At 31.8% G+C, this 60948-nt stretch overlaps 3 protein-coding genes across 4 annotated transcripts; 2 read left to right on the top strand and 1 right to left on the bottom strand.

Moving 5' to 3' along the window:
* Positions 1–2624: 2624 nt before the first annotated feature.
* On the bottom strand, positions 2625–21113 carry LOC137806254 (mediator of RNA polymerase II transcription subunit 25). 2 transcript variants are annotated; one of them, XM_068606259.1, is made up of 16 exons: positions 20978–21113; positions 20670–20895; positions 18623–18653; positions 18157–18220; positions 17565–17695; positions 11960–12169; positions 11762–11827; positions 11030–11237; positions 10624–10694; positions 9660–10505; positions 6441–6494; positions 6216–6244; positions 4947–5015; positions 4768–4852; positions 3662–3748; positions 2625–3569 (listed from the first exon to the last, which is right to left on the bottom strand). In XM_068606259.1, the coding sequence occupies exons 2-16, from the start codon at positions 20765–20767 to the stop codon at positions 3027–3029; spliced, it is 2592 nt and encodes an 863-aa protein (XP_068462360.1). In that variant the 5' UTR covers positions 20768–20895; positions 20978–21113; the 3' UTR covers positions 2625–3026. The 2 variants fall into 2 exon arrangements, with proteins under 2 accessions (XP_068462360.1, XP_068462361.1); XM_068606260.1 differs by having other exon boundaries at positions 20670–20853; positions 20978–21111.
* Positions 21114–27720: 6607 nt separating this feature from the next.
* On the top strand, positions 27721–31287 carry LOC137806253 (uncharacterized). The gene is made up of 6 exons (XM_068606257.1): positions 27721–28106; positions 28817–28984; positions 29335–29602; positions 29692–29858; positions 30035–30184; positions 30774–31287. The coding sequence occupies exons 1-6, from the start codon at positions 28062–28064 to the stop codon at positions 31125–31127; spliced, it is 1152 nt and encodes a 383-aa protein (XP_068462358.1). The 5' UTR covers positions 27721–28061; the 3' UTR covers positions 31128–31287.
* Positions 31288–33514: 2227 nt separating this feature from the next.
* Positions 33515–43711, top strand: LOC137806252 (uncharacterized). Its single transcript, XM_068606256.1, has 8 exons — positions 33515–33754; positions 33844–33937; positions 34758–34883; positions 35020–35178; positions 36434–36552; positions 36704–36895; positions 39744–39834; positions 43337–43711. The coding sequence occupies exons 1-8, from the start codon at positions 33603–33605 to the stop codon at positions 43415–43417; spliced, it is 1014 nt and encodes a 337-aa protein (XP_068462357.1). The 5' UTR covers positions 33515–33602; the 3' UTR covers positions 43418–43711.
* The last annotated feature ends 17237 nt before the right edge of the window (positions 43712–60948 follow it).

Raw genomic sequence — 60948 nt, 5'->3', positions numbered from 1 at the left:
TACATTCCTATTGTGAATCTTTCTCCATAATCTTTGATATTTTTTTAACCTCTTATTATTCATTTTGAAACATAGGTCTTTCTTAACATAAAAAAGCTTACTTTCACTCTTTGAAACTATATAATTGTGAGGAAGCATTCATTGTACTCTCTGTGTTCCAATCCAAGAGCCAATGGATGTGATCATGAAAATGGTGAAACTAAACATACACAAAATATTATAAGAATAGACAGATAATGTATGAACTGAGAGAGAGAAGACAATATATAATAATCTTATATATTGTAGTCTTCCTTTTACTCGCAATGTTTTTGAAATAGATAAACTACCTAACTTATCCTACACATCATTTCCTTTGACTAAACACATTATGCTAATCAATGTCTTTTTCTTTCCTAAGACCAAAGAAAAAAAAACACTCAACCCTCAACTCACCATACAAATTGTAGCTTTCCAACCACAAAAAAATTGGCTTTTTATGACCTTCCAACCCCATAAAGTTTGCAAAAACCACTTGGGTATCATGTTTGTGTCCCTTTATATTTGAAATTATATTTTACATGCTTGTAGGAAATTTTTCTAAAAGATTAATCTTTTAAAAATACTGAAATTTATTTGGGATGATTTTTCTGAATATATACATATTTAAATCTACAAATTGAAATCGAACATATATATTTAAAAGACAATTTTATCTATCAATTATATCATACCTTTTCTATACATGTATATATTATGACCACGAGAATAAATAGGGACATTATTACCTGCATTTTTTCTTTTCGTGACTTTTCTGAGACGGAGAAATTTTTTTGCAAAGTAATTTTTATTACTTTAATTTGTAAAATGAAATCATTAATAGAAATACAATTTAACTTTTATTAATTTTAACTTTGATATTCATTTTATTATTTAAACAGAATCACATATAAATCAGTATATTTTTTAAAAGCTATATATAAATCTAGTCTCATTTGAAGGAAAATTATACACTTAACATCACCTCATCCAAAGTTAATCAACTGTATATATGTAATAAATGTTATCTATTTACAGAAAGATAATTTAATTTAATTTAAATTAATATAATATAATTTAAATTAATATAATATAATTTAAATTAATATAATATAATTTAAATTAATATAATATAATTTAAATTAATATAATATAATTTAAATTAATATAATATAATTTAAATACATTAAGATTGATATCAAAAGTTACAATATAATTGAAATAATTCTACGTCTAAAACATAATTTATATATATATATATATATATATACATATATATATATATATATATATATATATATATATATATATACATATACATATATATATATATAGATATACATATATATATACATATATATATATACATATATATACATATATATATATAAATATAAAAGACACATACAATAGCTTAAATGCAATTGAAGTCTTAGAAGAAGACAAAAACAAGTTTTCAACACTAAACACACCTTTATAAGGAAGAACACGTCTCATAAATGATTCTACCACAATGTACCAATCATTAGTTTGTATCAAAATGGTGCTGTGAAAATAGTAGAGAAATAATATAGAAAAAAATGTTATCCTTTATACAACACTTTGAGTGCAAGACACATTTATAAAGGAAGTTTTTTCCATACAGAAAATTCTAATGAAGGAATGAACATTTACATCTTATATAAATGGGTCATGCAAAATACTTTCACAAGCTTGTAATAGTGTGTTTGATAGACAAGTAGAGTGTACATTATTTATGAATCCTTAAGTAATGTGAAATAGACTATGGAGTAAGGATAGATCTTTTTATATACTCAAATTTTCTTTGTATTATCTTAAAAAACTTTAGTTATACAACCACAAATAACATGTACTTATCAAACTTAATGAATATACAACCACAAATAACATGTACTTATCAAACTTAATGAATATACAACCACAAATAACATCTACTTTTGAAAATTAATAAATAGTAAAAAAAAGTAACTTTGTGTACTAATAGTAAGCTAAAAGTGATATTGATAATACTTTTAATTATGACAAGAATTGGATATAGCTGAGGTTATAAATCAACATGTTCAATGCCATTTTCTACTTGAGTAAACTGCTCTTAGTCATCTCATGAACTATTTTTAAAATATCGTGAACTTGTTCCAAAAACTATCGGACAATCCCCAACAAAATTTAGTAGGTTTACGCCCTTTTTGTAGAGCTTGTGCTTTCTTTCAGTTGGTATGTGACCTAACCTCAAGAGGTTAGTTGTTTGCAGGACTAAGAGGAGTATATCATAAACAGTATGGAAAATGAAAGACAAGCACTGAATAGTAGCGAATGATTGCTTTCTTTGAGAATGGTAATTATATACACACGGAGATCACGCCATTACTCTCCAATGCAGAATCACAATAGCAATAATAAGAACCAACAATACTTTTATTGTTAGATATAATAATTTTAAAATCTAAGAGTTCAAATTTTCTTTTTCTCTTTTCAATTTCTCGGTTTATCCTTTTTCATCCCGTTTCTCACACAATACTTAACCTTCTTTCTCACTTAATAACCTTTTTGTGGCCTCCTTCTTTTGTGATGCACAAATATACAACTTCTTACCAACAGGAATACCTATATAGACATTTAGTTGTTTACATCACAGGAGAAAAGAAACGGCATTGTTTACAAATTTTCATATTTCAACATTATGCTGGGTTGCTAAACACAGTCAATCCTACACTTACCAATTTCATTCTCCAGTTTCAAAATATTTATCAAAATCAATTCTACCTAACTTTAAAATTAACATGCTTTCAAATATTAACTATTTAGGCTGAGTTTTTAATGGCTACATTGCAGAATAAATTAAATGGACATTCTAACGTCTTTCTGTGATAAAAACGTATCAGAGTGATAAATTATGAGCTAAAATACTTGTGACTGGATACCTGTCGCAGATGATTCTTTTAATACCATACCCTTCGTGGCCGTGGGGAAACCTATGAAAAATTGAGCTAACTCATGAATCCCCCTCCACCAATGTTTGTTGTTCCCTGGGAAGAAACTTGTCCCTGAGAAACCAGCTGTGACCTCCCAGGGCCTTGAACATAGGCTTGACCCATTCCTGCCCCAACCATCTGCTGCTGCTGAGGCTGCAGTTGCTGTAACTGTGGAAGCTGCTGCTGCTGCTGCTGTAGTTGTGGAATTTGTTGTTGAAGCTGAGGTAGCTGCTGCTGTTGCGGGATTTGTGGAAGCTGTTGTTGTTGCAACTGAGAAAGCTGCTGCTGTTGGACCTGAGGAAGCTGTTGCTGCTGTTGTAGCTGAGGAAGCTGCTGCTGCTGTTGTTGCAGCTGAGGAAGTTGCTGCTGCTGCTGCTGCTGCTGGAGTTGTTGCTGCTGCTGTTGCATCTGAGGAAGTTGCTGTTGCTGCATGTGAGGAAGTTGCTGCTGCTGTTGCAACTGCGGAAGATGCTGCTGTTGTGATTGCATCTGCTGGTGCTGTTGCTGCATTTGTTGCTGCTGCTGACTGGACAATTGTGGCTTAAATACAACCATGTCCTGCAAGCATTCAAGGCTTCAAGTAAATAAGCAAGGTATAACAGGCCAATAATTATAATAGAGCGTCAAGCAAATCAGCAACTAAATGTTACCCCAGGAAAAAGCATCCCAATCAAGCGGAAGGCTTTGTCAGAAACAGATAGTAGCAACGTCTGTGATGGTAATTGAATGACTGCACACTGAAAAATCAAACAACAAATTCAGGACCACAAAAAATTCCTCCTGCAAGAAATGAAACCAATGGTCCACATGCATAAGGTAATTCTTCATATACAGTGTATGATAGTTAAGGAAAGCAATCAGAATCATGGGATTTGATCTATGGAAATCAATCAAAATTATGTGATTTTATTTGTACATCAAATTATTAGGAATTGACATAATTAGAATCTGTTTTATTTCCTTTTTTGTTTTTTTTAGACAAAGCATTTAAAGATTATTGCCTGATAAGAATTAATCTCCTCTTCCTGTTTATACTTCCCCATTGCATCAATTTCAAATAAGTAAAAAATGTTCACTTTTCCGCATGGTATTAATGCACAATCTGAACCTCAACTGTGTTACTAAGTTTCTACCTATCTTGTGTGAATTTCAGGCTTTGGAATTGGAGAAGATTATTAGATTGCTGAAGAATGTGGTGGACTACCTCATTTGGAGCAAAGAACTAACTCTATCCCGTAACAAGTTTAGGGGCAAAGACCCTCCAAGATGTAGCCATTCTATTCCAACCACACCAATGAACTGCGAAACTGCAGGGCCAAAAATTGCAATCTCCTTTTTTGGCAAACCTTCACCCAAAGTAGAGGAACACATCTAACCTTCTCCTAAGGGATTTATTTAGATTTAAATAAAAATAGTCTCAAATCATTTGCAAACAGCTTGAACCTATAGGTTACCTTTGACAGGTCATTAAGTCAAATCATTATGAGACAGACAAGAACGTAATGCAACATACATTAATATTACTTGAGTTACAAGTATTATTAATTCAAAATCGTTTGCCATTAAGTTGTTGCCTTAAAATGCTCATAGAACTAAACCTGAATTACTTATAACTTTCATGAGCAAGAAGTTTAGAGAAGACATCAAGGGTAAAAATTCAGGAAATAATTGAAATTGTGGCTGAGTTCAAACAGCGTTTAGGAGAAGGGGGATTTATAGGAATGGGACAAAATAAAAACACCCAAAGATAACATACCAGCTTCTTTTCCTGCAGCTGACCAAGAAATCCGTGCGGGTTCATTGCCCGAAAAACTAGGAAATCTGCCTTTCCAACATATTGCCTACAAGAAAACATTAAGAACCAATATTAATGAGTATGTGTGTCTGTGTCCATGAGAGGAAATGAACATGGCAACAGTTAAAATAAGGAGTTACTTGTTATTCATGTGGTCCTGAGATATAAGGCGAACTATTTGCATTACAGAGGGCCAATTTGATGCAAGTCTGACATCCAAATCAATAACATGTGAGAAAATCAACAAATTAATGAAGTTAACAGAAGATACAAAGCATTTCAGACAGATAATAACATCAAAATCAATGATTCATAGACTCTTAACAAACTTCAGAAAATATCTAAATTGATAGTCAAGAATTGTATATACACCTTTGTTTGATGATGAATGTCTCAAAAAATAGACTTTCATATCTTTTATGTTCTAAAAAGACAACTTAGAATTTCCAGGAAAAAAAAAACGTTAGCTTCATCATGGTCTAAACATACAGAATTCATCAAATGCCTTTTCAGTTTCTCTCTTCTCTGTTCGGTTCCTGCCCCCACCTAGCACCAACAACACCATAGACTCACCTTTGACACTTACTCCTTCGTCTCATCTTTCAGTGTTGCATCGTAAGTCTGAAATTCTCATTGCTCTCTGATAAACGTATACATTCTACACATAGTACTTCACCTTGTTATACTTCTTTAAGTTCTTTAAGGTATTTCTCCTTCTTAATATTCTAGTCTTTCTTCCTTACACTCTATTTCAATTCCTAAGATTGCAAGTGATGTGTTTGCCCATCTAGGATGGAAACAAGTTGTGATAAACAAGATGTGTGGATTACAGAGCAATGGGACTTGGGACCTCGTCAGTCAATTTATGGCCAAACCATTATATTCTCATTGGGTTGTGGTAAAATGCATACTTAGGTATTTTAAAGGTACCTTCTTTCATGGACTACATATTCAGCCTGCATCTCTTGTCTAACCTTTGTCCTTGAAAGCCTTTTTGTGATGTTGATTGGGCGGGCATCTGATATTGATGATAGACATTCTACTTCAGGAGCAGCCATCTTGCTTGGTTCCAATTTAATATCTTGGCAGTCCTGAATGCAGCGAGTTACTGCTCGTTCTAGTATTGAGGCTGAGTATAGAAGTTTTTCTCAAACTTCCACTAAATTAACATGGATTTCTAAATTACTCACTGAATTGCAAGTTTCATTTACTAATGTTCTTCTTTATGACAATCAAAGTGTTGTATCTATTGCTCACAATCCGGTATTTCATAATCGCACTAAACACTTGATTTAAACCAAAATCAATTCAACCAAAAATAAGAATATTTTTTAAGTTTTTTAGTATAAATTTCAAACACAATATTTTCTATACTACTGGGAAGAGATAATACAGCATCCTGAACTTACGATTCAGAGGCAGAAGAATTCCTGTAACCCTGCCCACAAAAATTGCGCATCAGGATCATTCAAGAAAGAGGTAACGAGTTGCTATAAAATTACATCAATCTCCATTACTAAGAATGAGACGGAAAAGGCTAGACAGGGATATGAAAATAGGCTGTCCAAATTAAAAACAGAAATAACAAATTAAAGTGAGATTAAAATAATTTTATCATGCATATGAGAACATACTTCTAGCTTGGTGATAAAGACGGGCTGTCCTTGTCTTTGCCCAGACAAGCTTCCCTGCACAAATTTCAATTATTAAATATACAAAACCAACAAAGCATGCAAGAGTAATCCAAATTATTGCTACCACTTCAACACTTCCCAATTATTCTTCAATTTAGATTTATATAGATATAATTATAACCAACATACAGTATAAATATGATGTTTTCAGTACAGTATTTTATGATTTAAAAAGATAACTTAATGAGATAATAGAAAAGTTCCTAGTGCTAAATAAGGTATTTGTAAAGAACCAAGGAACTAGAAATCACCTGTTGTGGACCATAAGCTAAGGGAATATTAGACTAGGTGTGGTAGTGTAAATGCAAGAATTATACAAACATATAGAAAGGCAGATTACTAACAAACCTGCCATAAGCAGTAACATGCTAGCAAGGCATTGCATTTAAAACAGTTTCACATTAAAGAACATAAAAAGAGGTTGATAATTTGAGAGAGGAAAGCTTGTGCAAATAATGATTAGAAGTATTGAAGGTTAATTAGCTTTGACCATCAGATTTTTCACAACTTCAGATGTTACTCTTGCTCATTTTAACCATAAAAAGAGGTTGAGAGTTTGTCTGAGAGATGCTAGTATAAATAATTATTAGAATAAGTCATGCAAGTTAGGTAATTAGCTTGAACTAACAGATTTTTCACAACCTCCAATGTTACTCTTGCCCATTTCAACCATAACACCTGTATACTCCATCTCGAGGTGCCATTTTTGGCTAGAGTGCAAGCACTTATATACTAAGCATAAAGTTTAACAGCTAACTCAACCTTATAAAACCGACTTATAAGGTGAGGTTTGCATCCACTTGTATACTATAAAATGTCCTTATATCTAATTGATGTGGGATCTCAAACACACCCCCTTACGCCGAGGCTGGCAACTCGTGCATGGGACTATAAATTTATGGGTGGTCCGATAGCGGCCTGATAACGGGTGATCTGATAAACCCAACAAACTCTCGCTAGGATAGGCACTAAATGACTCTGGTACCATATTAATAAATGAACTTTAAGCCTAACTCAGCCTTATAAAACCTAAGAAGTGGACTTTAAGTCTAACTTAACCTTATAAAATCGGCTTATAAGGTAAGGTTTGCCCCCACTTATATACTATGAAATGTCCTAATCTTTAGTCGATGTGTGATCTCCAACACACCCCTTCACGCCAAGACCTACCAACTCGTGTGTGGAATTATATATTATGCGTGATCTGATAGCGGTCCAATAGCGGGTGGCCTGATAAGTCCAACAAACTCTCATTAGGATAGATTCTAAATAACTCTGATACCATATTAAGAAGTTGACTTTAAGCCTAACTCGACCTTATAAAACTGGCTTATAAGGTGAGGTTTGCACCCAATTATATACTATGACATGTCCTAATCTCAAATCAATGTGGGATCTCTAACACAACTTATTTATCAACATGTAATTTGTTCTATCAATTTTATTATAATTTCTTGCTTCCCTTTCCAATTGTTTTCATTCATTCCTTGGTCCTCTAATGTAAATTTCCTCTAGGTCCCTTGCTTGTTTTTAAATAAATTGTTACTTACTAAAAACTTCAAAAAAAAGTAGTTGTCGATAATATCTGCTCTAGATTAGAAACACACTTACAAGAGAAACAAAATCGCCGACAAATAGTGGATCCACCATGCAAACACAGATTTACGATTGCCTCAAGTTTTAGATACCATGTGATAAGATAAAAGAGGCATAAAAATTCAGTTATATGCTAGAAAACACCAATTCTACAAAATAGAATGTCGACATGTTGGTCACGTCTTCCATATGTGTCCAACACCCCTCAATCTCACAATTGAAAAATGATTTTGGCATGAACATCTCCTCAATACATCTTAGACACTTCTTTGATACAACTTGAGCACAATTATAGAGTGAATGAACTAGCTAAACACTTCCTAGACACTAGTATCATAAAAAGGTAAAATGAAATAAAATCAAAATATCTTATAAATATTGCAAGAATCAACGTTTTTTTTCCACAGGACTTAACTGGTTATTTTAATTAATAAGATATACTTTTCTTAAAATTTTATTGTGAGGATAGTTATTATATGAAAATCATAAAGCTTACCAAATTTGATTTTTCAATGTGAATTATATAAATCTTAATTCTCAATGGAGATTTTTCATGTTGATTATATATGTGATGTCCCTATACCCAATATTTTGGACATGAGCCTTGTCTTGGTGTCCATAGTCGTGTCATGTCCGGTGTACGTGTATGAATCAGTGCTACTTCATACATTATATGACATAGAGCTGCTAAATCAAAAGGATCCTTAATATCTTAATTCTTAATAACTATAGTTTTAGCATATATTAACAAATTTGCTATAATATATACATTTCATACAAAAATTACAAGCAAGAATCCTTAAGGCATGTTTTGTAGTGAGGATGAGCGCAGGATAAAAACGTGATAGGCTAAAAACAGGATAAACTTTGTAATCATAGATTCATATCTTATGTATGGTGTACACCTAACAAATTAGATATCTATAGGATATGATATAAATTATAATCAAATGACATTATTTTTAGTTAAAACACATATACTTTTCCAAAAAATAACTTCTAATACATTTTTTAATAATGAAAATTATAACAAATTATAATGTTAACTAAATTACATAAAATTATATTTAACCTATGCAGTTACTTTCTTTAAAATTATAAAATATGAAAAATATTTTTAAAATTATAATTATTGTTCAAATATATTTCTTTGAAACTATTTAAATATTAATTATTTAATTTTAAATAAGTTAAAATATTCATAAAAAATTATTATTATTATATATATATATATATGAGATAATATGATGAATACAAAATTATAACATATAAAAATATTCTGCAAATTAATATATTTTATATTAGAATTATCATATCTTAATATGAATAAATATTTATAATATAGAATAGTTGCTAATTACTATAATTTATCAGATGTTATATATTTACATATATTCCAACAATCACAATTCATCGAACAAGAGATGAGATGCCAAATGTTACTACAGGGAAACCATAATAGAAAGAGAAATGCACTAAAAATAGAAATTGCAATCTGGAAAAAGTCCAATGCTGTAAAACATAATTCTGACAAGTGAATTTCCATGGAGGAAGGCAACATACCTCCCAGACCTTCACATATTTGGATTGAGCAGACTGCATACCACCTGATGTTTGCTGCGACAAAGGCATATTAGCTGCGGCATTGTTCCCAAGGGCCTGCATGCCTGATTGTACTTGTTGAGACATTCCAGGAGTAGGAATCATTGTGCCATTCCCAGAAGAGACAACTGATGAACCAAGAGCACTCATTGCATTTTGGTTCATGGGAACCCCACCTTGCACCATTTGGGGCCCTGAAAGGTTTCCTTGACTCATACCAGATGCCTGTTGTCCCATACTAACAGCCCCTTGAAGATTACCCAATGGTTGTGAAATCCCAATGTTTGAACTTGAAGACAAATTAGAAGTGTTTGAAGTTAATGAACCGAGACCTGGGTTTTGTCCAACCTGTGCAGGAACAGAAAGAGGCCCAGAACTAGTTATTGATGTTATCCCTGATTGTCCAGATGGAAATACATTTTGAGCCGCAGGTACAGAAGATGTCATCCCACTAGATATCATGTTTGACATGTGCATGGCAACAGGAGTCTGACCCATTGATGGAAGTCCCATAGAGGTTCCACCACTTAAGGCAGCAGAATTCATCACCTGCCGGGCTTGAGAGAGATTATTCAATATGCTCACATTTGCTTGAGTGGGATTCACTGGACGAAGGCTCTGCAGCATTGACACTGTAGGCTTTGTATCTTGTGCATTTTCATTATTTGTTATAATATCTTGAGAAACTGAAGATGGAGAAGACGTCTGCAAGCTTGGAACTACTTGACTAGTACTAGTAGCACGAGGAACAGACGAATTATGAGGAAACGGAGGCCCAGATACCATGGAGGTTACAGGAACTTGCTCCTAAAGATTTATTATATAAAATCAAGGATCATGTGAAAAATTGAGTCAGAAAAAAACTAAAACCAGTCCCATAGTTTAGACACAAGTTATAGAATAGTCTCAAGGATCTTAGGTTTACCACTTTTACAGTAGCAGGAGGAGCCACATTACCAGCAGGAACTGGTTGCCGGTTTGCAATAGATCCATTAACTAAAAATCAATAGAAAAATCATGTTAACTATATAATAAATCCTCAACCAGAACATAAAAAAATAATAAAGCACTTACATCTATTGTAAACTGCTGGCCAGTGACCAACTAAAAATGATAAACTAGTAACCTAAAGCAACTATCTGATTCTGAGTTCTACAAATTAGTACCCTAAAGCAATGTAATGTAAACATAGATCCACAATGAAGTTTCTATTTAAATTTTCCACCCGAAAGTGAAGATAAACAAGAAATATAAACTAACCAGGCAAACAATAAATATTGCAGTAAATGAAAATGCCTTGACAAGGAAGCATACACAGAATGTAAAATGACCTGATGGCATAGAAGTTGGGGGTGCCCCAGTAACTGGTGTTACAGAAACAGCATCTACTTTAACAGGACTTTGATTTGAAGGCAAACTAGTGATCCCAGAACGGCTCAGAGCACTGCGAGCTTCCCTGAAACTTTCTGATATTAAAATAAGAAAATGAGGGGTTTTTGCCTCAAGTGGTGGATCAGCTGCTCTATTACTTCGTTTTCCCTAAAATGCCAAAGGAATATGATCAATATTATAACAAAACTCCATAGAAGAAAAAATAGTTAGTCTCTCTTCAAAAATTTGAAAAATATTTCATAATATATGTATTATATCTTCAAATAGAATAGTAATTTATAATATCTGGTGCAATCTATAGAATATATTGCATATTCTTGACATTCATCTTAATGCAACATCCCATGTCTGTGTCAAGTGCCAGGCTTCTCTGGAACCAACAAATATAGAATTTAAGTAAAAAGGTGCTGAAAAATTCAGCATATGCATGGTCATTAGATTTTTTTCGATAGCAACATTTCCTTGTGAAAATTATTAAATGACAATGGTTCATTTTAGTATATATAAATTAACTTATTATTTTGTTCATTTTATAAATCCAGAACTTAAAATGAAAATTATTTCAAACATTACATCTTTACAGAATAATTTTTTTTAACTCAAAATTCAGTGATGAATTTTCAATGCTGAATCAAACACATTTTAGTAGAAGAGTGATGTGTCATCCTTACCGCATTGTAGATGGCTTTAATTTTGGGAAGTTGTTTTGGGCAGATAACTGACAGGGAAATAGAAAACTGCATGCACAAGATCTCATACCATTAATCAAAGTGTAAATGCTTTGACCACTGACACAAGGCATTAAAACTGAGACTAAATTCACAGCCAACAAAAACACAGTTCCACCAAAATAAATAAACAAAGAATACCTGAGGAAATGCTTTGGCCACCGCTTCAGCATCATATAAACGGTTCCCAGAGTCAGAGTCAATGGTTTCACTCTGCTCTAGGTTCTGTGGTCGTGGAACATAAACTGGTGTCTGCAATGGATAGGGATTACTAGCTGCAATAAGGATACAATGTTTGTGCACATCCACACTCTGCTGATTAGGGCCTCCGCTTTGAGAATTCGGGAACATCTAAGCATTCCAACATTAGGTGTGACTCGTGTGAGGATCTAAATTAATCTTTCAGCCCAAAGAGATGCCCATAAAGTTTCTACTATCTAAATAACAATTTTAAATTATGTACTTCACTCTAGAAAAAATTACTACAGATTATGAATGGTGGTGTGTATCACACAAGAAATGCTGAAGACCTTACACAACAAAAATGCATTCTAGCTATCATAAGATATCCAAAAGAAGTGAACAGAAACCAGTTATAAGTGTACTAATAACATGTATAGTAACACAAAGAAAGGCATTTAAAGAAATAAATAGATTCCCTACACACTAGACTATCCATAACTTGAAAAGAAAAGCACAAATTCAAGAAAACTGTAGCCTCAAGCCTCAAAGAACAAAGCTTCCGACTTTCAGTCTAATGGGAACTATCATCACTTTAGGTTGCTAAACATATGTTTTAGTTTGTAATGAAGTTTTTCTTCTCTAACAGGAAAAGACATTGAATGGATTAAAACAAATTCAAGAGAAAAAAAGAAATATATGTACAAAAGGTTGAAGGATAAGAAATCCAAAATGACAACAAAAGGAGGGGAAAGGATAGAGTTAGATTAGAGGCTTTTGAGTTCTAACACCTTGAGGGGGGGGGAGGCAAATGTCACAGATCTCACTGAACAAAATAAAGGTTCAAGAGCAGGAGTCTCTTCAATATTACACTCACAGAACCATAGTACTCAATAGTGCACTACAGTAGGACAGCAGAGCAGCCATAGGCTGTTTGTTAAGTGATTCAAATAGTGGAGCAATTTTCAATAAAAGCCACATTGGGTGCAAAAGGGGCCAAAATAGCAACGCTGCACTACCATGACACAGGCATTCAAAGCCCATTTTTAACCCTGGAACATCATTTTTCCAGGTAAAATACCGCACAAAAAGTTTTCCTTGTTTGGACCCATAGATGGCACATAACAGCCAGCTTTAAAAATGCCACAGGAACATAGGATAGCCGCTATTTCTAAAATAATTATTGTTTATGAAATGTATACTATCTACTTTTAAATTCTCAAAAACAATAAAAAAATTACTCAAAATAAAAAATCGCAAGTTTCTTGACTCTCAAAACAACACAGATACAAGTAAATATCTACAAAAGTCAAATACAGCTTCCCTAATTAAAATTTATCAATCATCGTCTTCTAAATCCATGTCTTCTTAGTCATTTACACTATTATTACATTGATAGACTTCAATTTTGGAAACTAAAATCCCAAAAACAGCCCTAATGTGTCACTGCTTCTGTTGAGAGGGACTTCTTTGGAATAAAAAACATAGCACCACTTTAGTGGCTACAACAGCCACTATTTACTCTACTACATACACTATAGCACGCTATTTAAAACCCCTAGTTTTGACCTACATTCCTTCAAACTGTATAAGATTTTTTTTTCTCAGATTCTTTTCTGTTTTCTTCCATTAAACATATCCCAGCTAGTATTCTGCTATTTGTTTTATCTAATTTGGTATGATGTGCTTGTAGTAATTTTAGATTCGTCTTTCATTTCTTTACTACATTAGTCATTACTATGTTCTTATCTTACTACTCCTAGGTTGATAGTTGACTTTTTGTGTATAAACTGACTTATTACTTAAAATGAATTTCTTTAATTTTGGGCTTTTTGTGTTTCTTTTGAGTATTCATATAAATTATTTAGTTTGTATATATTTAAAATAGTCATCAACCCACTTCCTGCTATCCGACCGTATAGCTATTTCAAAGTTAGCCACTATGTGCCACTATCCGAGATTGGTAAGCATAAAGCGGAGTGTATGTCACATGAAGCAGAAATCAGTGCATATGTACTCTCTGCACATAACAGAAAACAACATGTGTGTATGTACACAAAGGGGAAAAGTGTGGCCCTGCCCTTTGTACACGGAACAAAAAAGATATCAGTATTAAGAAGCATACCAAAAGCAATACAAAAATAATGATACTTTCAATGCATAAATAAGAATAGGAAAGAAATATAGAAAAATTTCATACTTTATTTTGCTTTGTCGGTTGTATTACTGTATACAATGTTTAAATAGTTATAGAAATATGATAATAATATATTTGAACATGGAAGTCTAAAACTATTAGAGAAAAGATCAACAAACCTAAACATCACCCTAAGAGATTTTAATTAACTAGTTTACAACAAAGTATAAAACATGAAATTGTTTCAAGTATTAAATCTCGACAGACACATTTGCTTCGAAGAGTGTGTCAATGTTGTTTTATGCCAACAACATCTATGAAAGGACTATTTGGCACCTCTGCATGCACCAACCACCTTGTACAATCTTGACATTAAAAGTTAAAATTTATCTAACCTAGGCCTGATAAGTCATGTTGAGTATCAGAATGTTTCCTCAAGAAGAAAATTGCGATTAATGTTGCATGAAGAGCATTTATTGCAACCCTCATAATCTACGTTGTCAGACACAGCTTGACAAACGAAGAACTTCTCAAGACTCACAACAGCCAGTAAAAATTTGCAACGGCTATCTTTCAAGATCTCTAGAAATAGAAGTTACATTTGAAGAAGAAAGAACTTATGCTCACTAACAAACAAACAATTTTATAGAGATAAAAAAAATCTCAAGTGAAAAAGCTTGCAATCTAGCATGTTGATAGAACATTAGCAACCTAAAAGAGTAAACATTATCTTGTATTCATCTTAGGACGTAACACCTCTTTTGATCACATTTCTTGTAAACAAATGTTTTAGCCAGGAGTAACTACTATTCCAAATAATACTCAGTGTCTTATTCAAGAGTGGTTGTTGTTCCAAAAATACGTGGTTGTTTACCCAGGAGTGGCTGAGGTCCAAAGAATGCTCGATTTGTAATTTGCAGCATTAGTCTGCATAGTGGAACTTGATCGTGTTGATCAAGAACAAGATGTAGTATTGTTAGCATGGGTACCAGTAAGTACAGAGCGTATATCTTCCTTTATTTTTAGCACTTTCAAATTGTACATTATTGAACAACACATCTAACATTAAAGAAGGAATTCCTTTTATACAAAATTTGCGAAAATACATTTTGACAATGAATCTATCACACAAAAATAGCATTTGATCATTCGATAAGAAACTGCACTAGCTAATTATTGCAAAAAATATTAATATATAACTCAAGTCTCCCTTCTTGTGTATTTGACCGGTTCTTACTAGAACATATTATACAATATAGAATGTCTTGTGAAACTTAGCTTTGTAGTAACACTTTTTTCCTAGAAACTAGCAAACCAAGTAAAACACTGCTTGATGACTTAATCCATATTGCGGGGTAAAAAAGACATTTTCCAACAAATTGCACAAAAGGAAAGATCAATTGCATGGATCCCATGGACTTGGGTAAAGACAAACTTTAGGTGATATATATTACTTATCACGAGATCCCTCTTCAAAACTTCCTAAAATGTCCTTGTAGTTCTCCCCCTACAACTCTATATCATTCACTGGGCTATAAAACATGCAATCTACTATCCTCATCGGTGCCTCCAACAGACTTTCCTTCACCTTAACCAACTTCTGGTCATCTTTTCCTAAATCTATATCCATATAAATATATATATATAAGCAATATCACTCCCCAGATTACAGGAACAATTTCATACAAGCAGTAAACAAATTCTTAATGAGACAATAGCCAGTGACAATTAAGGTAAACAATGTTAATAATATGACCATAATAATTTAGGTATGTAACTTCTTTATCCATAAAAGTTTTCTTTACTCAACTATAGTTCAACTCAAGGTTGTCAAACTCGCGAGTCTACGTAGACTCGTGGGAGCTCCGTAGACTCGTGCGAGCTCCGTAGACTCGACTCGTAGGATCGTAAGAGTCTACTATCAACCTGCAACCCGCGACCACCTGCAACACACGACCACCGCAACACGCGACCACCTGCAACCCGCGGCCACCGCAACCACCGCACAAACCACCTGCAACCCGCAAACGCTCCGCTAGATCGACTGTCGCACTCCACAGAAGAAGACGCAAACACAAACAAAAATGAAACGTGAAACCCTAATTTTCCCATTCAGAACGACACCGTTTTGGGGTTAAGAAAAAACCCAGTTGGACTCACCAACTCGGACCAGAGTCGCGAGTCCACTCCAATTTAACCGAGTCTACCGAGTTTATCCAAAAAAAACGAGTCTACTACCGAGTTAACTCGGTAAGGCCAAGTGGACACGTAAACTCGGACGAGAGTTTGATAACCATGGTTCAACTCATACTTATTATGGTTGGAATGTAAAAGCCAACCCCAAAAACACTAGTGTTATATAGCACAAGACAGGATGGCCGTTGTTTTTATACAGATTTAATAATTTATACTATATACATATAAATACTCAAATGAAAAGGAAAACAAAAACTCAAATATACTATGAATACCTAATTACCAACAAAAAAATCATATAAATGTAAAGAAAAACATAGTAAATAACAAAAGGGGTCCTTGAGATGTGTCGTAGTTGTCCACTGTCACACAGACCAAAAGGACAGAGAATAGAACAGAGGGTGTCAAGAATTCGGGACTCATAACTGAGAAAAGAGTGAAGGGTGGTTTTCACCAGAAAACTGCACAAAACGACACAGTTTCAAGGGTCAAAAAGGGTTTTCAAAAACCCTCAATATAGTAGCACTATAAAACCATGCAGGACTGCTCTTGGGCCAATCATTGTGGCCAAATGCCACAAAGACAAAACATACCATGAATCAATTGTAGCCGCTCATGCACGACAGCCACTGCCCCATGATAACACTGCAAAGCTGCTACTTTTCAGCTATTGTGAATACTGTGAACATTCCAACTCAGCTTGTTAACTCAAATCATATGAATTAAGGAGCTAAATTGGCATAAATGGCCAATATGAACTGATCAAGCCAATTTAGCTCCTGAACATGATTAATTCAATCAGCTTCATTAAATTAATTTAGTTCAAAATGCATTCATCCAACCAATAAAAGTGCACAGCAATATCACTATCACTGTGATCCACCATTAATGTACTGAAATACTTGAATTATCTGTGATGTTATATGCACTTATAAGTGTAATTAAACATAGGGGAATTTCCAAGTACCCTAACTTTCATAGTATCTATCATATATCCCCCAAATGTCAACCCACATTCAATCCATCGCATAAGAATATTTTGATCAAAATAAATAATAAATAAATCCAAGACAGAGTAAGAAAGCAAAGAACACATGTGCTTCTGTAGAAACAGAGACAAAAGATGTAGAGGGAAACAACATACAGGAATTATCCAGATCAGATATATAGATATCAAATGAACACTGAAAGAATACAGGCAAACAAGAATCTAAATGTAGACAACACGCATACCATCAGAGCTTCAGAAAGCCCTTCAGCAATTGCTGCATCATTAAAACCACCACCATTAAATGGTATAGAAGATAGCCACAGGAAGAAAACATCTGGGTCTCTAGTCCAACCAGTTCGTTGCACAAGGCAACCTGCATGCAATGATGCTCAACTAAGTGTATATACTCAATAGACTAGTCAATTGAAAATAAACTTACCAGTGTAATAGCCAGAACTCAAGCAGCATATTTCAAGAGATTATGTTTTCAATTAAAAGTGGGTAGATAAACTTTGTCAACTTTCTAGTTTAATTTAACTTCCAATTAGGGGGGGGGGGGGGGGGGGGGGGGACACAATGCACAAATTTGATATTTAGAAACTATTTGTCCTTCCAGACACACAATCAGCAGAAACTTTATATTTAGAAATTATTTTACCTTTTTTTCTTTTTTTAATAGGTAAGGTAAGAGTTATTTGAAATGCAAAAGGTGTAAATAAAAAAAGAAAATGAACTGGCAAGGGATATATGCAACAATATTAGTTTAAAAATTTTGTAAAAAATCTAAATAAAGAGCCAACATGTAACATGAAAAAAAAAATAGCAGAACTATACCAGAATAACATCCATGAGTATTATAGGTGACTAGAGCAAACTCCACATTGGGAGTCGATGACTTCTGCAAAAAAAGGGGGAAATGTATGATCAATAAATAAAACTATATGATCATCATTCAGTAAGATAGAAATAATATCACATCTACAAGTATATCATCAAATTCACTTCTGACCTCTCTAAACAATCAATAATCACATAAAAAAAAACCTTTTTACTGTTCCTAACTAATAATACTGATATACTTAATAGTGTTTTGCCACATCACGAGAAACTTTAGACATAAAGCACAGCTACTACTGCTGGCAGCCCTAAGGATAGAATATTTTTTCTCTAAAGTTTATGAAAATGGCCAATACATTCAACAAATTACGACATAAGACAACTAAATCAGAACAGTGACAAAGTAGATACTGGTATTTTGTCAAAGATTATGAAATTTTCCGGGAAGCAAAATGCGTATTACCTGCCCAGTTGAGTCATTTCCACCGAAAGACCTGTACAAATACCACAATTGGTTAAAACAGGTGATGACAGTATATAACCTTTAAAATAACTTCATGAGTAAGACAACATGAAAAAACTGAAATTTACATATAAACAAACAATGAAAGCTTTTGGAATAATGGGCAATGCATGGTTTACCAAAGTCCAGAGCAGGTGAGGAACATGACTATCTATTTTTAGCTAAGACTTCTGTTGAATTCCAGTTCCCAAAATATTTTTTACAAGTACAGGACTAATAAATATATTGTCCTATTCTTTGATACTTGATCAGAAACCTTTACCTACTTACCATTGCAGAGCAGACGTTTCATTCAGAAAAAAGAATTTGGATTTTTTAATTCTTGGTGAACTCAGTGTTGTAACTTGTCAGAGTGAGAGCAGTTTCTTTCAGGAATTCAGCAGAAATAAGAGGAGGAGGACTTTGTGCTCACATGCTACCTATTGGTGTATTTGACAGGAAAGGAATGTTTGGATATTTTAAGTGTTCTACCCTATCTTTAGATTTCTTGTAGGACAGGACCTTCGTTTGAAACTTCTGCCCATGGCCTCATCAGAGAGCATTATTGTATTCTTATTTTGGTAGAATTTGGTAGAAAAAGGAAATTCTATGAGAAATATGAAGAAAATAAAAACCCAGGTGCAGATAAGAAATCCTGCAACGGAAAAACAAACAAGACAACACAAAGGCATAAAGAACTTAAGGATGTAATCAATCTTTCTAAGTCTTGGTGACAGCAACCTCCTTGGAACAACCATGATCTTAAGCAACAATAAGGAAAATAGAATCTAAACCCTAACAAGGGAAAAAAGTGAACCATAAATAAGTGACCATTCTGCTCCAACTGAACACTTCTTTTTACCTGTTCTTTTTATGCCTCTATCTAGGAGGGTATTTTTTTCGACCCTCTCTTTTAAGTAGTATTCTGCCAACAAACCTTCAATTGCCATAAACGAAAAGAGAAAAGGCGCTATTGGTCGCCTACGGTAAGAGAGGAATTTTTCTAACTGAGTACATCATTTTATATATTTGTGCAGCCAATATGAAAGTATTAATTTTGAACAATAAGCTCGAATGTTCATCTTCACAAATTCTGACATTGTTGTGGTTTATAAACTTTTAATATATATGCTTGACAAGTATTAATAAGTGGACTAAGCTTAACTCAACCTTATAAAACCACCGGTTCATAAGATGAACATTTTACTCACTTATATATTATAAAATGTTTTTATCTCTAATCGATGTGAGATCTCCAACAACAAGGTTTGTTTGTATAGTATGATTAGGAACCATAATTGCTATCCCACTTCTTTTAAATATTCCTTTGAGCAAGGAAAACTTGTAATGACTACCATTAAGGATTCCTTCAACTGCTAGGATCAAATAGCGTCAACAAAAAGGCATGGCCTTGGATTATGGCGATCCCATAGGTTGTCTAAAAGTAGTTATGTGCTAACTTTTGAACTAGGCTACGTCCATTTTCCCAAATTTAACCCAGTGCAAGAGGGAGAAGCATACAAACACATCAACCCCAAAATCAAAAACTACTGTAATCCTAGAAACTTAAATGAAACACAATTAAGAAACAAAGACGGTTCCTCAAGAAACACAATTAAGAATCAAAAATTACTGCAAAGGATTATCAGTTTAGCCGAATAGACATGTCGTATTCAAAAAACCCAAATAAAGATATCAGCAGTTTATTGCCACTAAAGGCTAACACATCTCTCAAACCATGGTTAAAGTAAACGCTATATTCCATCTTGAAAAAAAATCAATAATAATATTAAAATCAGGGTTTCACCAAGCGTAACAACAAAGGTGTTCTTCTTTCTATAGTTCGAAATCAATTAACAACCAACAAAAACGAACCCCACTTTGAGCACAGCACCATTAAAACCAAAGCCAGAACAAAAGAAAAAGGAAGAACTAATTCTGATCGAAATGAAAGGGAAATTAACATTAAAATTGGTAGAAAAAAAGAGAGAAGTAAAAGGAAGGAAACCTGATCATCTTGTCGAGATAATCCACGAGAATAGTCTCCCAATAAGGTCCCATAGCAGCGGTGCTTTCGACGACAACGATGAGCTGGAACTCCGCCATCTCCAAAACTCTAGGTTTCGATTTTTCTCGCGTGGAGAAAGTTTAGGTCTCGTATCACAATTTATGCGAGAAATTGATGACTCATGCTACACAATTTATGTGGAAAATTGAATACTCGTGTCACAAAACTGGAAAGTAGAAAAGCGCATTCAATCTTTCAACGGAATCGCAGAAAAAAAAAAAAACGAAAATCTGAAAATGAATATTCACAGTGTTTCAGAAATTGGGTGCTGAGAGTGCAGTGGCCACCAAGAGAGTCTTTGATTCATTCGGTTTAACTACGATGCGCGAAAAAAAAAAAAAAAAAAAAAAACTAGAGTCGTTTGTGCTTGACGCATGTCGTTCTGTGTGATGAAATGCATTTGTAACTTTATAAAACGTTTCTAACCAATGCCGTTACAGTTTGTTGCATTTTTTTTTTCTGTGTTGTTTTGTATTTTTCTCTCTTTGTAACAGTGATTGTGACGAGGTATAAGGTGGTTTTAGGTCTGATGGAACACAAAAAAGTAGGAGCTGCTCTCAATGGTCAAAGGGCAAAACATAATAATCTAAATTAAAATTGGAATATCAAAGAGTTAAAAAATAATACATTAGAGTGGAAGATCATGGAAGACACTTCTACACCATTAAATATATGGATATTTTTAACTCATGAAAAGTCATAAATATGTTTTTTTTTCTTTTTATTTTTGTGAAACTTAATTTTGGTACTTATGTTTTAAAAATTGATTAAATAATCCTCAGATTCTAAAAGACACGTGTATTTAGTTTTTTGATTAATTTTTATTTTTATTTCTTTTAGTAAAATGAGTATATTTGTTCCTATTTTTATTCATCTTGACATTAGTCTATCAAAACTATTTATGATTCGTCTACCATAATCACGATGAGTAGTATAAGAGAATTACTTTTATTAGTTTATCTTTATTATTTAATTATTTATATATATATAAAGTACTATTAATTATGTAAAAATTCTAAGTCTTTAGATAGTTAATGAGTATATATTAGTCACGGTTGTGTGTCAAAATTTTCTTAAGGTTTGTGATATGTTTTTTTAAAACTTTTAGATGATCTTTTTTAGCGTCTAATATGTTGTTAGGGTTGTCTACCGAGATCTTCATCTAAGACTTTAATCTTAATATTTTATGAGTGTCTAATGTTTCTTTATATTATGTTTGAACATGGTCTAACGATAACCATGAGACTTTTTGTGCTTTTGTTTGCTTGTTCAGTCTTTGGTCACCTATTAATCCTTCGTAAGATGTCTAGTGAATGATCGGTTGCATCTATTTAGACTAGACGCAATCTTGGATTTATTCACATTTGGCAAACTTTTAGATATACCAAAATTTTGTATTGTTTATTGACATTAAAACTAGGATGACTTGTTGGCAAATGTGTAGACTTCTCCCTAATCATTTATGCCTTAACACTACTAATCATTATGATTAGAAATAGTATTCATTGTCAGTTTTAACTTGTAAACAAGTACACAAAGTCACTCTTAGAAATACAACAAAAGTTGTTTGTGTTTACAAGGAAAACTTTAAACAATATTATGTATGAAATAATCACTCCTTGCACTAGAACCTCACTTCATAGAAGTAAAGTGTTTACAAAGAATTTTATAACTTTAAAGTCATAGACAAACTTTTACAATAAGCACTTAAAAGCTTTTAGAATACTTTTTTCATGTAATTTTCACTCAATTTTCATATGTTTCATTTAATTGGTTTTGCATCTATTTATAGATGTCCTGAAAAGGAATGTTCTAGCTTGCATGTTTTTCTTTGTCCTTTCTGTCAACGTTTTTCAGAACGTGCTTGACTATTCACTTACAATGTTCATTATTACACTAAATGTGCATGGTGAAGGACAACTTTTATTGCACATATTCTTTTGTGCTTTTGATAACACCATATTAAGAATACAATTTCATAAGAGTTTGTGTGCTTTTGTCATAATCATTTTTGGGAAGTTTGATTCAACTTCCTTTAAATTAGACTTTCTCACATTAAGTGTTTTATGGTTTCCACATGTAAGCTTTGCCTACTAATTTAAATATGCCAAGTCTTTTTGTTCTTGCTTCTAACATCACTTTGACCTTAAGTTCTCATTGCACATAATATGCAAAAGATATGGGACTAAAATGTACAAAAGTGAACGTTCAAGCCAAAGGAAGAAGTGCCTTAAATTACACTAAATTTAGTTAATCCTAAGTGATGTGGGACTTCATGCTATGTGCTTCTCTTCTTCCTTACTTTAGTCGAGTTTCTCTTATGTTCTTCATGGGTTAGCCATCCAAACAAGGTTTAATTGGAGGCTCAATGGAGGCCCAAGGCTAAGTCACTTATGCCTCTATAAAAATCCTACAATTACAGGAAGAAATTGCACACTTATAATATTTATACAAGACTAAGAAGAAAGAAGATAATCTTAGTGGCTTACACTCCTAAAGTCCTATTCTTTAAGGCTTCATCCTCTTATATCATCTTAGTCGTAGACCTTATCAAGGACCAATGTGTCGTTTCATAGATGGTCCTCCATTATCATGCTTTGCAAAAGTCATGGTAATTGAGTTTCCCTGCTCACCACACCAATTTGTTAAGGAAAAGCTCTCAAACCCTAAACTGCCTACTAGCACAAACGAGTAAAAATTATAATGAAGAACCCGCAAGAATATATAAACTATTAAACAAAAAAGAAAATGAAGAAAAAACACAGAAAGAAATTAACTTGATTCAATTGAAGTGTCAATAAACTTCAATTTACATCCACAATCAGAAATTCACTAATAACAAATATTACAGCTTAAGGTTTTTCTCGCAGTGAAATCCCAACTTTAAGTTGGTTACAAAAAATTTATAAAAGCTCCTATTTATACAAAAATAATTGTCAAAACTAACTTCTGTAAATCATGCTAAAACGATTGAAGAAGGCATATGAATAATGCTTCATATCTGAGCTCAAAACATCAACCAAACAAACTCTAATAACAAACAAATGAAGTTACAATTAATATAGAGAAGATGGTTTAATACCATCTAATGCTTTGAAGACATAAACATGAAGAAGACAAGTGATTTGGTCAAGACAGACAATCTTGTACCACTGGACGCTCTTGAACTATTAGACAAACTACTACATCAAACAATATAGGACCCTTAACCAAGATTTTACTGAGTAAATTTTGACATAAAGTTCCCCTACGTGGACACACAATTTCCTCCCTCTCAATCATATTTAAGTAGAGTTTGTAAGATGTACTTCTTCCCCACCAAAACTGAGTATGTGTTCTCTATGTTCTTACCAACTTGCACAATGGTTTTCTATCATGTGCTTCATATTCAAGCTTTTGTTATATGAACCAAGAATGATCGTCTAAAGGCTACTCTATATGTTTTTTGTGCTTTACTTTAACCAACTATTCAAGCACATGACAAAACTATTCAAGAAATTGCTCGATAGGGGCAAAACTACTTTTTTGCTCAATCTTGGACCCAAGCCTCCCATACCCACATCTTTGTATGCATCGATGGTCTTATTCTCTAATGGTGAATATATGGAAGAGGTTTATTGAATTTGTTCATTTGCGTTGTCTACCCATTTGTTCTATTTGCTTAAAAAAGGGAAGAGTGAATATGAGATATGAAGTTCATGCTTTGAAGAGAAGAAAAAGGGAAAATACAAGTTAAGGGAGATTTTTCAACAAGGAAAGACGTATAATCTCAAAGGGAGTGGCTCAAGCTAATGAGTTATAGATTTTTTACATTTTGTTTTGAAAAAGCAATAGGCTATTTTATAAAGTTTGATTTTATTATTCAATTCATTTTCATCTCACTGTAACATGTACTCAATCGTTTCAGGATTATATCTTGTTTATATGATTTGAATAATGAAAATTTAGTAATTTAAAAAGTCTGACAACCCATTAAGCTTATGTTTTATGATATATTATTTGCAAGTTTGTTCATGTGAAAAATATTTGTGAAAACTTGATATTGTTGTATCCTTATGAAAACCTCACGTTTGAACTTTATTGTTTTAAGCACTATAAAAAAAAGGAAGATTGTTATAGTAAAGTCGAACAATCATGTAGTTTTGATTAAGTGTTTATCACAACAAAGTACAAAACATGAAAATGCTTCTTCTGAAAGATGATGAATTATAAAAAATAACAAATCTTGCAAAACACAAGCACTTCATCTGACAGATAATGTATCACCTTGTAGTCTCCACTTCATCTGCTAAGTGAAAACTTTAATAGACGATAAATGCATACAATTTTCAAGCTTATGTTGTACCTAATGAAAATATTCTTGAAGCTTATTATTGTGTGTGTACTTCTGACTACCCATATAATTCATAAAGCACAAGGCTATTTGAGTTCAAAAGCACTAAACAACTTGAAAGAGATTTGCAAATGGTTCTTTCTTCTAGCTTTATATAAGATTATCCTTTGAAGAGGAAGAAGGAGAAGGAGAAGAATAAGTGAAAGATTGTTAAGTGTCAAAATGTTGTAAAAATCTTTTTGTGACCTTACAAGCTTTATAGATAACATTGTTGATAGCATCATCTTCTCTAGTTGTTTTTTCTTGAAACATTACTTGAAGTTGGTGGAAGCTAATGGAGGAAATGAGTCTACTGAGTTCCATTCCCCTTGGATTCCTAAGAATGTTTCTCTGATAGTCTTTGCCAAGTTCCATTCTTCTTAGAGTCTTCTGATTCTTGTTCTAGTAGAACTTGTGGTTGGGAGCTTTGTCATCATCCCCACCTTCTTTAGAGGATCTGTCCTTAGATATATAGGGTTGATATCGAACAACAACCTTATTCCTGCTTTTGAAACTATATTTGTCATCCAAGATCAAATGACCATTTGTTGGAAACATCTAACAAATCAAATGAGTTAGTTTCAACAGTTATATAAAAATTAGTCTTATTAAGTTGTCATTCCTCTTGTTTTTCTATTTTGTTTTTGGCAATTTATCACAAGATTTCATTAGAGAGGAGTACATAATTTTATTTCTAAGTTTTTCCTCCATTTTTCCATATTTTTTATTACTAGACTCTTTAGACACTACCTTTTGTTCTATAAGAGCTAGTGATTTTTCATTTTTTTTATATTCTGTTTTAATATTATTTGATCATCTAACATCTGAAAATGTGTGAAAAAGGATAAAAAGGATTTTTTTTTATGTGTGAAGGTAACCTCGTTGGTACAACCATTATGCATGGAGTTCTTAGCAAATTGTCAAGGTCGTCCCAATAAGACATGACATGTTTTCATAGGCACTACATCACATAAAATTTTATCTTTATAACTACCTACATATAACTTGACCTTCACTTGTTGGTTAACTGTCAATCTCCCTTCAGTAGTTAGCCATTGAAGCTTATAAGGTTTAGAATGGAGAATAACAAAAAGATTTAACTTTTCAACTAGTCTAGTACTACAACGATTACACACCACTCGTTATCCACAATAAGAGAACAAAATTTATCAAAAAAAAATTAAAACACGTATGAAATACATTTTTTTCTTGTGATTCAAATGGATGACTAGACTAATTTTCAAGGTTACGTTGAATCATGAACAATTCTTCCTCACAAAGATAGATTTTCTCACTTATTTCATTGTTATGATTGACTAAAATTCAAACTATACTTGATTTTTCACTAAAAATAATTGTGTTCTAAATAATACTTAAGATTTTTAGTTAATAGTTGTTACATGTTCAAACAATACTTGGATTTTAGTTAGGAGTAATTGTATTCCAAATTGTCCAATTAAAAATAAATATTAATAATTTTTAGACAATTTTTTATTTATTAAAGAGTAAAGTTATTTAATTAAAAATAAATATAAATAATATTTATAACTTTTTAGACAATTTTTCTCAGTTTTTTTTATATAGATAGTTATTTTAGTTTAAAAAATAGATAAAACTGTAAGAATTAATGTAAAAAAAACTCCACAATTAATTTTATAAACTAATATATGACACTTTATAAAGGACTTTTTTTTTTATATTTTTTTCCTCCATTATCACTTTATTAATTTTCTTTTTTTCACCAGCTTTCATGTAACTGGTAAAACTTATATGTTCACACTCCCCACGATCTATTGTCTTTCTTTATAACTATCAATCTTTATTCCCCATTCATTTCTTTTCTTTCTAACTAATGTCTTCAATTGATTTTAAATTTAAATATCTTAAAAAAGTCACGTAAAAATAAATAAATATGCACGTAAAAGTATATTAAAATTATTATTTACTCTTATATAAAATAATCAAAATTTATAACAATAGTAAAATTTTAACTCAATAAAATAAAATTACATGTAAAAATCCAGTCATACAAAAATGACTAACATCAGTATTTTCTGTCCTTAATATATATAAATGTTTGGTTTGGTGTAAACATATTTTTTACAATAATTTTTATTTTCATTAAAATTATTATTTCAATTATTTATTTTGATAATGTTTCGATCTCAAGTTCGCTTTTGAGTTCTTCACAGTTTTGTTATTAAAAGTTATCTCAATAAATTAAAAAAAAAATTATTTAAATTATCATTGATTTTAACTCTTAAGTAATATAGAAAAAAAAAATTTAGTATCTATCGTAGTTTAAAATATTGTTATTTTAGATTAAGGAAGGAAGTAAACCCTAAATCCAAATAATATCCTGCAGAAAAATAAGATTAAGAGGGAAACGCGTTAATGACACGTCAAAGTCATCCCATCCCTATCTTAATCCTTACAGCCTAAGGAAACCAGATGTCCAACTGCAAGAAATTATATCAGAAAATGACCTTCAAATAAAGGTGCTTAAATAATTCAATTATTATACTGACTTATGTAATGTTCACATAAAATAAATATTTTAAAAAAACTTTTAATCTAAAGTTCATTGATCAAGTTAAGTATATGTTAAAAAATAATTTTATAATAACATAAATAGAATACATGTTGAACTTCACTTCCACATCCTCACTTCTCTGATTTTTTTCATGATCAGTTTTTGGCTTCTGGGTTTGCACATTTCTTCTGAAAAGTTTCAGACTCTGTTAAAACCCTAATGCAATTGGGACTCTCTGACCATGCTCTAGCATTCGTGTTTTCACTGCAGCCTTTTTGTTTCTTTTTTAATTAATTAAAATTTTCTACCTTTTTCCCATAAATGCGGTTAGAGAATTGGGGAAAGGCAAGTGCTTGTGGAAATTCAACAATTTTTCGAGTTTTCGACTGGATCATTGTGGTGGTGTACAGAGTTTAAGGGGTTGAAAATGATGCTGCATTTTGTACAGCCATCAAAGCTGAAAACTAAGAAGGTATTTTGGCTAAAAGGGCTATTGTAAATTTTTTGAATTTCTGGTTTTTGATTGTTTGGGGTATTTGGAAAATATAAGAGAGGATTATAATCTTAAATCTGATGGAACTTTCCTTCACAGTGTCTTATGGTATAAGATGATCGTACACAGTGTATCTATACTTTTAGGAACTGTATATTGTTATATCGTTTTGACCTCTGAACAAAATAGGTTTAGTATGAATGTTTCAAAACAAATTTAAGTTTTCATTGTTGAAATGCTCACTTAAATTGTATACCTCAACATAAATAATCTTTTCTATATAAACACTGCCAGTAAAAGATTCAACAATTGTGTGCAAGGTGAGTACTAATCCCACAATTGATATAATGATCTCGTTGGTAGAATTTTGTAAGTATTTCTATAAGCACTTTTTTAGTCTTAAGGCATGTTCTGTCTCTAGTAAATCCCTGAGACCTACCTAGCTCACCTTAAATTTCATGTTCACCTAAAAGAATTGAACTTTAGGTGTAGACAACATGCTTGTAGCTTTGTCACTGGAAGTAGTTATTTGTTTAGATGGTCTGTGCATTTGTTGGTTTAGAGTTAGAGCATGTTAGATTTTGGGTTAATTTTTGCCTTTTAAAAGTAGTGGTTTATGTATTGTATCAGGAATGATGATTTCACCATTGTTACTTAGTAGCACTAATTATAGATTTTCATGCTATCAGATAGTGTTTGAGGATGCATATTCTGCCCGTGATACTGTAACACTTGAATATCTTAAGGAATTAAGCTCAAAGCGTAAAGCGATTGAAGATTCCATTAATGAGAGCAGCTTCATCACAAAAGCTATTGCAAAAGAAATGTCTGGAGGGTTGGAATCTCGCTATGAACAGGTAACTGTTTAGGCTGTGCTGTCTGTATCAGCTCCTTACTACCATTTTTCTTGTATCTTCTCTTTGTCCTTCAGCTTTAATTTTGTTAAATTGTCTTTCTTCTTTTGGTAAGTGAATGTTAGCTAGCATCAACCTTGTGGAAATTGAAGGAAAAAATAGATGTCTAGATGTCTGAACTTTCTTTATCAGTATTTTATGAGTTCAATATGAAATGACAATGAACTGTGAAATGGTATTTTTGTGTGTGACCAATTAAGGTTTATACCCAATATTCAGTAAATGGTCAAATTTCAATTAATATTGACAAATTGTTCTCATTTTCTGTCAATAATTTTTTTTGTCTGCATCAGGATATTCACAAAATAGAGCAGTATCTGCCATTACTGGAAAAATTGTTTTCCTATGCTGATGTAGCAAGCACCAATAAACGAATCCAAATGGCTCAATGGACAGTGGCTCTTAAGATACGCTGGAGTAGTTCCCTGAGCACATCTTCTTTCTTCAATTTCACGGGCCCTAAATTTTTTCAAATTGATAATTTGCAATTTGAGCTTGGTATGACCCTTTTTCTTTGTGCTGGTATCCTGCGTGAGAGGGCTTTAGAAGTTCTATCAACTGGTACGTGTTGAGAAACTCAAAATACAATTTCATATGATGAACTTGTCCAGTTGAATATGTTTGTACATGCCTTCATTTTTGTTCTGCAGATTTGGTTCAATCCACCACCATTTTCAGACAAGCTGCAGGCATTTATCATCATCTAGCGCAAGAGGTTCTGCCCCCCTTACAGCCTAAATTGCCACCGGAAAAGCCCCCTGAAGCTCTTGCTGCAGTATCCACCATTATGAGTCTCATTTGCTTAGCTGAGGCCCAGGTTGGTGTTATGTACTTTTCTGTGTTGTTTCATTTTTGTCTCAAGTTGCATGCTGCCATATCATGAATCTTAACTATATCATTTCTGACAGAAATCATATTGTTTATCCCAGTTTCTAAGCATAAAGTTCATTATGTATTTTGGTTTTAAATAACGAATGTGTAGCAACTGTATAGGCAGTAACTACAAGGAAGGCTGAAGAGAAAGGTACTTCTTCAAGTCTACTGGCAAAGTTGCATCATGGTGTCACACTTTTTCTCGAAGAAGCTATTGGAATTTTTCATACCGTTGTCACACAGTGCAAAGACATTTCACCACGCTTATTGGTATGCATAGCTACCCAACCTGCTATATATAAGCTTATTGCGTTCCTTCTATCTCATTATAGAGTTTCAGTTGATGCAATTTCTGACCTAGGTGTGTGTTTGGGAACAAACTAAAAGAGCTTCTCTCTTGGAAATAGAGTGTTTTTTCAGTAGAGAAGCTCTCAAAAGCTCTTGTAAGTTTGTATCCAAAGACACCCTAGTATCTTTAACTATGTCAAAATAACAATATGCAGTATGTTTAATTGCTTACACATGGTCTGTTTTCCATTTATCCTGAATTCATTTTAAACTCTTTTTTCCCCTGATCCTTACTGGTCAGAAAGAATAGGAGGTGAATGGAACTAGTGAACCTTGATATTCTTGTTATGGTGACAAAGAAGAAGATTGTATTTGTAGGAGTGAAATAGTAATGTTACTTGTCAAGCATAACTTATCTCAGATACTCTATCCAAAGATTTTTGTTGATGAACAATTTCTTATTAAGACGTTGTCCTTTTTTGGCTATTCTAGTTAATCATTTTGTTTGTTTTTCCATTTTGATCTTCCATTATGGTATTGAGAAATTCTCAAGGTACCCTTATGTATACAGGAATTTATGTATTTCTGCAAGTGTTTACATGAGTTGAAAGGTCAGCAATATCTTGCAGAAAGCCTGAAGGATTGTGGTCAGATAGGAGTTGCTATTGGTGTTCTTTGTTCTGTGTTGACTAATGTTAAAAAGAAGATACCAGGAGAAGATCCTTGGAAATCTCTATACCAGAATCAAATTCAAGATGCTTCTGAAGTGCTCAGAAAGTTTGTACATGAGAATGATTTTGTTTGGCATGAGAAGATCCCTTCAGGAGATGAGTTACCCTTGCCTCAGGGTAATAAAATAGTCAATTTTATACCATATAGTCCCAAAAAATGGGAAAGAAAACTTTCTTTCAAGATATCACTATAGAGAGAGAGAAAATGTTTGTTTGGGATGACAAAAGGGAAGAGATTCTTTTCCAATTAATGTAAGGCATCTCATTCCCTCGTCTATCTGCATGAGTTGGAATAAATGTTTGTCTTCTTGTAAAGATATTGAGTTTAAAGTTTTTCATATTTTTAGAGAGAAACCATTGCGCGATAGACTTTTTTTTAGGGTTGAGTAGTAAGCTTGGATATGTTTGGTATGGAATTATGCTATCTAACATTTTTTTAGATTTTTTCCATAATAGGTATAAACTCCCTATGTATTGTTTTGCTTAGGCTGATCTAGGGAGTTTTCTTTGTATTTGTTTGCATGGGTTTGGTTTGGTTCCCCATGTTTGTTTTGTTCTTTTTTTCTCTTTTATACTACATTTCATGTGATGGCATATGATTGATGGAGTCTGGATGTCAGCTTATTTGAGATGTCAGGTCCCATAATGATGCCTAACATAAATTTTATAAAAAGAACGTGATGTGAAATAATTAAATGTGAAGAAAAAAAGTATTGGAATCATATATGAGCATAGGTACTTTTGAAGAAAGATATCAATTATTTTGGTATCTTTTATTTTAAGAGTATTTTTAATCTTTTATATTTTATTATGGACATATTTTTAGGATAGGATGTCAGATTAAAACAAGTTTGACATGACAAATTAGTTCGAAAAACTTGCGAAACAAGTCCAGGCTTACGTAACACAACACAGACACTTTGAGACATATAATTTCTAAAATATAGGACACGGAAACATGAATCTATATATTACATCATTATGTATTATATAAATTGACAATCAAAATTTATGTATTCAAAATCATCTATGAACAAGGTTAGTCAAATATAACAAAAATAAACCTAATTCATCTATTTTAAATCCAAAAGGTGAAAAGAGAATATAATTCATTTAAAATATTTTGTACCTTTCTTAATCATCTTCATTGAAAAAACCACTTTAGTTGAAATTAATTTAAAGAAAAGTTAACAACTTTAAAATATTTCACATTGTATAAAGATATGATACGAGATTAAATAAAATCATTCCTAATAATACATATATAATCTAATATTTCTAATTATATATAGGATATCTTCTTTATTTTTATAACCACAATTGAAATTTATGCCAAAAGTTTGAGTATTTAGAAATCACATTTGTCTTGTTTCAATTTGTGATGAAATTTTGTTATAATTCTTAAAGACAAAAGAAAGATTTTTTGAATTGAATATTTCACTAATACATGTCGTACACTATTTAACAGCCATATCCGAACTTAATAGGTAAAGGCAAACTAAAAAACTTATTACCTAAATTAAATTACATAATTAGTCTAAGAATTTAAGGATTCAACAATGATTTTTATCTTAAAAAAATGTTCATTATTCAATATGAATTTAATGCATAGGATTGTAAAAATTAACATTTATGATTCGAATAAGAATACACAAACTCAATCAATTAAACAAGAACAACACAATCAATTACCCACTTAAAAAATTCATTAAACCAATTTATGTGATTGAAGCTAAAGTACCGCGTAGCCATGTGACACGTGCCATACTTAGGATCACACATTACACATTCGTTTATTTAACTGTTCTAAAATAATTATTTTACCTTTAAAAATAAAGTTCAAAGTTTATGCTCTTATTAATTAAAAAGTTACTTATGATGTGGTATAAAATTAACTACATATTTTATTATTTATATATAATATTATCCTTCACTTTATAATTCTAAAATTAATCTCTTACTTTACAGAAAAACTCGTGCTACTCATATTCCTTTTATTCTTTCTTACCTAGATTCTTTAATAAAATTATCTTACTTTAATTAGTAATTTTGATTTTATCTCTCAAAGTAATTATATTAAATAATTGAGTTGAATGGAGAGTTTTATTATTTACAATAATTTTATGTATAAAAACTAGTGGAGTTTTATAATACGAACAAAATTAATTTATAAATTATCACAAATGAATTAGTAAGCTAGGGGACCACCATGATAATAATAGTAAAATTAATAACTTATTTTATTTTAATATATTTTTAATTTCGTTCTATTATTTTAAATATTTTGAATTTGATTTATTTTTCTAAAATGAATGAATGTGAAATTTTAATATTTAATTTATGTTAACGATGGTAACATCTTATTTTTAGTTGTTCGGGTCATATCTTAATTTTATTAATAAATCAACTTTGATAATGATATGTTATTGACGGTTTATGTCACATATTATCATTAATTTAACTATCATTAATTTAACATAAAGAATATATTAACTCACTTGTAAAAAATCTATCAAATTGAAATCGTTTTGAAAGTTTGAAAAAATTGAAAAAGATTATGATGATAATAAATGAAAAAAAAAACTATTGAAGAAAAAAAAATAGTAACTAAGTATGATTAATAACAGACAAACTTAGCGGGTGGTGGGTGAAGCAACAACGGTTCAACAATGGCCACGTTACAGTGCAACTGCAATTCTCTTGTGTTCAACAAACCCTGTTACCCCAGAAGAAGAAGACCCTTGTTACAACCCTTTTCTTTATCTACCCGTTTGGTTTCAAGCACTTCAATCTGCACTAGTTCCAATACTTCAACTTCAAGGTCAGTTTTTTCTTCCTGATCGGTTTTCTCTCTGTCTTTGTAGTTTAAGATTGGAGGAATATTTAATCAATGATGAGGTTTATTTGCAGGTGGGGTAGTGTTGTTTCTGCTGTTGTCTCAGAAGAGAACGCAGTTGGCTCCACTTTCTCTGCTGCTGATGTCTTCAAACTCACATATTTAGAGGTGACATTTTTTACCTGTGTATGCACAACTAAAGAGAAAAGGAGTTACAAAAGTTTGAAATTTTTTATATTATGGAGAAAATTATAATTTTTAAATTGTTATTTTTTGCTCATTTTTTTCTTTTTTAGTCCAACCATAGTATTATTATGGCTCTTGTAATGCATTTTTGCTTTATTTTTTTTTGTCTTGAAAAGATTTGTGGAAAACTAGCATTGTCTGTCCTCAACCTGGTCGAATGGTTGAGCAGTGGCAATACACCAGCTTATTACAATACCATCTATGAGTCCCAGGTTTGAGACAAGACAGTGTTCCTTCACTTATCCCAAAAGGGTGTGTTTGATTTCTGTTTTTAAAACTGTTTTAAGTTTTCAAAACGCTGCCAAGTAAAGTTGTTTAGGCGGTTGGTGAATGGTGGGGCTGGGCGCAGAGTAGATTATGGATTTGAGAGAGAAGTTTAACAAGATGGAAACATGAGAAAATGAAAAGACATCTATCAGTTGTTTCTGATTTTGTTTTTTAAATACTTGTTTTGGAAATAGTTTTCAAAACTTGATAGATGTTGGATGAGAAGTTGATTGTTGAGTAATGTAGAATTGTCTTAAAGCCAAAAAGTTGTAAGAGAATCAAACATGCCCTACATTATTGTTTCCAAATTTTTTGTGTAAATCTTTGAATAGAAGAAATAAATTGAAAATAATGTAATATTTTGTAGTTATTTGTGATACTACAGATTTGCTTCTTCAAATTTAAACTAAATTTTGGCTTGTTTTAAGCTTGGTACTTTTCCCTTTCCTTGACATGGGTTAAGTGTTGGATTTAGGGAAACAGTTGGCTCTGGAGTGTGGGTGGGACAAACATATTGGTCGATCCAATTTTGGTTGGTAACTTGGATTTTGGAATTCCTTGGCTATATGATGCTGCTAAGAAAGTGTTAAAGCAATTCCAGGTATCTTTTGATGGATGCTAACTAGTTACTAGTTGATTGTGTTACCTCTTTGTTATGCCTGTGTGTTGTGTTGTTCTTTAACTCCACCTTGCGGAAACTCGTGATCTGGCTATAACTGTATGCTTCTGTAGTGCAGCTCAGTGATCTTCCGGAAATCAGTTGCTTACTTATTACTCAAAGCCTTGATGATCACTGCCACTTGAAGACATTAAAGCCCTTCTCTCAGAAATTCCCAAATATTAGAGTTATAGCAACCCCTAATGCCAAAGGCTTGTTGGATCCTCTTTTCAGAAATGTTAGTATATTTTCTTTTTTTTCCCTACTTTTCTTTTCTTTGGCTCATGAAAACTCCTATGTGTGTATTTGAATTTGAACCTTTGGCTTAATTACTTCATATTGATATATCCAATCTATGTAGTTTGATTGCTCAGAGATGTTGGTTAAAGATTTTTGAATGATACAGTGATTTTATGTACTTAATTAAATTATTATATCATACTGAGGTGGTTTAAATTGTTCCAAAAGAGAGCCTCCATTGATATGTCCACGATTTATTACACTTTGAAGGACCTGATATGAGAACTGTTGGTACAAAAGCTCTTGCTTAGTATTCATATTCAATGCCAAGACTCAATACCAAGACAAAGTACTGGAACCTAAACCTTGAACATTTGAATGAAAAACTTATTGTTTCAGATCTTTAATTATATCATAACAAAGCATATATCCCTTGTTTGAATATTTAATCAACTTGTAAATAAATTAGGCCTTTTTGCACCCTTTTTCTCATTTTATATCTCAAACACACTAGAGAGAATCCTAGAAAGACATTTGTATCCTTTGTGAGAGGTTGAGTATCCTAGAAAAGTGCCCTCATGAGACGTGTTTTCAAGTTCGTGTTTATTGTATGGTCTAAGAAAGGGAAAACAAGAAGTTAAGAGAAAGTGACTGTTTAAATAGAACAAAATAAGGGACATCAAAGTTAAGAGAGGTTGTTGAAGTCTATTAAGGAGATATATTGCTGTGGCAAAGGCAAAGTCCCAAAACTGTCAAGGCAGAGGTATGGTTAAGAAGAGTTAGACCAAGTTCAACTACATGCCTATGAAAAATAGGATGATTTGTTGAATGTAGAGGAAACTTCAACTGATAGGCCATTGTTCCTAACATCTTCTCATCTTGGTGAGGCTCATAAAATTCAGCAGCCAATTTGGTATATTTGTACCATACTGTGTTTTCTATGGAGACCCAATCATCCACCTCATAGGATTGAAAACTCCTCTTCCTGTCTGTGCATACTTCTTAACAACGTTTTGTGTGACAGTGAATTTATTCACTGTGCATAGAGGTGCTTTTCTCCTCTTTCCATCCACTGCTTCAATAGTTGTGCCTTCTTTTCCCCAATACTTCATTTGGATGTTCTTTACATGACAATCACCTACCTTAATTCTGCTCTTCACAATATCCTGTCAACAAATAGCATACACTAATTTACTTATAATTGTATAATTAGTTTACCACTCATGTTTTCACATAGTTTCAGTTATTTTCAGGTTACATATTTAGAACCTGGGCAGAGCTCTGATATTGAAACAAATTATGGTTCCAAGGTCAATATTAAGGCTACAGCTGGACCAATTCTTGGACCTCCTTGGCAACGTCCTGAGAATGGGTAAATACTGTCAAACCTTTTCTATCATATTTTTCTCTTATCTGTGTTTTAGGTTTTGTATCCACCTTATTTATTGATGTACTATTCTTTTGTATTTTCATTAAAATGCAATTTAACAAAATTTGATGGCTTTGTGTTGCTTGTGTCATAGGTACCTTGTTACATCCCCACAAGGCCAATTGTCTCTCTACTACGAACCCCACTGTGTATACAATCAAAGTTACATTGAGAAGGAAAAGGCAGATATTGTGATAACACCAGTCATAAAACAACTTTTGCCCAATTTTACCTTGGTTTCAGGACAAGAAGATGCAGTGAAACTTGCAAAGCTGCTTCAAGCCAAGTAAACTTTTGTATTTACTAGCAGCATAACAATAAAAGAGCTCTTCATTTTATTATGTCACTATAACAGACCCAAAACAATTCGTTCGCGGAATATACTGAAGGAGACAAAATTGTTTAACCGTGACAAAAAGTACAGGCAGAAGGCAATAAATGTGGAAATTTTTTCCTTGATTCCGATACAAAAACAATACATGAGTATTTAAAGGAAAAACGTAAACCTAACTAAAGGAAATAAATCTCCTGAAATAAAGAAAATGAATAGCTTGAATAAAGACTCTATATTAGGACCAAATATACCAAATAAACTCCTAATCCAAAACTCCTTAATTTTAGGGATTTTGTCCCACCAAATATACTATAAATGTACAAATTTGCATCCATATTTTGACACCCCCTCAAGCTGAGGAATAGATATCCTCCATTCCCAACTTGCTTATGAGGTTGTGGAAGCTTGAGCTATTGAGTCCTTTTGTTATCACATCAACCACCTGCTGCTGGGAAGAAATGTATCATACTAGACCTTTGTGTAATTTTCCCTTAATGAAGTGTCTATCTATTTCAATATGCTTTATCTTGTCTTTCTGAATGAGATTGTGTGCAATGTCTATTTTTGACTTATTGTGACAGGAGAGCTTCATGAAACCCTCCAAATTAATCTTGCAACCGCATTTTGTTCTTTTGCTCCTCCATGTCACTAAGTTCCCAACTAAGAAAGTACAATATCCATTTGTTAATCTTTTATGAACAAGAGAACCTGCATAATCAACATCAGTGTAGGCTTCAATATTCAATCTTCCATTCCTTTTGAACAATATTCCCTTTCCATGGTTTCCCTTCAAGGTACTACAAAGTTCTAAAAGCAGCTTGAAGATGGGATTCCTCCAGTTCATGCATGAATTGGCTTATGACACTCACTGAATGGGCAATGTCTAGTTAGGTTTGAGCGAGGTAGACTAGTCTAGTGTTGGTTCCTCTTCAGCTCTACATAATTTATGATTAGTATTCATTGGAGTGGATAGTGGTTTGCATTTAATTTTTCCAGTTTTTGCTAGCAAATCAATTATTTTTTGCTAAGATATAAAAATTCCTTGGCTAGAGTAGTATTTCAATCCCTAGGAAGTACTTTAGTCTTCCAAGCTCTTTTAGTTCAAATTCTAGGACTAGTCTCTGTTTCAAGTATTCCTTCTTTTTGTCGTAATTTCCAATCACTATAATATCATCAGCATAAACTCGAAGGACTATTAGCACTCTTTCCCTTAATGTTTAGCAAAGTGTGGTCTCCTTGGCTTTGTTTGAAGCCCAAACCTATCATAACTTTAGTAAACCTTCCAAACCATGCTCGTGGTGATTGTTTTGGTCCGTACGATGCCTTTTTCAGCTTGCAAACACTATTGGTAGCAATTTTCCCACTGTATCCAGGGGAAATTCCTTGTAAATCTCCTCTTCAAGTGCCCCATGAAGGAAGACATTTCTCGCATCAAATTGTTGCAAGTTCCAAACCATAAGTAGCCGATAGAGATAATATCACCTTGACTAACAGCAGAGTTGTCTTCAGATTTTTGCTTTAGAAAGAACACCCATGTAACCCTAGTACAAGGTAATGAACCAACAAGAGCCAAATACATTCGAGATATTTGAGGGACCCCAAACATCAATAAGAATTAAATAGAAGGGAGAAGTGCTCATTTTATTACTGACTGGAAAAGGTACACTCTTGTGTTTAACAAGTTCACATACTTTACAATGAAGACTCTCCACATCTAATTTATTATAAAGGGGAATAAATAACAATTTTATGACTCTAAAGGATGGATGACCAAGATAACAATGTTGTAGAAGGACCTTCTCTCAGTTGGTCTTTATTAAATCAGAGGAAGAGGAAAAATTTCTACTGTAATTGTGTAGTTTTGAGGGAAGATTTGAGTTATCCAAATAATAGAGGCTATTTCATTCTCTAGCATGTCCAATCATCCTCTCTGAATGCTTGTCTTGGAACATACAAACATTGTTATAAAAACAACATTACATGATAGGTGTTGGAGATCCCACATCGAATAGAGATGAGAATATTTCATATCAAATATTCGTTATAGAATCTATATGAGACATTAAATCCAACAGCTAAAGGAAAATTTCCAAACACGCCTTATTATGAATATGCTAGAGAACAAGTACCTATTGGTTTATCAAATTTGTTGAGGAACAATCTCATTTTCTCTATTTCATCTTGATTGGGTTGAATCAATTCTCCTTTGTTTTCTTTCTTAGTTTCAGCAGCTATGTGTGCCTGTCCTCCCTTTCTTATGTTGTCTCCTTTCCCACTCCTTGTCACGGTTTTGGGGAGCCCAATCCCTTAATTTTAAGGATTTCCTACAACCAAATCTATATTTATGATGCAATAATCGTACAATATTTACATCCATATTTCCTTGATAACTTCTAATACTAGAGCTGAAATGACTACATTTACATAGAAATAGGAACATTCAAACAAAGTATTTGCTTGAATAAACTTTTGGGAGCTGGGAAACAGGAAATTCTATTCTAGGTAAAAAGAATTTCCAATTTAGGGACAATAAATCACTAATGCAAATTACATTTGTTAGTATTTTCTCCTTAGCCCCTCATTGAATATTGTTAGGCAGTTAAAGGGTTAATTGTTCCTAAATTGAAATTGTTTTTAAAAGAAGTCATTTTGGTAACCTTCCCTATAATTTTGGTTCCTTTGGAAGAGTACATTTGAACTTAAATCAATTTAGTGGTTTTGACCTTTTATATTTTCTTGTTAGAAGTGTAACAATATTTCATATTCTTCTTAACATAAATGTTCTTTCCTTGTTCCATAGGTTCATTGTGCCAATGAAAAATGGAGACCTAGATAGCAAAGGGCTTCTTGCAAGCTTAGTTAGCGGTGAAGGAACAGTCGAATCATTCAAGGTTAGCTTCTTCTTTTAGGAATAGACAAAATATTTTACTCTTCTCAAGTATTCAGAATAATATCACATAGGGTATTTCTGCAGAATTAAATGATTGATTATTCTACAAATATGGAAATAAATAGAAAAAACAAATCTCCAAAAAATCAGGAGAGAATAAATGAAATAAATGCACCTAGTTCTAAACATATATGACTGGTTTAATTCAGATTTATTGCTCTAGAATAGTTCTAATGTATTGAGACAAATTCTTCTACCAAATTTGAACCCTCCTCGAGTTGGTGCATAGATATATGTGTCATGGCAAACTTGCTCACACGAAGCTAATGCTTACGTTTAAGAATCCGTTTGGTGAGAATATCAGCCACTTTGTGTAGTTGGAATGAACGACATAAATAACTCTTTCATTAACCTTTTCCGTGAAAAAATTCCAATCAATTTCCACATATTTAGTGTGGTCCGTGCTAGATTTTGTTATTCTTATTGCTGCCTTATTGTAGCAACATAGCTGTAATAGTAGGGTTCATAAATCCTCAAGGATTCTCATCAGCCACAACATTTCACAAATGCCCTTAGCTATAGCCTTATAAGTTATAAATAACACTACTCCTTGCCACAACATTTTGTTTTTAACTACACAATGTAACTAAGTTACCCTAAACCCTAAACCCTAAACCCTAAACCCTAAACCCTAAACCCTAAACCCTATCAGTAACTAATGCTGCCCAATCAAGCATCAGTGTAGTCCTCTATGGTGTGTAGTCTTCTTAGAGAATAAACCTGTTGGAGATCCCACATCCAGTAGGAATATGGTCAAATCATAATATATAAGTGGAGTGCAAATCTCACCGATTTTTTGAGGTTAAGTTAGGTATAAATCCACTTACTAATATGGTATCAAAGCCCATCTTAGCAAGGTTTGTTAGACCTATCGTGTTGCTCGTTGTAGGGTTGTTATCAAACCACTCGACAAGTATCTAGTCCCACACATCGAATTCCTGTTAGATCACCCATAATATCTAATCACACGCTTGAGATGTTCATTCCTCGGTTGGTTTTGTGAGGTTGAATTAAGCATAAAACCCACTTATTAAGATATTTGTTGAAAATTTTTCAAGGTTAAGTTACATGATCAGGCATAAGCTGACTTACCACACGTACTCATTAAGCAATGTTTGGTCTCGTGTCGTGTGTGATAAATAAATAAGTTTTTTCCTAACAATCTCTGATATTAGTTTTTTTTTTCTAGAGGAGAACTCTATTCACTTCCAATTCTATAATTTTGTTCCATAAGAACTCCTGAGGTTCTACATCCCAACTTGTCTATATCTTTGAGGAGATCAAGTACATCTTTTCCTTGGGAGATGAAAATCTCATCTTTTTGAATAAGCAACCTCTATTCCAAAGAAGTGCTTAAGTTTTTCCAAGTCTTTAATTTCAAATCGAGCCACTAATTTTTTTCTTTAAAGTCAAATTTTCTGTTTCATCATCTTCTGTAATTAACATGTCATCTACACAGACCAACAGAAGTGTAAGTTTACCTATAATGGAGTGCTTTATCGATAAAGACCTGGGAAATACTTAAGTTTTCTCAAGTCTGTCATTTCAAATTGGACTGCAATTTTTCCTTTGAAGTTAATTTCTTTGTTTCATCATCTCCTGCAATTATCATGTCATTTAAATAGACCAACAATAGTGTTAGTTTACTTATAACAAAGTACTTTATGAATAAGATATGATCTCCTTGGCTTTGCTTATATCTAAAGGAAACTACTGTTTTTGTAAATCTTCCAAATTGTGCTCATGGAAATTGTTTAAGATCATATAAGACCTTCTTTAAAGGAAACTATTGTTTTTGTAAATCTTCCAAATTGTGCTCATGGAAATTGTTTAAGATCATATAAGACCTTCTTTAGGAGGCATACCTTATTCCTTCCTAGGTAAGTTTCAAATCCAGAAGGAATCTCCATGTACACTTCTTCTGAAACTCCATGAAGAAAGATATTCTTCACATCCAACCAGTATAAGTCCCATCCAAAATGAGTTGCTAGAGCAAGAAAAAGTCTCTCGCAGTCAATTCCATAAGTTTGAGTATACCTCTTTGTAACCAATCTAGTTTTATACCTATATACTAACCCTTCCGCCTTGTGTTTCATTGTAAAAAATAACTGTTTTTCGAAAGAACCAAATTGGAGACATATGAGATGTAACCACGCCTTAGTGGTCAAGAGGTCCCAACAACCCTATTTGTTGTGGCAACCTCAACGATGATGGCAAACAATGACAGTGGTGATTGTTTACAAGACAATGGAAATAGAGATCCCAATATTGGGAGCCTTGATATCAACCTCTTAATTTTCTAGATTTTGTTCAATTGTCTACTAGCTTGGTCATCTTTACCTTCTCCTTTCCAGCTAGCTCATTTCCTCAAGAAACAAAAAGCTTGTTTGTGGGTGACTTTTTATGGTTGTTTGGTTCTATACAAGTCCTTTGGAGGAACCCTTACACAATGAATCTTGTCACATTGTGTGCTCTTTTATCTTTCTAGCTCTTCTGTTCAATCATCAACTGGCTTTATCTACTTTTAAGTTTTTTCATCATGCTCGATCATTGCTAGAGACAGAAGCCTGATTGGGGGTAATGCTGATAGTAAACTCGATCTATAAGAAACTTTTGGAATGAATCACTCTTCTTTGATTGTCTAGAGAGGGTGAATATCAGAAGGGTTATCTTACTAACAGGAAAAATGTCATCTTATAACAGAACAGAGTGGACATGTTTATTCGCAGCATTTTCTAACCTTTTTAACTTTACCTCATTCCTGCCATCTTCATCCTTCACAGATTAATTCCCTTTTTGTGTCTGTCGTCTAACTCAAGGTCCATCACAGGCTCACATACATACAGCAAATCCATTGTCATTTTACATTCAGTTTTTTGAAAAAAAAAATTAAAACAGAAAGAAAGAAGATGGTGTTTCTCTAACTATGAGTTATTGTTACTTAGAAAATAAAGTAATTGACTAAGCATTTGTTTGAATACAATTTTCTTTAAGGACGGAAGGAAATAAGATAGACAAATAGAAGTTTCTCAATAAGTTTATGTAAAAGTTATTCAAATAAACAGTTATTGTTTTTTTTTTTTGATCAGCAAATAATGAAATTAAATTAAGAGGGATACAAAAGGGGTATCCCAACCCTTTTACATAAACCAAACCACATTAAGAATCTTCAAGAATAAAGAGATGAACAAACACCCCAAAAACAATAGATAGACATCCTATTCCAGCTAGCACCGTGCTCGTATTGGAATGCCAAGCACTGCAAACTGCAGCTACAAAACCATCAAAATACACCAAAATATTGGTTATCTCCACCACCTCATTGACATTCCTTCTACCCAACTTGCAGTGGCACGATTGTAGCACTTGTCACAGAATTAATCACTGGAACAGTTATTGTTGTATGCTAAATGATTCTATCTTTGGAACAATTATGAATGCAGGAACTTTTATCAAAAGAATTACCAGATGCAAAGGTTGTAGAACCTACTCCAGGAGTACCAGTGGAAATTTCAGCAAATTAAAGAACCTACTCTTCATTTTTGTACTGGGGACCAAATGAAACAACAGTATTTTCAGGCAAAGGATACATTGTCTCATCCCAGTGATTACTTCTTCCCCTGTATGTGTGGTAGCTTTTATGTTATATGTGTGCCATGTTGAAGATATAATCTAGTTGCTAATTTGATTAGATATATATCCAAATGGTTTATTGGTATATCTATGAACTGCACTCCTGTTAATACACTATCCAAGACATTATTGTATGTATATAAAAGAAGAGACAAGTAGTAAAAATCCACTGAGTTGGGTATGAAGCACTGTTATTTACTTGTTAGGACTTCACCAAAACCTTGAAATGAGAGAACAAAATGGACAAAAAGATTTCTGGAATCTGATAATGGATATGGAATAAATTGGGACAACTTGAATGACCACTTTAATGGAGGTATCTTTTCCAACATAGTTTTAGATTTTTTTTCCAAAATATAATTGAAATTAACATTGTATCACAATGAATGTTGTTTAATGCAGATATGGTTATTCCTTCGGGCCATCAATCTTGTTTTGACTCTTTCTTTCAGTACCCTCATAGTTTTTTCATGTACCTCCATAACTGTAGAAAATATCAAAATTGTCCATGGTGTTATGGAAATATATTTTAGATTGTATAATCTAGAAATATATATTTTAGATGTATAATATAGAAATGCATTCTAGATGATATAACATGGAACTATATTTATTTTAGATTACGTAATTCAAAATTTAAAAATATATTTTAGATTATATAATTCAAAATTAATTAGAATTTAGACTTTTTTCTGCACCATGTGAGAGTGGAGGAAGAAAGAATCTTGTTTTTTTTTCTGCACTATTTTATTATGCACTATTGGATTCAAGTTCAATTCCAATGGGGATGTGAAATGTCCAAACTAACCCTGTTTAACATTTATAAAAAAACCCGTCAGTAATAAATTTACGGCAAGTAAGTAAAATAAGGGTTAAATATATTTTATATTTCTGCAGTATAATACGAAGTTGGTTTTCGTACTTTGAACTAAATAGATACTTCAGACTAAATAGATATTTGTAGTAAAAAAATTATTGAAATTATTTCTTACCAGCTTACTACTTTAATTATAAAATTTGATGTAGTCTTATAAATGGAGGAAAAACATTAACAGTATATCATTAAATGTGGTCTCTATATATATATATATATTAAATTTAAATTGAAAATGAAAGATAAACTGAAGTTTGTATGAGTGAACAGAAATTGACTCATTGAAAGATGATAGGAAATTATATCATATTTTTTAATTAAAACTGGTATATTATTTTCTGACCTTGAATGATGGATAATATTTTTCTAACCTAAACTTTTATAATGAAAAGATTGACACCTAAGAATTATGTTGAGGTATATAACTAATGATAATAACAAGTTGTGCTAAATAATATATATGAATATATCACCAACTAAAAATATTTAGCACAAATACACTGTACCTATTAATTGATCACAATATGTTTAACATGTGAATGTTAAACATTTCAACATTGAAAAAATATTTTGACTTAGAAGTTCGTTAGGATATTTATTGTCCATTATCGTGTTTGAGATATTGTGTTTTAAAATTTAATAGTCACAATTACCAATTTAAATGTTTTGATGACTTCAAAGTAAGAGATTAATGGAGGCATAAACTAAGTATATAACCTAAATTAATTATTGGGGTGATTAGGAAAACCACAAATTTAATGGCTCATAAAGAAAGAAGGGTTCAGAAAGAGACAATAGTTTGCATGATTCTTATAGAACGTTTACGTGTCTTTTAACTAAAGGAGGAAGAATATTCCTTTCATTGTATTATGCTCCTCAAAAGTGAAGATCATTAATATTTGTATTATTAGAAAGAATCAACCAAATAAACCCAAAGAATTCTTTTCTATCTTATGCACCAAATCTCATTAATATGAAAAATAATAGTTTCACAACTTAAAAAAGTTGTTTTTTTTTATCAGCAATAACAGATATATAAATGTGAATCACTTTAGAGATGGATCAACCCTTATACAATAAATATATAATTCAACGTCTAACAGTACTCTCCAAACCAAACAGACAAAACACAGTCCATTCTAAGAACCTAAAAACCTAAAAAACATCAAATAACCAAACGCATACATTCCAAAGGTTCCAAACACCAACTGGAAAAGGAAACCGAAGTAGTGCGAGATTTTGCAGAAATCCAAGACCAAACCTTTGCTTGCATCATGGTACAAACTTCAGACGCGTCAATCACACCTATATTGAAAATAATAGAATTTGTGTGATTCCATATTTCCCCACGATCCACCACTTAAAAAAGTTGTATAATATTAATATATATATATATATACACTAAAGAATAAATTTAAAATTAAATAATATAAAAAATATTAAAATAATATTATTGTGAGTTGTAATATAGTTACATAAAAAAAATTAAATTCTGGATGTATCATTACCCATTTATAATGGATTTATTGTTTTAGGAGTTCTTCCCTTGCTATATTAATTGATTATATTATAGCTGGTTTCTTTCAATTTTTTTAATTTTTATATTTTTTAAATGAATAACAATGTTTATAATTTTCATTAAATTTAATTATGTTTTCTTAACATCCCACTAAAAATTACGTCATTATTAATGATCATATATAAAACAAACATATATTTAATATTCACATTACATTAAAATCTTTTTGAATCACTTTTTTTCTTGTAGGAAATTACAATATACATATCACTAAAAAAAGAAATTGAAAAAAAACAAAAGTAAGTTTCTTCTCATTTCTCCCATTCTATCTTTTATGATATTTTTTTCCAAAGATATCATATGTTTATGTATAACAAAAAATCATACGAATTTTTTGAAAATAACAACATACAAGTATACTAAACCGGATAAATTAACGTTTTAAAATCTCACATGCATTCATATATAAAAAATTATAAACATATATTTTTATAATTAATGTATAAACAATCCTTTGTGACAAGCTCAATATCGTACCTTTTTTTTTTATGTTTGGTAAGGTAACTTTCATTCCTTAATGAAAGATATTGATTTTTTTTTTTATAATTATTCAACTTATGGAAATCAATGGATTAGATTTCGATAAGAATGAAAATGAGTCAAGTCACATTTATTATTCAACACGTTTAATTTAATTCTTCCATATCAGATTTGATATGACATTTTACTGAACACTTTTTAAAAGTCTTGTTTGATTAGAATGCTGGATCATTTTATTTAAAAATAAATACAATTGTCTTTTTTATTTATTTAAAGAAGACATGAAGGGAGTTGTTAATTTGATTTGGTTAAAACAGGAAAAATATTAATAACATGGTTTTATAATTTTATGGATAGTAAATGTAGGAAAGAAAAATTAAAATAAAAAATTTCATAATAATTTAGTTTGCAAATTTGAAAAATAATCTGTAAATTGCTCAAAAGACAAACATAAACTTGGAAGTTTTAATTAACTCTACAAATTTTTTCTTCCTTTTCGTTCAAATTTTCAAATCAAATGGTAAAATTAAAAAAATAAAGACCATTTATCTATTTTTATATCCAAATATACACACTTAAATAGGTTAACAAAAATTAGTTATAGTGAATCATGCTAAAATCTAAAGAAAATTTAAACCAAAAGAGAAATACTCATCTATTAAAAAAAATTGTATACTCTTGATATGTATGTATTCAATTTAGTACTTTTATAAGGGTTGATTCTTCACTATAAGAAAATCATGAAATAGAAACCATTTTTAAAGACAAAAAATAATTAGTTGTTATAGTGACTAAATTAGAGACCATTTTAGGAACTAAATAAAGTTTTGGTTTCTAAATTAGTTTATATTACTGTTAGATGGTTTCTAATTTGGTATCTAATTAGCAACTAAGGTTTTTTGCTACCAAATTTAGAATCTAAATAATTGGTAGTCAAAACTTTGATTGCTAATTAGATATCAATTTAGAAACCAATTTTTTTTTAGTTCCTAAAATGGTCTTTAATCTAGTTACTATTGCAACTAATTATTTTGGTATCTAAAAATTGATTTCTATTTGATGATTTTCTTGTAGAGTTTGTTATTCTTTTTTATTATTGATAGAGATGGGATAGACCGTAGGAGGTCTTTTTGGTTGATATGTAAATGGAAAGATACTATTTGAACATCATTATGTTATATAAGGGTTGGATCACCTTTGAAGTGGACCAATTTAAAAAAAAAACTCATCTATTCAATATTAATATTTGTCAAACCTTTGATGAAGATTATTTGTGTGTTTGATAGGAAATACTCTTTAAAAGTAAACAAGAAATAAAAAAGGAATTTTATGAAGACCAACCATTTTAAATATTTAAATAAGTAAAGGATATGGTATGTATAAAAATAATAATGATAAATCCAATTCGTTAGGTACAAAATTAAGAATTATATTTTTGATAAGCAAAAGTTAATAACCCAATGTGTTGAATAAATAATATAGCATTCCCATCTTTAAGGAATCATTAAGGTCACATGTCCATATGTTCACTGAAGGGGCAGATTTAGCATGACTCTCTCCAATTTTATACAACGATCCCTTAAAAATAGTCCATGTACAAAGAAACCAATTAATACCATTTATTATATATATCACCATCAACTTTTCTAACACAACGTCTCTAAATTAAGAAGAATATATAACTAAAATAAATTATTAAATAAAAATTAATTAATTGTTATATTAATTAAATTAAATACTATTTTAAATATTAAAAAAATTAAATTATTAATATATAAAGTATTTTTTATTAGTAATGAATTCTATAAATTAATTTTTGAGATATTTAATTTATTATTAAGATTTTAGTTATTAATTAATATAAATTTTAAAGTTATTAACTAAAATCTAGTAATTAATTAAATATCAATTTAAAAATTAATTTAATTTTTTTAATAATAATAAAACCTAAATATCAATATTTTTTACTTTAAAATAATATTTAATATTTAATCAATATTATAACTAACTTTTTTTTGTTGTACCAACATATCAATAGATTTATAGGTCCCAACAAGATTTTTATATATAAAAAAGCTTTTGGCAACAATAAATCATATATAATATAATTTTTTTTATATTGGTTTTAGAACCAATATAGATACGAATAATATATAAAAAGTTGAAACTTTTTTATATTAGTTAAGCTTTAGAAAAAGTCGACTTTAAGTTTTAGAGATATATTATAAAAAAACTTTAAAAGATATCATACAAATTATTTTCGCCCCCATTTTCTTAGATGATGGTTAATGTAAATCCTCAACAATAAATTTAATCTACATCTTTTAGTTCACTTCACTTTCTTTTTCCTACGACAAATTACAATGTTGAAATCATTTTTTTTTATCAATCATAACTTTTATACATAAAACAAATGATCATTTGGAAGATCCACATTGTGCCCATAGAGCTTTAAGATGAGATTGTGATTAGTTATTTGCTAAATCATGCACGAACAATGTATAGAACAAAAAAAAAATATTTAATGGAATTTGCATTTGGAATATCCTTTACTTTATTATTATACATCACATATGTGGTTTCTAAGTAATTGAAAGGTCCCACTATCACATGCACCAAAATTGTGCCACTTTTAAAATTCTATTATAAGTTATATTATTTGTTGAGTCTATGTGGAATCTCGGATGGAATCATTTTGGTTGTAGGTCCATGAACACAAGAAGATAAGATAAAGAAAAGAGAATATTCTAGCACATTCATTAGATTATAGAAGAATAGAAAAGAATATTCGAATGGATCATAGCACATTGGTGGATTAGATGGCAATGTTCATGATGCTTGCATTTCCTCATTAGATAGCTAGCTATGGATATGTAGCCAATAAATTATGAGAGGAACCCTCCAACTTTTTTTTTTTTTATAAAGTTTTCGTGTTAGGCATCACTATGCAACTTGACATCTCAGCTAAGCTGACACCTCAAGAAACAACAATCATCTGCCATCACATGAAAAAAAAAATATTATTAAAAAAAAAATAAAAAAAAAATACAAAAATATGGGGGGACTAGACCAAAACCCATATTAACACAAACGATACATAGGTAGATTATACCTATTCATAAAGAATTCTAAGAACAGACTAGCTGGGAGTCTATTATACCAATGAAAAGATTCTCTATGAATAAATCCTAAATTAGCCAACTTATCAGCACACGCATTCCCTTCACGAAAAATATGAGTTACCCTAAACCTGATTGTCCCACAAAAATTAAGACAAGTATTCCATCGATTCTGAAGCATCAACGGAACATTAGTCCTAGCAGTAAACGCAGCACAAACCAAGGCAGAATCACATTCAAGCCAGACATTAGTAAGTCCCATTTTTTGAGCTTCCTCCATAACATGTATAACTCCATAAAACTCAGCAACCAAAGCAGTTTGAACTTCAAGAAACGCTGAAAAAACACCAATAAATTCTCCCATACTCCCACGAAAAATACCTCCACAAGTAGCAAGACCAGGATACCCCCTAGCAGCCCCATCAGTATTAATTTTGACCCAGCCTGGTGAAGGAAATTCCCATCTAATAGGAAGAGGACGAAGAACTTTACCACTACGAGTCTTAATACCGAAAAACTTAATCACGTTGAAGTCCAACATATCATTCTTCATTGAAGCTTTAGACGAATTTCCCACTAGACAAGTTAAATCTTTAATTATCGAAATAGCCTTAGAAACCCCAATCTTATCCTGAAATCTAGCATAATTTCTCATACGCCATATCATCCATATAGAAAAGGTTATCACCGCAAGCTTAATCAATTTAACCAAAGGACTACCATCACTCTTAATAAAAGAAAGTAGATCATCCTTATTAGAGAAATGAGAAGTAAGAAAAATTTGTCGTACCCAACTCCAAATATGCAATGCGTTAGAACATTCAAAAAATAGATGTTGAATAGATTCCTCTTGCTTTTCACAAAGCGAACACATAGAACATATATGCAAACCCTTATTCTGAATATGTTGATCTGTAGGAAGTCGCCCATGAAAAATTTTCCAGAGTACTAGAGTTTTGGAAGGCGGAATAGATGAAGACCAAATGAATTTACCCAAACCACCTGGAACTCCTGGTTCCAAGAAAAAAGTCCTAGCCGATTTAAGAGTGAAACGACCAGACTCATTTAGAATCCAATTAGGAATATCCTGTTCCTCTCTAATCATGATATGATTAAAAAAAAGAGGCATCTGCTGTAAAGAGAAGGGAATATTCCAATCACAACCTGTCCAAAATTGAGAGACTGTATCCGGAATGCTAACACCATCAGATAACCCTGCAATATTTGCTAAAGAAGTAGTAGAACACCATTTATCATTCCAGAAATTAATAAAAGAACCTGTACCAACAGTCCAATAAGTATAGTCAAGTATGGTAGAATAAAATTGCTTAATTCCAGGCCAGAGAGAGGAAGATCTATAAACCGTTCGAAATTCATATTTTGATTTAAGAACCCTGGCTTTCAAGAGTAAAGACCAAGGTTTGTTGCTATAAGCAAAGTTCCAAGCAAGCTTAAGAAGATATGCATTATTTTCATGATGAAGATTAATGATATTCAAGCCTCCATACTCAAGAGGTGAACAAATTTTCCCCAAATTAACGGTAGCAATACCTTTTTTCAGAATATCACCAGTCCAAATAAAATTCCGACACCACTGCTCAACTTGCTTAATAAGTGAAACAAGCCACTTATACATATTAAAACTATAAGCTAGAGATCCAGTAATCACTGTATTGACCAGCTGAATTCGACCCATCATGCTAAGAGATTTACCTTTCCAAGATGCGAGCTTCAATTTAACTTTATCAGCCAAAGGTTGAAGAAACCGACACTTTGGAGCACCAACAAAGATAGGCACTCCTAAATAATTGAAAGGCAAACAACCATGACTACAGGAAAGAATATTTTGAATTTTGGTGACAAATCTTGGAGAATTATCCATGGTGAAGAAACTACTTTTAGAGTTATTAATATATTGACCAGAAAAATCACCATATGTTTTAAGAAAAGAACTCAAATTTCTAAGAGACTTAATATCCCCCCTACAAAAAATAAATATGTCATCAGCATACAAAATATGAGAGGGAGTGAGATAACCGTGTGGACTGGCCATATTTAAAATTTTCTTATCATTCACAAGCTTAGAGAGACTTCTACTAAGAACTTCCTCTGCAAGACAGAAAAGTAAAGGAGACAATGGATCACCTTGTCTTACCCCTCGACTGCAAGGAAAAAAACCCATCAAACTACCACTTATTCTTATAGAAAGCATAGCTGAACGGAGAATTGTACTAATCCAACCGACAAATGAGGGGTGAAAACCAAAGTGTTTTAAAACTAATAATAAGAACTTCCAACTTAGAGTGTCAAAAGCTTTATGAATATCAACTTTGTAAGCCACATTACCTCCTCTAACCTTTTTAGAAAGCAGGTTAATAGCTTCAAAAGCAATACCAATGCAATCCTGAATTTGTCTACCCTGCACAAATCCATATTGATTAGGAGAAATGATTCTAGCAGCAACAAGTGCAAGCCTATCCGCCAGTATCTTGGAAATAATCTTAAACTTGAAATTAGCAACAGCAATTGGCCTGTAATCTTTAATGGAATCAGCACCCTGAACCTTTGGAATAAGAGATACCACATTACTGTTCATTCCAGGGAGAACCCAGTTTTGTTTAAAAAACTGTTGAACAACATTGCAAACATCTGTCCCAATAATTTCCCAGCAAGAATGATAGAAAACACCACCAAAACCATCAGGACCAGGAGCACTATTACCGTTAAGATTAAAAACAACATTTTTAATTTCAGAGAAATCTGGACACTTAATCAACATCATATTCTCCTCAGAGGAAACCATCGCAGGAATATAAGTACCAATAAAATCTTCCATATTATCAGTATCCAGAACATTAGAAATAGACTCAGCATAAAGATTTTTATAAAAGTCCAAAATATGATCCTCAATGATTTTAGGATCCTCCGTAACCTCATTATCAATCCGTAGACGATGAATCCCACTAGAATTATATCTCCTTTTGACCACCGCATGGAAAAAAGCAGTATTTCGATCTCCATCCTTGAACCATAACATCCTAGCCCTTTCTTTCCAAAACAAATATTGACAGTGAAGAGCATGATCAAGCTCCTCCTTAGCAATCTTTTCTTGACAGAGAAGTCCATCACTATCAGACAAACTAGCAGTCTCTAAGCTTTTTTGAATACCAAGAAGGATGCCCTGCTTAAGAAGAACTCCATTATGAACATTACCAAAAGAATTTTTATTCCAGTCACGGAGCTCAAGTTTCAACCTTTTTAACTTATGTTGCAAGATAAACATAGGACAACCAACAACCTGATTAGCCCAAGAATCATGAATAAGCTTTAGACACGAAGTGTCCTGAAGCCACATCGAAAAGAAACGAAAATTGCTAACCTTCCGCAAAGAATTACTAGCAAGACTAGCAAGAATAGGGGAATGATCAGAACAATTTTTAACAAGAACCTGATAAGAACAAGATTCCCATTCATCCAGACACACTCCATTACATAAAGCCCTATCCAGTCTTCTGTGAATTCTATGCAACCCTCTCCTTCCGTTACACCAAGTATAACAAGATCCAGTAAAAGGCATACAAGAAAGATCATTAGTATTAATCCAGTCCAGGAATTCATTACAAGAAACCTGATTAGGAGCCACCCCCCATTTACAGTCATCCGCCGAGAGCACAACATTAAAATCTCCCAGAATACACCAAGGCCCTGTGAAGAAACTAAGATCCCTCCATAAAAATCGTCTAGACAAGTATGTGTTAGCACCATAAACACCTGCAAAGCTAAAACTTTTATCCTGCAGACGACAAGTTACAGAGATAAATTGATCATTAACCAAGAAATTTTGGACAAGATTAGGAACCGACAAACACCAAAGCTTAGCAACTTTATTAACAATAGGAGACGTAGCCACCAAATGCATATTAACAGATTTGAAAAGGACGTCGAAAGCATTAGTGTACGACATCATGGGTTCAGCAAGAAAAACCAGGAGAGGTTTATGTAGGTTAAGTAAACTAAGCAACATCTCCACAGTTTTGTGGTTCCCCAATCCTCTGACATTCCAAAAAAATGAAGAGACCTTCATTGCGACGTTGTAGAGAGAACTGCCTTAGCAGTTTTCCTGGATTTACCAGTCCCCTTAGGTGGTCTCCCTGGTTTTCTTTTAGTGCGAACTGTTTCCTCCCCATTATCACTGTCATCCTCCTCCATGTCATTAGAGTCAGTCCAAAATTTTGAAACAACCTGATTTTCAATATGATCAGAATTAATTCCAACAATGGTAGGCGGAATAGTTGACGATCCAATATGAGAATCAACTCCCACATCTGTAGTTTCCAAACCATCAAGAGAAGAAAAGTGATTTTGAAGGACCAACGATATTGCTTTAACATCCCCAAGATATTTAGCCTTTCGAGGGGAGGGATGAGGCGACTGAGATGGTACAGTCACAATAGCAGAGACCTCCACATTAGGAACTGGTGCATTAGTATCCGCATGTGATTTAACCCTCCGAGGAGAGGTAGTACGCAACGGAGATGGTACAATCACAGGAACAGATACCTCCACATGATGATCATCAATAAAAGTTGTTGAATTTGACTCTGAGTCCTTAGCTTGCATAACAACAAGTGAATCCAAAGTGGGAGTGGACAACCCCTGCTTGGGTGAGGACCTATCATGATCTGAAGCATCCTCAAGAGGAGGCATATCTGCAAAAACATCCTCCCCTCCACCTGTTTCATCAACTTTCAACTTATCAATGAGGCCTTCCACGAGTTTTGTCTCTGGATCTTTTTTCCTATATTCTTTACGTTGTTTAGGAATCACGGTCCTCCCTTGGTCCCGTTCATCAGAAGATGCCTTCTGAGAAGGTTTATGTTGAGGCCCAAGAACACGACCCTGGTCATGGATCGCCCGACACTGAGCAAGCTCGTGCCCAATCATCTTACAATGAGAGCAAAAAGGAGGGAGCCATTCATATTCCACACCAGCTACAAAAGCAAAGTCTGGATGTTCAACCAAAAGTTGATCGGAGAGAGGGGACAAAAGATCAATATCCACCAACACTCTAGCAAACATACCCCTATTCTTTCTCATAGTATGCTCATCCAAAGAAAAAGGAGTACTAAGGCCTCTAACGATGGAATATATTGTATTTGGTTTCCAATACTCCAAAGGCAAATGGTAGATTCTAACCCATGTCTGAGTTTTGGTATTCTTCATGGTAGCTGGGACAAAGTCTTTTGTCCAGGCAAACAATCTCAATAAACCAGGAGATAACTTGAGGGAACCCATTCCGAGGGCCCATCTCATGTCTTCTATAGAAGCGAACTCAAACTCATAGAAACCCTTTCCAAGAGGAATTGCTTTCCATGGTCCAAGAGCTTTCCACACCGGCTGCAACTTTTTAGTTAAATCCAGGTGTGTGAGAGGTTTATCCCCCTTAGATAGAATAACCCGACCATGGAGATGGGTTTTGCAATCCTCAAGACCAGCCAAGTAATCTGCCTCATCAATCTGGACAGCAATCATGTCACCCTTAATACAAGGGGTAGGTAGTTGGGACAAAGGAATGTCACATGTATTTCCCAAAGCCTGAGCAAAAGTCTTCCTTTGACCGGACATGGAATATACTTTATTATCATGACAGACTTTTCGATCGATCAAACAAGTCCATGGAATGAGGAAACCCGCAGAGCCCTCCGCCATTTTAAAAGGCTAACAAGTCCGAACCTGTAGTAGGAAACCCTAAAACCCTCAAATCTTCAGTTTAGGGTTTCAGTTTCGTTAATTTACGTAACCTGAACCTGCTGCTATTAGGGTTCGTCGCCGTCTTTCTCGCAGCTGGACGACGACCACTGGTTTCACGGCCAGCTTCCCAGTGGTGGAGGCGTCGTTGGAGGCTGCGACTGCTGCTGCACCACGGCGGCGACTACTGGCCTGGCGTTGGAGGAACCAGGCGTCGCAGAGAGTTGCGACGGCGGCGCTGGCCAAACGCTAACCTAGGGATGCTTCGTTGCGTCTTCTCTGTGCGGAGGTGGTGCGTCTTCTCTGAACGAGTGCGGCGGGGGCGATCGAGCAGAGCAGGTCGCGCGGTGGTAGCGATTGGACAGAGGACGTCGCGTGGTGGTAGTGGTTCGTGCGGTGGTCGCGGAGTGCAGGTCTACGGTGGTAGCAGATTGCAAGTCGACGGTGATCGCGGTGGTGTCGTTGGGTGGTGTGGAATTAGGGTTCCATATTCCCAAATCCTTCAAAGACCTAATTTATCAATTGATTCAACTTTTGTCCTTTGTTTTCTAATTTTTTAAAATATAGTGCATGATTTTGTCAAGGTTGAATATGGTGAATAGTTAATGTTTGAGTTAAATGAATTGTTGGTGATCTAAAAGTGATGTTTGTAAACTTATTTTAGTGTTTTTGATTCTTAATATATAATAAAGATGTTATATTTTTATTTTGATAGTAATTAATTATGCTATGTATAAGTTATGAGATGTAATCATTTTAATTATACATTTGTTAATGTATATTGATGTTGTTTAAATCAACGTATCAAAACTATTAATTCAAAATAAAAGAGTTCAGATGAAATTAGTATATTTATGGAATTTTAAAGATTAAAATACTAAAAAGATTGGAGATATAAATTAAAATTATTGTTTGATTTTATATTTTTAAATTAAAATGTATATAATAAAAATGTAATATATAATAAAAAATGGTTGAATGTCTAAATAATATCCAAATTGTTTTAGTTAAAAGTAGCTAAAGTTTAAATAATACTTACTTGTATATTTGTAACATTAGTATATTCAGTGAAACTTGATCAAGTTGATCGAGAACAGAATGTAATCTACATATACAATCGAACTAGTATAAAAGTTTACAACAAATCTTCCTTTTCTTAAACTTATAAATTGTATATTATATAATCTACTCCAACTAAAGACAGAGAGTTTTAAAACGCTATTTTTAAAAATGACTTTTTGACAAATCATCTGTCACATTAAAAATTTGTTTTTCTCATCACTCTATTAGATGCAACTTTGTGAAAATTATGAAAACTTTTTATACACAATTTAATCCTCTTTTCTTTCTTTTCTCGTGTATCTGACTTGTTTTTCCACCTAAGTTATTTTGGAGTCATTGAAGAGAATTAGGAGGTTGATTACATTAAATTTGTGTGCCTATTTTTAAGTGTAAACGGTTTGATAGTAATACTAAAGTGCATGTTGAGTTGGTATTTACTATGATTGATCTTAAGAATGTAGTTAATAAAGATTATCTATGTTACCATGGCTTATCAAGTAAAACAAGTTTTTTTTTTTATGTGAAAGAACATTCTAATTAGAGGTGGTCAATTTTCCTTAAGAAATTGAGTATGTTGCTTATGATCACGATGATTCAATACTAGATATTGTCTCAACTCTTCCTTCTTTCGTGAGATAAATACCTACTATGAATGAGAAGAATGAAGATGGTGATATAGATACTATACATAATTATCATAATAAATGAATATCCTTAATGGTTATGTTAAAATTCTTATATTTTTACATCCTTATTTTAACTAATGTAAAATACCTAAAATAATCAATGTAAAAAATATATATTGTAATAATTTTTTTATAAATAGATGAAGACTCATTTGTAATGTAACACATTATATATGACTCAATAAGTTTCTATATATAATAATAAATATTGAACATAAAATTCTTATTTTCACAATATACAAATATAAAATTTAACTACAACATCAATTTCATCTATCCAGATAATATGAACATATATGTATTTGTGACTTTTTATTATCACCATCTTTTGAATTTGATTCAATGTTTTTAATAAGTTCTTTTACTATTTTAATTATATAATTTTGATCTTGTCTATTTACTTGTCATTCGATATTTAATTGGAAATAATAAAGTATAGGTTCGTATCTACTAATAAAATATAAAAGTAGTAAATAGTGAATTAGTTAATACAAAATTAGTAGTTACAAATTCAAGTTTTAAATGTATATTAAATACTCAAAATGAGAATTTCATCATCCATAATCAATCCTATCTGATTTAGTAAAATTTATCTGATTTTGTTGGACTAATGGCCTCTTGTTTGTGACTAATAAAATAAATAAATGACTAATACATAAGTATCTCAGATTTACAAACGTTATGATTTTTTTATATTAATTATTTTTATTTTGATATTTAAGTATATATTTCTTTTATCATTAATAAAAACTAATAAGTCGTAAACAGACAAAATTTCAATTTACTTTTTTATTAGTTTAAGAAACTAACGTAAAAGTGAGTTATGGATTTATAAATTAAAAACACAAATTTCTTGGTAGTGCAACAAAAACATAAACAAAGTCAAACTTTTTTTTGATAAAGTTCAATATATGCATGAATCCGAGGATTTTATTGTTTCTTGACACTACCAAGCTAAAAAGGTCGACCTTTTAGAATGAAAACAAAAAACAGCTATGAACATATATTTAAAATTAATAAATAAATAAATATATATATAAATGAAAAATATTTGGCCCTTCATGCATTACAAAATCAAAATTCAACTTCCAATTATTTAGACAATAAAGTTTAATTTAGGGTGAGATGGATTATAGTGATTTCAGTGCTTTGTTTGGCTTTCTGTTCACTAATTATTACCAACCCAGATCTTAATCTACTCAGCATAGTCTATTCATCACGTAAATTTTTCAAAGTGAGATCAATCAATTAATTATGCAACCCCTCGAAGCCAAAAGGGTCATAAGAAAAACCTTTTTAACAAAATCACTTATAAGTGATTTTGTAAAATTACTTTAGTTAATGTTCTCAAACACTACCTATTATAATAATAATAAATAATAATAATAATAATAATAATCTAAAGTAGTTAATATTAGGTCAAGGGAATAGAAATAGATACCACTATTGGCTTCTTTTAATAAGGCATAGAACATTCTTGAAATGTTCTTTTTATTATTTTTTTTATAAAAAAAAATTAGTAATTAATTTTTTTATAATTAATATTAAATATTAATTTAAAAATTATTTTAAATTTTTATTAATAATAAAAACAATTTGAAATACTAACATGTTTTTAATTTAAAAATAATATTTAACTTAATTAATATAATAATTAATTATTTTGTATTTCTGAATTAATTATAAATTTAATAATTCTTTTAGTGTTATTATTTCTATCATGAAAAGTGTTTTGTCCTCTTCTATATAAAAATTAGTTATAAGAACCTTGATAGGGTAGTTGATGTTTTCTTTTGATATGACTTACCATTCCTTTTTATTATTGAGGATTGATTTGGTGGTTTGTAGAGTTTGAAGATTGTATATAGATCAAGTATTAGAGGGTGAAACATTTATGAAGTGTTTGTATAAGGGTTGAAACATCCCTGAAGTGTTTGTATAAGAGTTGAAACATTCCTGAAGTGTTTGTATAAATGTTGAAACATCTCTGAAGTGTTTGTATAAGAGTTGAAACATCTCTGAAGTGTTTGTATAAGAGTTGAAACATCTTGAAGTGTTTATATAAAGGTTCAAACATCCCTGAAATGTTTGTATAAAAGTTATGAATCCTCTAAAATATCTCATTACGGATAAAAAAATCTCTATAATAAAAATATTCCTCCCTTATTTGACACAAACAACCCGTACAAAGAGTTGAAGTTTACTATATAAAAAAAGTTTATTTGCAAGGGGTTAATGTCCAAGTACAATGAATAAAAATATATTGTTTGTAAATTGAAATTGGGGAACAAGTGGAATAATTGTAAAAGTCTAATAAAAGATCACGTTTTGTAAATAAGATCTTTGATGAATACTATAAATTGACATTAATGGAATAAGTACGAAATGAATTGGAGAAAAGTTGAGTTGATCGATGTGATAAGAGGGAATAATAATATTGTTTTTTAGGGTTATAACACATGGGACTTTAATTTAAAAGGGAATATCCCACAAGTAACCAAACCTAACACGCAAAATATTTATTCTTCGTTTTCTTCAATTTAAGAACATTTAATTTCTTCTGCTTTTGGAATAAAGGAGTGTGTGCAAAAATGGTGAGATTCAAAAAGGGAAAGTTAAAAAACAAGGTAACCCTGCAAAAAATGTTCTAACGATGAACCATTTTCTGTGCACTATTCAAATAAAATCTTTAATGTTATCTTATTGATTACGTGATTTGTTTTTAAAAAAATGAGACATGTTGTTCAACTATTTATTATTAATAAAAACCATTTTTTTTATCAGGTTAAGAATTAGTAAAAATAAAACAAAATAATTAAGTTGAATATTCATCTTTTAATATTAGAATCACTTTTTAAAAAGTTTTTATCATATTGTTGTACAAGTTTAAGATAAATAGTTTATTTAGTCAAATATATTTTGTAGACTTTTTACAATTATGACATTGTACAAATTTAAGATAAACAACTTATTTAACCAAATATATTTATTGCAGAATCTCTTAATTTTTTTAACTTGTCTTTTCATGGTTTTTAATGTAATATAATATAACCTTTTTCAATGTAATAAAATACTTGATTTTTGTATTTTTTTTCTTTTCACACTACAAAAATATCATAAAATAAAAACTAATTTTAAATAAAAAAAATAATTAGTTATTATAGTGACTAAGTTATAAACCATTTTAGAGATTAACAAAAATTTTTATTTCTAAATTAGTTTTTATTATTGTTGATTGGTTTCTAAATTGGTATATAATTAACCACCAAGTTTTTAACTATCAATTATTTAGATTCTAAATTTGATAGCAAAAACTTTGGTGGCTAAATAGATATCAATTTAAAAATCATTTAACAATAATAGAAACTAATTTAGAAACTAAAAAAAATTTTAGTCTCTAAAATATCTCTAATTTACTTAGCAACTAATTATTTTTTTTTCTAAAATTAATTTTTATTTTATGATTTTCTGTCAGTAAACAAAAATCAATTTCACATAAAACCAGTAGAATAAATGATTAGAATTTATGATAAATATATTATCAAAGTGTTGTATTCAATATAGATTTAATTTAACATTTTTTTTACATCTAACAAAAATATTAGAATAAAAACATAATAAAATTTCATGATAGCGTAACTGAGTACAATTCATGCTAAAATTTTACAGTGCGTTTCTTAATTATTTAGCTGACATTTTTGGATCAAAGTTACCCTTCATACATTATTTTTAAAAAAAAACCTTTAAAATCTCCTTACACTATTCTATAATATCATTTATTACCACGTTTTACATGTATGAATAAATTTTTATTTATTCTAAACAACTAACGTTTAACATAATTATTTTTTGGGGTTTAATTAAGAGTATATTG

This window comes from Phaseolus vulgaris, chromosome 3 (assembly GCF_000499845.2).
Source record: "Phaseolus vulgaris cultivar G19833 chromosome 3, P. vulgaris v2.0, whole genome shotgun sequence".
NCBI classification, from domain to species: Eukaryota; Viridiplantae; Streptophyta; class Magnoliopsida; order Fabales; family Fabaceae; genus Phaseolus; species Phaseolus vulgaris.
The sequence above is the reverse complement of the archived record's forward strand: the minus strand, read 5'-3'. Positions and strand labels throughout refer to the sequence as shown.

Excerpts from the sequence above, each read along its gene's own strand:
- LOC137806254 (XM_068606259.1), bottom strand. The coding sequence starts at position 20,767 with ATGGCGGAGTTCCAGCTCATCGTTGTCGTCGAAAGCACCGCTGCTATG. Across the intron at positions 17,696-18,156 it reads TACTCATGGATGTTATTCTG|GTTGCCTTGTGCAACGAACT; the intron begins GTATAGTTCTGC and ends CATTGCATGCAG. Across the intron at positions 4,853-4,946 it reads CAGGACCACATGAATAACAA|GCAATATGTTGGAAAGGCAG; the intron begins GTAACTCCTTAT and ends GTTTTCTTGTAG.
- LOC137806253 (XM_068606257.1), top strand. The coding sequence starts at position 28,062 with ATGATGCTGCATTTTGTACAGCCATCAAAGCTGAAAACTAAGAAG. Across the intron at positions 29,603-29,691 it reads TTTAGAAGTTCTATCAACTG|ATTTGGTTCAATCCACCACC; the intron begins GTACGTGTTGAG and ends TTTGTTCTGCAG. Across the intron at positions 29,859-30,034 it reads TTTGCTTAGCTGAGGCCCAG|GCAGTAACTACAAGGAAGGC; the intron begins GTTGGTGTTATG and ends GCAACTGTATAG.
- LOC137806252 (XM_068606256.1), top strand. The coding sequence starts at position 33,603 with ATGGCCACGTTACAGTGCAACTGCAATTCTCTTGTGTTCAACAAACCC. Across the intron at positions 33,938-34,757 it reads TCAAACTCACATATTTAGAG|GGAAACAGTTGGCTCTGGAG; the intron begins GTGACATTTTTT and ends TGTTGGATTTAG. Across the intron at positions 36,896-39,743 it reads GCAAAGCTGCTTCAAGCCAA|GTTCATTGTGCCAATGAAAA; the intron begins GTAAACTTTTGT and ends CTTGTTCCATAG.